This window comes from Phoenix dactylifera, unplaced genomic scaffold (assembly GCF_009389715.1).
Source record: "Phoenix dactylifera cultivar Barhee BC4 unplaced genomic scaffold, palm_55x_up_171113_PBpolish2nd_filt_p 000336F, whole genome shotgun sequence".
In the NCBI taxonomy this organism is placed as follows: Eukaryota; Viridiplantae; Streptophyta; class Magnoliopsida; order Arecales; family Arecaceae; genus Phoenix; species Phoenix dactylifera.
Genome location: NW_024067798.1, coordinates 24,500 through 95,596, shown reverse-complemented (window position 1 = coordinate 95,596; position 71,097 = coordinate 24,500). Strand labels below are relative to the sequence as shown.

The 71,097-nt window shown below is 40.7% G+C and overlaps 2 protein-coding genes and 1 long non-coding RNA gene across 8 annotated transcripts; all 3 read right to left on the bottom strand.

Annotated features, from left to right (window-relative positions):
- Nucleotides 1-10,534: 10,534 nt before the first annotated feature.
- LOC103697929 (GABA transporter 1) lies at nucleotides 10,535-33,789 on the bottom strand. The gene is made up of 7 exons (XM_039118338.1): nucleotides 33,461-33,789; nucleotides 32,411-32,641; nucleotides 12,370-12,467; nucleotides 12,070-12,256; nucleotides 11,811-11,941; nucleotides 11,336-11,569; nucleotides 10,535-11,234 (listed from the first exon to the last, which is right to left on the bottom strand). The coding sequence occupies exons 1-7, from the start codon at nucleotides 33,609-33,611 to the stop codon at nucleotides 10,854-10,856; spliced, it is 1,413 nt and encodes a 470-aa protein (XP_038974266.1). The 5' UTR covers nucleotides 33,612-33,789; the 3' UTR covers nucleotides 10,535-10,853.
- An 8,499-nt stretch (nucleotides 33,790-42,288) lies between these two features.
- On the bottom strand, nucleotides 42,289-43,568 carry LOC120105658. Its single transcript, XR_005508002.1, has 3 exons — nucleotides 43,233-43,568; nucleotides 42,991-43,163; nucleotides 42,289-42,899 (listed from the first exon to the last, which is right to left on the bottom strand). It is a non-coding gene; the product is annotated as an uncharacterized LOC120105658 (long non-coding RNA).
- An 87-nt stretch (nucleotides 43,569-43,655) lies between these two features.
- LOC103715368 (OVARIAN TUMOR DOMAIN-containing deubiquitinating enzyme 4-like) lies at nucleotides 43,656-62,085 on the bottom strand. Of its 6 annotated transcripts, none has more exons than XM_008802971.4 (7): nucleotides 61,960-62,085; nucleotides 50,631-50,886; nucleotides 46,100-46,221; nucleotides 45,741-45,781; nucleotides 45,002-45,100; nucleotides 44,733-44,897; nucleotides 43,656-44,194 (listed from the first exon to the last, which is right to left on the bottom strand). In XM_008802971.4, exons 2-7 carry the CDS (start codon nucleotides 50,749-50,751, stop codon nucleotides 44,179-44,181), a joined length of 564 nt encoding a protein of 187 aa, XP_008801193.1. In that variant the 5' UTR covers nucleotides 50,752-50,886; nucleotides 61,960-62,085; the 3' UTR covers nucleotides 43,656-44,178. The 6 variants fall into 6 exon arrangements, with proteins under 6 accessions (XP_008801193.1, XP_038974264.1, XP_038974265.1 ...); XM_039118336.1 differs by lacking the exon at nucleotides 61,960-62,085 and adding an exon at nucleotides 61,826-61,920; XM_039118337.1 differs by lacking the exon at nucleotides 61,960-62,085 and having other exon boundaries at nucleotides 50,594-50,676.
- Between the last annotated feature and the right edge of the window lie 9,012 nt (nucleotides 62,086-71,097).

Below are 71,097 nucleotides of genomic sequence, written 5' to 3'. Positions count from 1 at the left end.
CTCTCCCCTATAAAATATCAAGCTTGGGGACTCCCTCAATATGAGAAATCTTCAACCCATGCTTTTATTACCATCTCTCCCATCTCTCCTGTTTTCTCTCGAAACTCTGTCTAACTTAAGCATTGAAGGATCCTAGCCGAACATATTTCCACGATCCCTCAATCGTTTTCACTAATTGCAAATCTAACCTAGCATGGTGCTATGCTTCTCCAACCCAACCAAATAGAGCAAAGTCACTCATCAGCTCGTCAACCCGTCAAGTCGACTTTTGAGCGGCAACAGCATTTGCCAGGGAATGCAAGTTGTTGCAGCCACCCAGTCGGCCGTCCCGTTGGCCTCTCTAAATACATGCTTGGTCTGAAAGGCCACCCCATCCCTAGTCATCACCTCAATATCTTCGTAACTTTTTCTCAAGAGCTATTCAAACCTATAAATGGAGTCCAAAATTTTTAGAATTGCATCCTAACAAACTCGAAGTTGTGCTACAACTACTGACAAGGTGTAACAACCCTAGAGACATGCCGCAACAACCCAGCACGTGGCAGAACCAAGCACGTCTTTGAGGCGATAGAAGTCGAGCTGCTTCTTCTACAATAAAGCTTTACTCAATACGGGTTCAAAGGTTGTGGAGTCGAGCTAAGAGGAGATCATTGTCGGGGGTTGAATGCTTCTGCTCTGCTCAGTCTGCTCTCTACACCCAATTGAGGAGACTGGGTTGAGATCCCACAGAGGAATCTCAAACGCACAGGGACAACCGCATAGGCCATATGCTGGACGAATCCTTATATGTCACATTACACCGGTTATTAATTGCCATAACACTAGCCCCTACACTTTCGAGTCTAAAGCATCGCCTTGTTTCTGATCAAGAAAGTAACTAACATTGAGTTTTGTACCACTCCAAAAAAGACGTGTGTTTACGGACAATGACTTTTTCTTCTGGATTATTGAATTCCATCCTCCGGTCTTCTTAAAGGATGTCGGTTGTGAGATGCAAAGAGGGCATGACACGTCCTCTGATTCGCTTGCATGGATCAATCTATATCGTTCAATCACCTATAAGAAGAGGGGAAATGGCTTCTCTAAGCACTATGTTGCATTAGAGAATGGAGGGAGAAGATTAATGATGGATCGAACCCAGGAGGGAGAAAGACGATAATGTATTGGCAAGAATGTTAGACCATAAAGAAACTATCAAATCTCATTTAAGTTGGGCCAGCCTCTTTCTCGGGTTCTATGCCTTGGGCCTTTACGTTCATAACGACGTCATGCTCGCTTTTGGTACTCCAGAAAAACAAATCTTGATCGAACCCATATTTGCCCAATGGATACAATCCGCTCATGGCAAGACTTCATATGGGTTCGATGTTAGGCGCCTGGACGAAGGTTGAAGAATGATTCTAGCTCAGCTGGCACCAGGATTTCATTTCAAACTAGTCGAAAGGCAAAGAAAAAGAACCCTTGATCAAACTAAGAGGCAACGAAGGAACGGTTAGCTCGGCAAAGCCTTTGATATGCCCGGACTCGCTCAAAAGCAATGGGCAGGATCGTTTTAGAGCGGTCTTCTAGCTCGACAAGGTGGTTTTCTTCCCGTGCCTTTTGCAAGTCATTGTTATAGATCCTTCATGGGAAGGAGGTCTTCATCACTAGATTGAGGTGCTCTAGCTGCCTTTTCAATGGGCTATGGAGAAGGTGGCTGAAGTGGAATCGAAGCTAGGATCTCTTCGGGCTATGGGCACCAATTCTCTATGGAGAATTGCCAAAATGAAGGTCTAAATGAGAGCTACTAATGACAGGGTCAAGGCAGCCGAGATCCGAGCTTCTAGGATTAGAAGGGAACTATTAAAGGTCAAGCAACAAGTCATCAAGGCTAAGAGCAAAGACTTCCATGCGGTTGAAAATACAAGTCCTCAATCAACTTCTAACGGGAGATCACTAATTTTTTTCGACAGTGTTTCTTGGCTTGTCAAAAAAGGACTACCAAATTTCAGCCAGACCTTATTTGCTTCGCTCCTAGCAAGAGCCATCCCAAGGAAAAGCAGGACTCATCAAACGAGCACTCTTCATGGGGCATGGTGAGTAGACCTCTAGATGAATCAACTTGCCTCTCCCCCTTCTTCTTTTCTTTTTCCTCTTTTTCTTGGTAGTCTAGCATGATAGTTGGGACTGTCATGTAGTCAAAGATCAATCAATGCTTTCATCTTCTTCTATTGGACTCCCCGAAAAAAGAGGAGACCGAAAGCTTGGTTCGAACACACTTATCTTGATCCTCATCCTTGGAGACAAAAAAGAAAGCATAGGTCTCGTTCGGCTAGTTCAAGAGCATCAAGCCAAAGAGCGTATTCCAGGTGGTTTTCTCAATAGATATTTTTGCGGAGTTCAAGAAAAGGACTTTCAGAGTCACCTACTGATTGATTTCGGGCTGATCCGGGGGCTAGCTCGGCTACTGATAGAGGAAAAAGCGGGAAGGGTTTCTAGGTGGAGCCAATCATCACAAAGATTTGGGAGTTGGTCTTGATGCTGAGTTGCATGTTCAAGAAAAGGGAGTCTTTGGCTAGAGGAAAACGAAACCTTGCACCTGGAGTGATACATTCAAAGACCAAGATGATGAGCTCACTAGACTTGGTTGACAACTAGGACTGCTGCTTGCGACTCTCTCTGCTTGAATGAGATCTTCTCTTTCGGGACTTCAGTCTCACTACTGCAAGGTCTTCGGACATACTAAGCACACTTGCCCTCAGCGCCTTACAGGATACTCGCCGGATGGAACCTGATGAGCTCCTCTACAGCGCGGATCTGGGGCTCGATCTATGCTGCTTGCTAAGATGCTGACTCACTCCCTGCATCTCAAAGGGCTCCCAGGGTCAAAGGGAAAACGAAGGGCTCCAACCTAGTGGGACAGAAGGGCTCCACCAAAACAAAAAAGTCCCTCCTAGCGTGACAAAGAGGCCAGACACCATCATACGCAGGAATTTGAATCTAGAGCATTGCTCCTTTAATACCTTGCCAGAAGCTCTTCACTCAAACATGGAAAAATGTCTACGAAAGAAAGTACCGAGGTCATTCACCCAATACATTAATATGTCAGCTGGAATGAATGATTGATCTGCGGATAGATGGAAAGAAGTGGGTGGAGGGAGACCGAAGAAAGAAGAATTATATTGAATGCTACACCAGGATCAGCAGCTTCCAGTGAAGACCAAATGGGTCAGGCAGGAGGAAGTTGGAGGATCGGGCGGGAAAAATGGGGTTTGAACCCGCGACTTCTGGCGTGACAGACTAGCACTCTAACCAACTGAGCTATTTCCCCCTTTTGTTACTACTGTCGATTCAAAAGTCACCAAATGGCTATACCAAGAAACCTTTTTTGAACGCTTCAAATCAGAAATATTTCTCAATGAGTCAATAAGCTCCGAAGAGTGAGGAGGAGCAGCGATGAAGAGGCAGAAGGTGAAGAGAAGGAGAAAGTGATGACCCCACTAAACGAGTAGAGGAAAGATCCCTGAGCCTCTCTCGTCCTAAAATGAAAAAGGAGTTCTTATATTTACGTCCATTATTCTGATTGTCTAAGATTGTCCATAGGAAGTTAAGATGACCAAATCAGGCTAGATAGTTGGGATAGAGTTGTAGTTGATCCATGATCATTTAAATATCTGGAGATAAGGCCACAATGCCATAATGCTCTTGAATATTAACCAAAGAAAAAAAACATAATCCCAAAGACCATAATAAGACAAGACTATGATAGGATGAACTGAGATGATGCATGGGCCGATCGAGAAGGAAAGATAGCTATAAATATTTCGGGGGTAGTGCTTCTCAAGAATAGACTGAGTCATGAAGAGGATCACATAACAATCAAAGTTATTAGTAGTGCCACTAACCAAGAGATGCATTGAAATCACTGCCTCTTTGAAGCACAGTATAGCCTCCTATGGGCTTTTGAGTTGGCATTCCATTTGGTTCTTCTAGCCAATGATGCTTGAGTAATCAAATCGAGTGCACTTCCTCCCATCTGAGCCTAGTTGAGACTAGGACTTAAGATCGGTTGAGTTCTTTTGGACAATGATGCTTGGGTGATTGAACCAAGAGCGCTCCCTCCCATCCAAGCCTAGTTGAGACTAAGAATTAAAATCGGTAGGGTTCTTTTGGATAGTGATGCTCGGGTGATCAAACCAAATGCACTTTCTTCCATCCAAGCCTAGTTGAGACTATGACTTTCGAGAGATCTCCGTCAATTCTAAAGTGTCTCCATGAAAGTATCTAGAACTTTACTCTCTAGATTTAGCTCCCTAGCAGCATAGGCTCACAGAACAAAGGTCCTAATCACTCTTAGGGTATTTCTATGGGAGTACTTAGAGTTTGGCTCTCCAAATTTAGCTCCTTAGCCATGTAGGCTCATAGAACCAAGGTCCCAGTCACTCCTTAGGTGTCTCCATGGGTTGTTTGTGTCAGTGTTAGACATATCGAAGATGAGCTAAAACACAACTTCATTGGAAGAAAAATATAGGAATAAATTTTACAAGTCTTACTACATCATTTTTGAGTGCATCAAAACTTAGTTGTTCGGTGCTCTCCTCATCTGGTGGTCTTAACTTTGTAAAGAGTTTGGCCATATTTTCTAAAATTTTGAGTCATAGGCTTTTCCTTGTCATTGATCCTTCATGGATTAAGGCAATTACTCCAACAAGTGGTCCGTTATTATCCAGCTCATCTAGAGGCCGATTGTCCGGCTCGCATCTTCTCGTGAGGTCTTAAAATAATGACAAATATAACCATGCCGGATAAGGGCTTTGGTCTCATCTTTTAGTTGAAGACACTCTTTAGTGTCCTGCCTATGGTCTGTGGAACTAACAGAGCTTGTTTGGGTCCCATTTGTTTGCTGGAGTCTTCATTTTTAGAAGTTGACCAATGTACCCCCAATTTTGAATTTTCATCATTATCTGGACCCTTATAGCATTGAGAGGGGTATACCTTTCGAACCTCTAAGGTGGATCACTAGATTGTGCAATAACTCTCTCCATGGCTCCAATGCTTTCCTCTATCTCTTTTCTTGCTGATTCTTTCTGGGCAGTTCTAGCCTCTTTGGCTCTTATGTACTTATCCACTCAGGAGAGGAACTCAGTTAAGTCTCCCGATGGCTTCTTCTCTAGTGAGAAGATAAAATGTGAAAGCTTCAGTCCGTTCAACGCTACAGCCATTGTAACAAACTGGTCCAGCTCATGCACTTCCAGGGTTTCGACATTTAATCCGTTGACATAAGCTCCGAACATTTCATACTCCCTCTGCCTAAGGGAAAAAAGGTTGGTGGATATCTTCTTCTGTCTTTTGTTGCTGAGGAATGCCTTACAAACTGAAGATTGAGTTGGTCGAAGGAGCCAATAAATCCTGGTTGTAGACTGGAGAACCAAAGTCATGCAATCTTCTTGAGGGTAGCTAAAAAAGTGTGGCACATCACAATATCATTAGCTCCCAAGATTAGCATGAGAGCCCTGAAGCTTACCAAATGATCCACCAGGTCAGTGTTGCCATCGTAATGTTCAAACTATGGCATCTTGAACTTGTTCAATAAGGGCTCCTCTAAGATTGCCTTGGTGAAAGGGGGACCACTGATCGCTTTTAGGTCATCTTCTCTATTGGCCCTCTGCTCCTGTAGGATCCTTATTTGGCGATGCATCTCCGCAATCTCGCATTGAAGGTCGGCCTTCCAGTTAGGAATTTTTTATGGCCAACTTGGGGGAGAGTTTTCAAAGTTGGAGCTTGTATTAGGAAAGGAAAAGCCATTCTTCTAGACCGGCACTAGGCTCTAGGGCTGACAGCAGTCACCATTCGGTATTGAAACCCCTTGGTGATTTGGTTGATTGATCAGAGGATTTACTGGTCTATTTCCATAGATCCCAGACCACCGTCGTCAGGACTTGTACTTTTTGGGCAAGCTGATAAGTGCTAAATAACGCATAAATTAATCCCTCTATCATAGCACTTATCATTATTTTAATACACATGTTTTGTAAATTTAATCATAAAAATATGTGTTTTCCTTCACAACCACATCATTGCAGTATAATTCGAGTTTGATTAATTTTATCATATTGGTTGAGTCTAATGTGTGCAGGTTCAGTTAAATTCTACCATATTCCGTTCACGGACTAGTCCCATCAGTCCCCATGTCGCCCACGTGTGGATTAGTCTCTCATCCATGTTCCAATTTTCTTTCCTCCCACGTCGCACTCGTATACATCAGCTATCTCCTCCTTATCACATCTCTGGATCAATCCTCAGCTCGTATGCATGGCGTTCGGGTCCACGAATAGAATTGGGTCACTCAAAATAAAGCCATATCCCTCTTCCCAGTCGAATAACTTCTTCCAAATCTCAACAGAGCTCATCTTCTCCGAACACCAGTATCATGCACATCGTCCCCCTGGCTCAATTTAATCTTCTCTTCTCACGGATTCCTCAGCATATCCGGTCCTAGCTACATCCCAAACCAAGTACTCTCCGCGTTCTCTCCGTGTCATCCGAACCAAGCTAGCAACAAAACAGAGCCACGGTTGAGTCCAAAGATCTTCTTCCGCTAGATCCCAGCATCCCAAGGTCATCTCGTATCACAGCCGAATTCCCATGCTCTTCGAATCCAACCTTCCATCGTCCGAACAAAGCCCCTTCTTTAGCCGAGATCTTAACATCCCATCTCCCCTGTTCCCAGCCGAAGCAGTCCTCCGGATTAGCTTTGATCCTCCCAGATTCTCTCGTTCGGGATCAACTCCATTTTCATCCCAACGTCCGTGAGTTTCTCCCATGCTTCCGGATCATCTCCCAGCCGTCCTAGATCCCGTTCAGAATCCAAACTCCCACATCTCCGTATTCATCCTCATCCTCCCGAATCATCTGATCGAGCTTCATCTCCCAGCTCATCTTATCTTCATCTTCTGAATCAAGCTCATCCCAAGTTCACGAGCTCATCCTCCCAAGGAATAGAGCTGTCATCCCATCCGAATCCATCCCAGATTTTCTTCCGTTCGGATTACATCCTTATCCCCTGCTTCGGATAAGTCTCAAACTCCCTCCCATTCTTTATTCTCCCGAGCTTCACGGCATCCCCTGCATCCAATAGATTCATCTTCATCTCATTCTTCATCCGCATGAAGCCAGCTTCAACCACCAACGGATAGCTCCTAGCTCATCTTTACTTCATCCCATTGTGATCCATCCTTATCCACGAATTCGATCAATGGTATCATCACCAAACTCCCAGCTGGATGAGCATCCCATCTTTCTCCGCTAGATTCCACGCTTATCCCGTTCGTGATCATCAGCATCCTTATCATCTTCCGCATCTCTTGCTCCCAATCTTCTTCACGGATCAGCTGCCCATCCGGGTATCCCGTAGCCAGCCGGGAGGAGCATCCACAAACTTCCCAACAAATTCCATTATCCACGAACGGCTTCACGCGTCTTCTCCTTTGATCCGAACCACAGCAGTCCAGCGAATCAGGCCAAGCATCATCCAACGGCAAAGGGTTCATCCTTATCCATGATTCAAAATAAGGAAGAGGAAAGAGAGATCGGAGCCTATAAAAGGCCAGGCGTGAAACAGGGGAGGCATTCGGAGGGAGGGAGCCGGCTGGTCCCAATCGACTCTTCTCTGAGGCCGAATCACAAGAATAAAGAGTGAGAGAATAGTTTGGGATATTGTGGGAAGAAAAGAGATGAAATGCTAAGAAAGTTCCCACCGAATCCAGTGCAGGGAGAAGATAGGGAAAGGAAGGATATAGCCATAATGGGAGTCCTCTATATCGCTGCAGTCGCCCACGACTCCATGGAAGGCTGATCTTCTCTAGGGCCGGATGCAGCCCTAACAAAGGGCTAAGGGTTTTGCATTTTTGATTTTTATTCTTGGAGTTGTATAAACTTTCTTTTGCTCTTAATGAATATTTTATTTCATCTCATATTTAATTTCTGTGATTTTAAATATGACGTTTATATAACTGTTCTTCATGATCACTAAGTTAATAGAAGATTACCCATGCTTAGGAAGATGCAGTGTCCTGCCACATTAGTTTAGGATAGACATTTCATGCCGACCGAAGATGGATGTTCCCAAATTACTTTTGTGAATTTCTATTTAAATGCTTATTGGGCTTGTAGTCAATTTGCATGTTAATCTAAGAATAAATTGAAATACAATTAACCCTTGTTCCGATGTTAGTGGTGAATTCCATGCCCTAGGTATCCCCCAAACTGATATCATTTTAATTGCATTTTTTTTCTTATTTAATTCCTTAGTTTAATTATCTTCGCAAACTCTTTCTTTTAAATATTTTTTATTTTTAAAGAAAAACAACTGTACCCCAATCTTTGTGGATCGATACCCGTAATCACTATCCTATCAGATACGTGCTATTGCGTGGTCTTTAAAATTGACTATCACAAGCAAATCAAGTCGTTCGTATCAACGACTCCTACAATGGGTTAAGAAGATAGGAACCCCAAAGGACTATGTGGGGGACCATTTGGAGTACGTCAGGTGGGCATTTGGCGGTTTCTCGTTTGAAGCTTCGTGGCTTTTCTCCCTCTTTTTCTATAGATGGTGTTGATATGTTGCTATCAATCCTAAGACATTGATGTGGATGCTTTTGTGGACCTGCAAAATAATGAACAAAGGGTGAAGGCTAGCCAGATTGGCTCTGGCCAAGCCCTCCGATGCTTGAGTTAGTAGAGGTTTTGTAAGAATGAAAAAAGAAAAACGAAAAAAAAAATAGAGAGTTAGAGTCTTCGCTAGCCAAGTTGATTTTTCGTTACCTTTACTTGAGAGCCATTCGGATCTATTTATAGTAGGAGTTCGAATTTTTTAGGATCACATCCTAACAAACTCGGTGTCATGTCACAATAGACTATTGATGTGGCATAACAATCCTAGAGATGATCTGCAACAACCCAGCATGTGGTGGGACCAAGCACATCTTTGAAGCAATGGAAGTCGAGCTACTCTTACCGTGAAGCTCTTCTCGGCATGGGTCCAAGGTCGAAGTTGTGGAGTTGAGCTAGGAAGAGATCAGCCTCAAGGGTTGAATGCTTCTCCTCTGCCCAATTTGCTCTCCACGCCCAACCGAGCAGACCGGGCTAAGATCCCCCAGAGGAAGCTTAGACGCATGGGGACAACAACATGGGTTGTGCGATGGATGAATTCTTATGCACCATGTCATACCATGCCAATGGAGGTTATTCGTTGGCATATCGACACCCTGCTAGTGGGGGTTATAAGTTGGCATATCGACACCCTGCTAGTGGGGGTTATACATTGGTATATTGATACCCTGCTAATAGGGGTTGTGCGTTGGTACCTTGATAAGCTCACATCCTGGCCTAGCCACAGGATATAAATCTGGTCATAGCTCATGGCTATCAAGATGAACTTGATGATTTGAACAATAATTGATTTATGAAACAAAATTCGAAATTTGAAGTGACTGGATAGCGTATCGATTTGGGTTTGAATCGATATATTTGCATGCTTAATTTCAATATATTATTATTGTTTTATTGTTTAATTTATCTAGTTAAAGTGTTCATTGCTTACTGGGCTATCTAACTCATTATACGATTTCTTTTTTTGTTTTACAGATTCAGAGGACTAGCATACCGGAGTTATTCAATATAAGAGAGTGGCTAGAAGAATTGTGGTATAAGTTATTTTAGACTAGAGTTTATTTAAATTATGTATTATTTTAGACTAATGTTAGAATTGTGATCAGACATTGTAAGTTGAGTTAGTTAATGAAATAAAGATTGTATATTATTAGTTAAGTTGTTACGCTGCATATTTATGATATCATGTTACGATGCTTTACATACTTGTGGAGAGAGTTTTCTATGAGTGTGTGGCAGTTGCTATGACCTCTAACTTGTGATCTCGGATCGGGGGCATGACAACATGACTCTCCCATGGCCCTCGAAATAAGGACCTCAAATAGAGACTACCAATCTGCTTCAAAGCGGGTTTGCTGATTTCACTGTACCTCCCCAAACTGCGGTAAAAGGATGGAACGGATGTTTTACTACTCGGACCACACTCCTATCGTAAATAGTTCTTTATAATATCTCTCCACGGAGACTTCCTGAAATACCTCCAACACCACCTGTAGAGAACAGTCATATTAAACTCCTTCTCAACTCCTAAGGCTCGCTCCTTCCTAGACTTACACACAGCATCCCAAGCAACCAAATAATATAAGCCAGAGGTCTTCTTTCTCCATTCCAGAAAAAGCCACGTTTGATTCCATGTATTCTCTATATTACCCAGGTTGGAAGCTTAGATATGGACATGAAATACAACGGCAAGGAAGTTAGCACAGTATTGAGCATGGCTAGCCGGTTCCCAGTGCACAGCATTTTATTATTCCATCTTGCTAACTTGATGTCAAACCTCCCAATTAGTCCCAACTTCTGAACAGAGGACGGCAACCCTAGATGCTTATAAGCAATGACTCCAAGTTACACCCCAAGGTTTTATTCTTTTGTTTGAACTTAATTAATCAAATAATATTTCTCTACATTAATCACCAATTTTAAGCATCCAGGTGCATTTGACTGTCCCCATGGGTGCAAACAAAATTAACTATATATCTTTTATCAATCTAAGTGTAGCAGCTAGGAGAACGTACAAAATTTTTGCACCATTTCTCCGAATACAAGAATCATTAGCTAGTAGGATTGTGTTGCAAATTGGCAGTCTGAAATGGATTGCCCTTGCCTTGTTGTCTCTTTCATAGGGCACAGATTGCATGCAACGGGGCGATCGAGATTGAGGCTGAGTAATGCGGATGAATATTCCCTTTTCCTACTCCTGTTCACACATTGGCAAACAATTTGTAGTTCTTCGCATCCAAAGCAATCTGCCGAACAGCAGCGATAGACCCCAACACTGCCAGTGCCGAGAAGACGATGGATATAGTAGCATTCATCCAAAACAGCAGGCCTCTTCTAGATGGCCTGAAAGTGATGTTGTATAGAACTGCTGGGATCACAAAATCTAGAGGTAAAAATCCGAAAGCCCCAATAACTGCATTGATGTCTCCAAAGAAGGGGAGCATGGCTGCAAGGGTTGTTGCTATGACCATGGATAGTGACCGAAAGATTAGCCTCGGCACGACATTTCGAGCAGAGTACTGATCCATCTTTGGGTCTGAAAACAGGCCTTCAAGCATCTCATTTGTCGGCTGCAAATAGACCTGCATTCCATCCATGGAGACAGTTGACTCAAAATATTTTTTTGTGATGCAGGAAATTAGCATGGACTAACTTGGTCTTTTCTGGGCATGTCATTACATACCAGTCCCACAGCAGCAAGTTGGAGGAGGGTGAAGACATTCGTCATCACGAGGAACCACTTGGGGACTAGAGTGGTGTCACCAACAATGAAGTTGCTAAGAATAGTGCCTTCTGCTTGGTTGCCGAAGGCCCAGTACCCTGACACTGCGACGCTGAAGAATGTAGTTACGACGACTGCGTAGCAGAGACACAGGCCCTTGAACATCTTTCCTTTCACAGGAGGAGCAGCTGTTGCCTGCAATTTAATGTCAGATAAACCAGCGTGCATATTGTTAGATAACCCTCTCTCTTTGTAGATTAGACCTACAGACAGCATTGGACTACACATTGGGCACAGAATTCCCTCAGTGCCTGCCTCATCCCTGATGAAGGTGAATCCAACCTTGGTTTAACTAATACTACTAGCAGAAGACTTTACATGGGCTATCTCAATTACCAGAATTCACTGAGGATGAGGGCCTAGAAAGGTAACTTACCTGTATTTCTGGAATGATCCCGTTCCCGTAGGTGGTCGCGATGATGGCGATAGCACTGAATGCACCAAAGACTCGGTCTTGGCTGTTGCCTGAAAGTGAGTAGTCCTTTGGTGGTGCACGGGCCGAGTGTCCTGTGATAAATTCTCTTTAATCAAAATATATGCAACATTTCTGCAGGCTTTTATTCATTTGACTGAAAGGAAGCATATCATCAATTCCTCATGAGTGAGTGCCAGCGAATGGTATAACAAGAGCCAACCTGCATAGATGGAGCCTGCGGTGGTGGCAGCACTGTAGGCAAGGCAAAGCATGAGGGATACCAGATTGATGTGTCTCAAGGAATGAAACGACGGGATCTGTGCTAGAATCAGCATGAAGGCCCCGAAGACGACTACAAATTCATAAAGCTTTGCCATCCCATTTGGTCTCGATATCAAGTATATGGACTGAATGCCACTTATAAGCAGGGATTCATCAAGAAATGCTTGCTTTAAGCTAATTCAAACTCTTCCTACTTCACTGAATAACATGAATCTAAATTAGGAGTGAGTTAACCAACCTTCATTGTTTGGCCTCCCAATAGCGTACAGGCAACAACTGCACCATAGCACACCAGGAATTGAATCGGACCAACGTAATAACGCCCCCAGCCTGGCCCTGCCCACATTCAAATGCATGTTGCATATTAAGATCTCTAGCAAGCAAAGTAAATTAAGAAACGACGAAAATGAAAAAGAGAATCTCCTATTTACATGAATTGTTTAAGTTTACCATGTACCTAGCTCAATAATTTTTTTTATATATATTATCATTATCATTATTGAGCAAATATATCTCTCCTTGCTGGAAACAAATACACACTAGCACAATATATAATCGCTAAAATGAACATAAGACACATATATAGGGAAAGATGACGTCTGATGGACATAAATTGATCTTTTAGCTAGTTTCTCCTAATATTTGATGAGTCACGCATGAATTATACATGCAATTCATGGTATATTGAATTTAGTCAATGAAAATGGTATTAGTTCATTTGTGTGCATCATGAGTATTACCCAGAAGTTGCACGTACGAGTAGATGTCCAAAAATTTTAACAGATTCTCAAGCACATAATATATAATTAATGACTGTTCCAAGAACACCATACATTACTTCTTGCTTTCTCTAAAATGTACTTATTCCTTATTCCCTAGAGGAAGACAAATGATTTCAAGCAGAGTATTTCTAGGATCTACATTGTGATGAATCAAATATCTCGTGGTGATATCATAAATGAGACACTGAATGGAGAACTATAATTTCCAAGTTAACATATTTTTCTAGATTGTGCTGACCTTTCCAAACAATTCTAATTGGACGTGCTGTTCCCTGTTGCGTCATTGACAGAGTAGGAGCCTCTTTCATTGATGGCCAGATAATCTGCTAATTAGGTCCACGGAACATAACAGAGAAACTAGAAGACGCAAAATGGTTGGAAAGCTACATTGTGGATACATTCAGCATTTATAATTCCTCACCCTTAAGCTTCATTTCTTCAAGAGGTGGTGATCAATGTGCATAATAATCAACAATGGGATTCGATTGACTAAAGAATGTTAGAGGGAATAATTGGCCAGATCTCAGCTTTCAGAGTTTATATTACTATTTGCAGCAAGAAGGAATATGAGCTGCCTATGTTGTTCCAGAATGGAAGCACTTCATAGTGTAGGCTAATAAACTTCTCTAATGTTGGTCTCCTAGTATATTCGAGAATAAACTTGGTTTGCTTCTAATTTTCCCCTCACGCCTTTCCTAAATGCGATTGACAAATTTATGACTAATGATTATGAGTAGTCTTCAGAAATAAACTTTTCAGGAACCCGGACTCCTAAGCTATCTCGAAGGCACGAGGCTGCTGCCGCTCTTCAGACTTTTATATCTCAAAACACTAGGGTTGGCAACGTTTAACCATTTAACTCATTTGATAAACCTCAACTTGCTGTAGATAAGGTTAGATTATCTGTTTAATAAAATAGTCAAATTTGGATTTAAATATTTGATCTATTTTATAAATAGATTAAATTTGGAATGACAAATTTTTGATTTATCTTGAATCCAACCCGATCCATATTTGGTCCGATTGACATGATTGCCATCCCTACAAAACATTATTTATGATGGAATCTGATATGCATCAAAACCGACCACAGCCCATGCGAGGGGTTGTTCAACCAAAACTCGCCACGAAGCTAGCCTGCCACCGGCCAGGGCCAGCCACTTGGCACACCTGGAAGTGTGCAGCCAAGTTCAAATTTCAAAAGCCCCATAAAATTGGCAACACTATAGCCAAGATTCTAAGCGATCTCCAAAATCACACCGACCTAACATACAGGGCGTGATCTATGTAAGAAATGGCAGTGCCCAATATTCAAAATGTTCGAAGGCCTACCAATCATGGCCGATTTACGTGCCTAAATTTCATGGCAACAGGCTCTTGCCTTATTCTATACAACCAACTCTCCGTAGGACCTTTCAGATAAGTTCTTGGGTACCGTGATATACTACCGAGAAACTTCTTTTGTTCTCTGAGTCTCGTCCTGACTTAGGCATCAGACGGTCCCCGCTAGACACACTCTGGTAAGAGGACTTCCTTGTTTGTGCTATTTTAGGTCGGAGCATGGTCGTGGATCAGTATTTCGGTAACAGTCGTCCGCATCAAGTTCCAACCCAACACAATCCAAACAGTCGATTGCTGAGACCTCCAGCACCAACAGTTCACTTGTTTGGTGCCTAGGACAGGTCTATTCCCAACAGCAACAAATTGGCGCTAGAGGAAGAGTCCGTCCTACTACAGGAGGTCTCATATATCAATCACCATGAAGTCTCGAAAGGCAAAACCAACACCTTCCAATGCCCAAATGAATGCGCTCGAAGAGTCCATGGCTCTTTGTAGAGCCCATGGAGGGCTCCAACACCGCTAGAGCCACAGGAGGCCCCGACGGTAACTTCTATGCAATTCCAATTACTCGTACAACAAGTCCAGATGCTAGCTACTACAATTCAACACATGCATGGGTCAGCCACCTCTCAGCAATAGCAGTAGGATGCTTGTAACAAAGGCCGAGATGAAGATCTGACAGTGCCTACTCATCCTTCTTGCCATCAAAGCTCTAGCAAGGCTCCACGCAGTCGCCATACTCAGTCATGGAGTTTGGCGAAAGAAGGCCAGTCTTGTGTTTTCCTTGGTTATTTTCTAACATTAATTTTCTGCATATGTACTTAGTGTTTATTTGCTGAAATTAATATATATCTGTTAAATATTTAATTCTACTGCATTATTAGCTAAAGTTTTTGAAAAATCCAATTCACCCCCTCTTCGGCTGCATAGCTGGGCAACAAGTGATATCAGAGCATGGTACTCAAACCATTTATTGGCCTAACCATCAAGAGTTAAAGATCTATAACAGCCTCTGTTGGTATCTCTCTTGTCTAGGGACAATCTGCAAAGAGACCTTTATTTGTAGGCACAAACTGCACTTTTTGAAAAGCACACATGCGTATTTTTATTCAAGCATTTGACTACAATATGTAGAATATCGTAGGATATGGTCCTCACACACTCACAAAAATAATTGATAGCGTGTCTATTTGCAAACCCAAAGGAGAATAGGATGAATTAGATAAAAAGATGGCTCAGCTAAATGCTAAGGCCATGAATATTTTATATTGCTCCTTAGATGCTAATGAATTTAATCGAATATTTACTTGCTTGTCTACTAAAAAAATCTGAAATAAGCTGGAAGTAACTCATAAAGGCACTAGCTAGGTTAAAGAATCTAAAATTAATATGCTTGTACATAATTATGAACTATTTAGAATGGAGTCCAGTGAGTCAATTTCTGATATGTTTACTTGCTTCACTAATATCATTAATGGTCTTAAATGTCTTAAAAATCATATACTAACAGTGATCTGGTGAAAAAGATTCTCAGGTCATTGCCGAGAATGTGGGAGGCTAAAGTCACAACCATTCAAGAAGTAAAGGACCTAAACGCCCTTTCTCTAGAAAAACTGCTAGGTTCGCTGATGACTCATGACCTATCTATGAAGCAGAACCTAGAACAAGAAGAATCAAAGAAAATAAGAACCCTTACTCTTAAGTAGTTGCTCAAGAAGAGAAAGAGAGCGAAGAATCAGACAACTCAAAAGGTGATAAAAAAGTGGCCCTCATTACAAGATAATTTAGAAGGTCTATAAGAAAAAATGGTAAGGAAGAAGACCTTTGGCTAAGGGAGAGGTGAGCAAAAAGAAAGATAAAGAGCAACCATTGGTGTGCTATGAATGTAAGAAACTAGAACATTTTAGAAAAACTCAAAAAAGCCAAAGGAGAAAGCCATGGTCTCTACTTGGAGTGGCAACGACGAATTGAGCTCAGAAGAGGAAATCCAAGAAACAGCCAACCTATGCCTCATGGTTCATGAAGATGAGGTAAGTTCTGAACCTTTGAATGATCTCACTTTTGATGAACTTCAGGATGTTTTTTATGATTTAGTAGATGAGTTTAAAAAGCTAAGTTTAAAGAATAAAGAATTAAAAGTGAAAAATCAAACCCTTTCAAATGAAAATGAAGTTTATCAAAAGAAAAACAAACTTTACTACCAGAAAATCAGAACTTAAGTAAAAAGGTAAATAAATTAAAATCTTTTGTTGAAAGATTTATCTTAAGTTCTGAAAAATAAAATAAGATTCATGATAACCAACAAGCTGTTTTTGATAAAGCTGGATTTAGCTACAATCTTTTGTTGAAACAAAAATTTTTAAGAAAATATTTATCAAATCCTCAAATAACCAAACAAGAAAGATAATATATTTTAAATGTGAACAAACTGGCCACAAGCACTTTACCTGCAATAATCGAATAAATATATTAAGTGGTAAAGTAGCTATCAAAAAAAAAAAATTAGGTTCCAAAAGAAACCATAATTGCTAATATGCAAGAATCTAAAAGAGTTTGGGTATATAAAATAAAAGCTTAAATTCTATGTTGCAAGTGTGTTCAGTAGCCCATGGAGCAAAAAGAAAATGGTACTTGAACAATGAGTACTCTAGACATATAATATGGGATGAATCTTAATTTATTTTCTTTGAAAGAAAAAAAGGAGTGATGATCACCTTTGACGACAACGACAAAGAAAAGATTATTAGAGTTGGTAAAATTTATATCACTCCCTCCATATTTATTGAAAATATTTTGCTTGTAAATTGCCTTAAGTATATTTTTTTAAGTATTAATTAATTATGCGATAAAAATTTTAAAGTTATTATTTTTGAATTATTAATATATTTTGTGTCTAGTTCCAATAATAATAGTAGCTGGGTGAATTTTTTTTCTTTTATGTAGCCGGGTCTCATTAGTAGACACAATATTGAGACGTACATGTAAATCCTGATTCCTGATACAGCGTACACTTCTAACATTGGTTATGGCATGTCTTGCCTGACGTGGCTTTGGTCCCATCAATACCAACCAAAGGGAGGCCGTGACATCTCCTCATTAGTTTAAGTTGTTTCTTCATTTTCACGTCTACGTGGGGACAACTGGAACCTTGGCCACATATGATTGCTATTGTGTCAAATTGCAGCCGTCCCTATTGTCGTGGCGTGGCAGAGGACCATCTAAGTATTGGCGAGGTAGGACCCAGTACCGTGGTCCATGTTAACGTCATAACAGTTGTTCTACGTGATGACCAGATTCCCAGGTTTCCAAGTTCAACAAAGTGCTTGGCCGCTAAAACTTTGACTGTGAATAGGACAGATGGTTAGAAGATTAAAAAAGGAAAGGCAAGGAAAAGATCTTGTGCCTCGTTTGAAGATGGAACTTCCTTTTTGTTTTTATCTCAAAGTAAAACCTAATCGAATCAAATTCTTCTGCAGAAAATTCCACCCTCACAGGAGATATTCCTGACTGGAAGAAGTCCCGGATGCCGTGGCGTCCCATTCGTTGGACGTGATGCCGGAATGCCCCCTCAGTTGCCTCTCTTTTCCTCATGAACGCGGAAAGAGGGGATTGGTTTTTAAATGAGGTTGTGGCATGAGGAGATAATGGAGGTATTAGAGAGTCATTAAATTTTGCTTTGTACTAATCATCTCTCCACATGGTATCTATTTATTACACCTCCAAGTCAAAAAAACAAACAAAAAAAAGAAAGCACTAGGAATCCAAAGACATATTCCACCAAATGCAATACATACAAAGAAAAGGTCAAACGGTCGTTGTTTGCGCAGAATAAAGAACAAAGATGGATGAATTGAAGCCGTATGACCTAGGTGCATAACATTGGAAACGTTTAGATTGGTAAGAAGGGTCTTACTATACGGATTATCTATATTACAAAAGCAACGGGTAAAGCATTTCTTCGAAAGAGCAGTGCTATGTAACTCAGAAATTTAACTCGAGAAAGCCAATCAGCTTGTGTCCAAGTATTGCTTTTTGTGAATCACAACATGACATCAATATAAAAGTGCTATGGGGCGCTAGTAATGACCTTAAGCTAGTATCTTGATCTTCATGAGTTGATAGGGTTAGTTCAAATTTACAATTGCAGCCTTAAAGATCCTCCCATATAAGCAAGTCCTCTAAGGATGCTTGTTATATGGTACCTTATAGACAATCCATCTTGGATCGATTAAGAGTATAACCATTTTGAGACCATCAGTCGTCACCATAAGAATTAAGAGGAGATATACTCTTGATATAAAAAATAGTGCTCAAACATGATCATGTGGTTAGCTTTGTTTCTAACATTAATTTTTTTTCAAAAGATCTCAAGTTATAGAAGTTGGGTATCCACTAGTTGTGATTATAGAAGTTGGGTATCTACTAGTTGTGACCATATAGCTAGCTTAAACCATGTCCTTTGACAAGGATCAAATTTAAAATCCTCCAGATTTGGATTCAATTAAGGCATCCTCGGTCAAGGCACGATCTCCTCCATGAGGATCAAATTCAAAATTTAAAATCCTCCAGATTTGGGTTTAGATTTGGTTTCAATTAAGGCATCCTCAATCAAGGCACGATCTCCTCCATGAGGATCAAATTCAAAATTCAAAATTCAAAATTCTCAAGATTTGCATTCGGTTAAAGCATCCTCAGTCAAGGCACAATCCCCTCCCTATTACCCATGATTGTAGGATGTCAAACCAAATCACATTTTTCCATAATTATAAAATTCTGGTATACATTCTTTGTAAACAATAGTTTTTTCATTTTCAAATGTAATCAACAGATTTACATTCAGACTATATAAAGCCGAGTCTCTCTACTAAGTTGGCATGAGAGTTTTGCAATATCTTCTTTCTCTTTTATGGTATCAGAGCTTTTCGTGACCACTGTCAAATTTTTTTTTTTCAATGGCCTCCGAAACAACTGCAACCTTCACCACTCCAACCTCCACTATCCCTGTTAATATCCAAAGCTTGGTAACTGTCAAACTCACCAAAGACAATTATCTCTTGTGGAAAGCACAAGTCATCCCCTATTTGCGAGGCCAACGCCTTTATGGCTATGTTGATGGGACCATCTCTTGTCCTCCTATGTATGTGCCCAACCTCATTGCTGCATCGTCTTCCGCTGCACCAACCGAGGTTCTTAATCCAAACTATTGCACCTGGTTTGAACAAGATCAAGTTGTTCTGAGTACTTTAGTATCATCATTGTCCGAAAGCATCCTCGCTCATATGGTGGGCATAACCACCGCACGCGATGTCTGGACAGCCTTAGAACGAACGTTCTCCTCTCATTCCAAGGCTCGTGTGCTACAGATTCGGGCCCAACTTTCCACCATCAAAAAAGGAAGTCTCTCCATATCTGATTATTTCCAAAAGGTAAAATCTCTCTCCAATACCTTGGCTACTATTGGACAACCTTTGCAAGACCATGACATCACCTCTTATCTCCTTGGAGGTCTGGATTCTACCTATGATGCTCTTGTAACCTCTATCACAACACGCACTGATGCAATGCCTTTAGAAGACATGTTTGGCCATTTACTTCACTTCGAACTGAGGCTTGAACAACACAACTCTGCCTTTGACACTATTGTTGGCTCGGTTAATGTGGCCACACGCCATGATAATTCCTATTCTCGTGGAGGTAGATAGGTTTCACAACCGCGCTCATTTTCAAACAACCGTCCTCAACACAACAACAATAGTGGTAAAGGTCGCGGTGGTGGTGGCCGCGGCAGAGGAGGCTCTTCCTCATCCATCTCTCGTCTTGTTTGTCAAGTGTGTGGAAAGGTTGGACACACGGCAATAAAGTGCTACTATCATTTTGACCATGCCTATCAAGGTGTTGCACCCAACATGTCTGCCTACTTCATGGCCCAACAATGATCTGCTGACGCAAATTGATATCCCGACACCGGATCTACCAATCACCTTACCAATAATCTCCAAAATTTAAGCATTCATTCCGAGCCTTATGCAGGGGCAGATCAAATTCAAGTGGGAGATGGGACAGGTTTGACTATTGCAAAAATTGGTTCTTCTACACTCAGCTCTCCTTCACACTCTTTTCAACTGTCAAATTTATTATATATTCCTCAGATTCAAAAGAACCTGATTTTTGTGAGCCAATTTACACATGAGAATAATGTCTTCATAGAGTTTCACTCTTCTTATTTTTTGGTGAAGGACGAAGCCACGGAAAATATACTGCTGCGCGGCAAGACTAAGGATGGCTTGTACTCGTTCCCCACCTATGTGTCTCCTTCCGGTTCTTCCCACACCTTTCTCTGTCAATGTGTTCCCCTTGAAACATGGCACTACCGCATGGGACACCCATCCTATCAAACTGTGCAGCATGTTATCTCCAAGTTTTTTCTTCCCGTTTCCTCAAATAAAATTTCTGGTGTTTGCTCGGCATGCCAACAAGGAAAAAGTCATCGTCTTCCCTTCTGTGAGTCTTGGTCAAAGTCTTCTTCTCCTCTTGAGTTAATTTTCTCAGATGTTTGGGGTCCATCCCCTATTATGTCTTCTCATGGAAATAAATACTATGTGTCATTTGTGGATCATTTTAGCAAGTTTGTTTGGCTCTATCCTATTGCCAGTAAATCTAATGTCTTAACTATCTTTCGTTCTTTTCAAAAAATGGTTGAACGATTGTTTGATTGCAAAATAAAATTAGTTCAAACAGATTGGGATGGTGAATATCGCTCTCTACGCAAATTCTTTATAGATATTGGCATTAACCATCGCATCGCATGTTCCCATACTTCTCAACAGAATGGCTCTGTTGAACGAAAACATCAAAATGTTGTCGAAACTAGGTTGTCTCTCTTATCTCATGGTCTTGTTCCTCATGCTTATTGGGATGACGCTTTCCTTATGGCCACATATCTCATCAACCGTGTGAAGACCCGAACTGAAGTCGGCAAGGAGTGCCGACTTCAGTTGGGTCATCGTGGTTTGCCCACGAAGACCACGCCGGCCCGAACGGCCAGCGAAACCCCCGCACGCCCTTCCCTCTTTCTCTCCCTCTCTCTCTCTCGCTCTCTCCCTTCGTGAACTCTCAGAGGAGCCCCTCCCCATCTCTCTAAAAAAACCCAACCTTTCATTCCCTCCTTTTCCCCCTTTCTTGAGAGGATTGCCGGAGCCCCGTCACCGCCGGAGCCGCCATCGCCGCCGGGGAGCCACTTGTCGACGACCGGAGGTGAGAAAGACAACCTTATTTCTATTTTTATGGATTTAAGGGAAAGGAATGTGGGCATGTTCATCGGTTTTCATTTCCCCTGTTTTGGAAAAAAAAAAAAAATTGTGGGATTCGGCCGGCCGACAGTGGCCGGCCGGGGTCAATCCGGCCGAAATGAGTTCGGCCGGAGGTGGGTGAACGGGGGCCGGGCTTCCAGCCCCGGTCTCCCTCTCTTTCCTCCTTTTCTTTTCCTCTCCTCCTTCTCTTCTTCTTCTCGTCCGGCGCCGCTTGTGACAGTGGCGTGGCCGACGGCGGCTGGCCGAGCGCCGCCGTCGAGGGCCACAGTCGGCCGCCGAGGGCCGACCGGAACCACCAGCCACTTCCTTCTTCTTCTTCTTCTTCTTCTTCTTCTCCTTCTTCATCTTCTTCTTCTTCTTCTTCCGCCTGGGTGTTTCCCCTTGCATCGAATTCCGTGCCTAAATTGTGAACCAGACTTGGACCGGGTTCAAACTGTGAACCGGTTTCATCTATGCAGTGAATAGGGTTTGATCCGAGTTTGAGTGAATAGGTTTTGATTAGGGTCTGAATCTGAGTCAGGAATTTGGGTTAGCCTGGTGTGAGTATAAACTGATTCATCAGGATTTGATCTAATCTGGTCTGATCAAATCTGGTTTGGGTTGGGTTGGGGAATCTGTGTTGGGCTGAGTCGGGCCAAATTGGAACTGTGGGCTGGTTTGGGTTGGGCCCGAAATCTGATTCGGACCTGTTAGCCGGTTTGGTTCAATTGGGCCTAATCTGTTTGGACCACAATTGACTTGGGTTTAAAGGATCCTGATTTTTGGGTCTATGTTTGATCTTAGGGGCCCATTCTTAGATCCATGAACTTAGAAATTTAAGGGATTGGGAATAGTTTAAATTATGTTTCTTAGTTAATTAAATAATTAATGTTTGTGTTTTAATCAGGGGTTCGTGATATTAGTGGCAGGGATTTTTAAGCGAACCCAGGTAGGTAACCTTGCTTAAAGTATGATTTACATGTACTATGCATATGTGTGATTATTTCCAGCATATTGATATGTTTTATATTCTTGGCAGTATTATCATTTAGAAGCATGTTTTTGACTGTAAATCGATCATCTGAAAATCTATTATGCATATATATTGGTTTTGAAACTTATGTTTATATTAAGTTTGATTGTTGGAATTTGTGGATGTGATTTTGGAGACCGCGTGACTATTGTCTAGGATTCCCGCCAATGGGGTGGAAACGTTGGCCCTGTCGACTTGTATGAGGAGCTAGTTCCGGCACTATGGGGTGTTTTGGCTCTGCGGAGCATGCTCTGAGGAGCAGAGATTGGGGCACCCTGGGGTGCAGCACTGCGGTGCAGGGCTCCATTTGGAGCAGAGTGTTGACACTTCGGTGTGACCATGCCACTGGGTGATGTGGCCGTAGTCATGCGGTAGATATGTGGATTATGTTATGCGTGATATGATAGACTAAGATGGTATATATATATATATTACTTGAGTATCGGATTGGTTTGCGGATCATCATATTTATTTGTGCACATGACCTGTAGTTATATTGCATATGCTTTAATACATGTTATCGTGACTTTATTGCATGATGTCGCCTACTGAGCTGTTAGCTCACTCCTATTATTTACATTTTTTTTTCAGGTGATGACATGTGATTATAGGGATTATGGGACGGAGTGATCATGATGTATTTAGCTAGTAGACATTGACTTTCCTTTTGACATGTGTATATATTTATGGACATTTGATATGGAAACTGGAATTTATCTTTGTTTAGCTATTGATGGTTGATCTGATTTATCTGCCTTGCGCGCCTGCGGGGTCCGCCCTGCAGGTGCGCGGCGTCTGCTCGCGCCCCGGGCCCCGGGTTCGGGGCGTGACAGATTTAGTGGTATCAGAGCTTAAGGTTAAGGTATCCTAGGGTTTATGTTCAGGTGAGTATCAGTGGAGAATTATGATAGAAAAACTATCAGAGATTTGGGTTATAATCACTTGAGATTGTAACAAGAATGATATTATAATCTAAGGTTTAAGACCACTAGGGACTGTGGCCTTAGTGGCACTAAAGTTTGAGGTTTAAGATTATTGGAAAATGTGACCAGTTGGAATCTGAGCATATGTTTAAAATCACTAGGGATCGTGACAGAAATATATCATAGCTTAAGGTTATGACCACTTAGGACATGACAATTAAATTCAGTGTTTAAGCTGTAAGATCACTGGGCATTGTGATAAAATGTATGCATCGGTTTGGTTTTCGATGCATACGGAAGGAAAGTATAAATTGTCTTTGATCATAATAAGAGAGGTTTGACCTAAGATAAGTATAGGTCAACAATGGCATATCGAGTATACCATGTTTAGATATTATTTAAATGATTTGAAAGTTCAAATTTGATGGGGGTTTTAATGTGATCATACTTTTGGTTTTGCTGCTAATTATTAGAGTGGGATTTGTACGTTGATTTAGTATTGGAGTAAGCTAAGGAGATTTCATAATATTGAAAGGAACGTTCTTCGAAGTTGAAAATGTATGTGGATTATATCTGGTGTTGGCATGTTGGATATTGCAAATAGGTCTATTTCCTATGGATGTATTTGATTATTTTGAGGCCATAGAGTATGCATATTGATGGGAGAATTCTAATTATTTGAATTTGCATGTTTGGATTGGGCTCCTGAATTTTCTTATAATTGTTGGAGATTATTGAATGTGTTAATCTAAAACTCGAGCCTAGATTTAAGATTTGAGCAAGGATCTTTTGTCATTGTTGATGAAGCCACTAATAGATGTCATATTGAGTAGAGACTTCGGTCATGAGATGCTTACATGAATTATCATATATAGCATTGTTGATGGATGTTAAGAATCTTGGTGAAGAAAGATCTGGAGATCGATAGAGTTAATTCCTACTCATAGTGGTATTGGCTCAACAGATCTAACCTATTGAATTTGAAGTAAATTCTGTTGGAAGGAAAATCAATGTAGATTTTCTAATTAAATTGCTAAGGGAATACAAGAATTACCCCCTTTAAATTAAACTTAGATATTTTTTTGGATTCTAAGAAGGTTGTGGAGATCACGTAGTGACCTTAAACTTGACTAAAGGATTGGGGGTTAGTTATGATAACTATACTCTATATAAATTGAGGACAAAAAGATCTAGAGGTTTTGCTCTAGTTCTACTTGGAAATTTGAAATTTGGAGTTTCTTAGTCTCAATGCAAAGTGATACTTTAGTCAGAAATTATTTTGTGACTTTAGAGAATTAAATGAATTAAATCAGAGTGTGCAGCGGAAGTGTGGTGGTTTGACTTATTTTGAAACTGGTTAAGATCATTAATATTTGATCTAAAAGGCATTATGATGAAATACTTGAGTTAGTTTCAGGAGAATGTTGTTGATTCTATGGATCTCTTATTTGTTGGGATGATGTGGGGGAGAGGAAAATTCTGGGTCCAGAGATTATTCAGCAGACAGTGGAGAAGGTTCAGCTGATCAGAGAACGACTTCGGGCAGCTTAGAGCAGACAGAAGAGTTATGCTGATATCAGGAGGCGGGATCTGGAATTCCAAATCGGAGATCATGTTTTTCTCATAGTGTCCCATTCTAAAGGGGTAATGCGATTTGGAGTTCGGGGTAAGCTCAGCCCGAGATATGTGGGACCATTCGAGATTCTCGAGAGAGTTGGATCTGTTGCTTATAGACTGGCACTTCCACCTGCTCTATCGGGAGTTCATTCTGTATTTTATATCTCCATGCTGAGGAAGTATATTGCTGATCCAAATCATGTGATTGATGTGGCACCTTTGCAGCTTCGCGCCGATCTTACATATGTGGAGCAGCCTGTCCGTATAGTGGATAGGAAGGACCAAGTCTTGAGAAGACGCACTATTCCTTATGTAAAGGTGCAGTGGAGCAATCACAGTGAGAGAGAAGCCACCTGGGAGCTGGAGGAGGAGATGAGAGAGAAGTATCCAGCCTTGTTCTCGGATTGAGGTATGTTTTTAATTTCGAAGACGAAATTTCTTTTTAGTTGGTTAGAGTGTGAAGACCCGAACTGAAGTCGGCAAGGAGTGCCCACGAAGACCACGCCGGCCGAACGGCCAGCGAAACCCCCGCACGCCCTTCCCTCTTTCTCTCCCTCTCTCTCTCTCGCTCTCTCCCTTCGTGAACTCTCAGAGGAGCCCCTCCCCATCTCTCTAAAAAAACCCAACCTTTCATTCCCTCCTTTTCCCCCTTTCTTGAGAGGATTGCCGGAGCCCCGTCACCGCCGGAGCCGCCATCGCCGCCGGGGAGCCACTTGTCGACGACCGGAGGTGAGAAAGACAACCTTATTTCTATTTTTATGGATTTAAGGGAAAGGAATGTGGGCATGTTCATCGGTTTTCATTTCCCCTGTTTTGGAAAAAAAAAATTGTGGGATTCGGCCGGCCGACAGTGGCCGGCCGGGGTCAATCCGGCCGAAATGAGTTCGGCCGGAGGTGGGTGAACGGGGGCCGGGCTTCCAGCCCCGGTCTCCCTCTCTTTCCTCCTTTTCTTTTCCTCTCCTCCTTCTCTTCTTCTTCTCGTCCGGCGCCGCTTGTGACAGTGGCGTGGCCGACGGCGGCTGGCCGAGCGCCGCCGTCGAGGGCCACAGTCGGCCGCCGAGGGCCGACCGGAACCACCAGCCACTTCCTTCTTCTTCTTCTTCTTCTTCTTCTCCTTCTTCCTCTTCTTCTTCTTCTTCTTCTTCTTCTTCCGCCTGGGTGTTTCCCCTTGCATCGAATTCCGTGCCTAAATTGTGAACCAGACTTGGACCGGGTTCAAACTGTGAACCGGTTTCATCTATGCAGTGAATAGGGTTTGATCCGAGTTTGAGTGAATAGGTTTTGATTAGGGTCTGAATCTGAGTCAGGAATTTGGGTTAGCCTGGTGTGAGTATAAACTGATTCATCAGGATTTGATCTAATCTGGTCTGATCAAATCTGGTTTGGGTTGGGTTGGGGAATCTGTGTTGGGCTGAGTCGGGCCAAATTGGAACTGTGGGCTGGTTTGGGTTGGGCCCGAAATCTGATTCGGACCTGTTAGCCGGTTTGGTTCAATTGGGCCTAATCTGTTTGGGCCACAATTGACTTGGGTTTAAAGGATCCTGATTTTTGGGTCTATGTTTGATCTTAGGGGCCCATTCTTAGATCCATGAACTTAGAAATTTAAGGGATTGGGAATAGTTTAAATTATGTTTCTTAGTTAATTAAATAATTAATGTTTGTGTTTTAATCAGGGGTTCGTGATATTAGTGGCAGGGATTTTTAAGCGAACCCAGGTAGGTAACCTTGCTTAAAGTATGATTTACATGTACTATGCATATGTGTGATTATTTCCAGCATATTGATATGTTTTATATTCTTGGCAGTATTATCATTTAGAAGCATGTTTTTGACTGTAAATCGATCATCTGAAAATCTATTATGCATATATATTGGTTTTGAAAACTTATGTTTATATTAAGTTTGATTGTTGGAATTTGTGGATGTGATTTTGGAGACCGCGTGACTATTGTCTAGGATTCCCGCCAATGGGGTGAAAACGTTGGCCCTGTCGACTTGTATGAGGAGCTAGTTCCGGCACTATGGGGTGTTTTGGCTCTGCGGAGCATGCTCTGAGGAGCAGAGATTGGGGCACCCTGGGGTGCAGCACTGCGGTGCAGGGCTCCATTTGGAGCAAAGTGTTGACACTTCGGTGTGACCATGCCACTGGGTGATGTGGCCGTAGTCATGCGGTAGATATGTGGATTATGTTATGCGTGATATGATAGACTAAGATGGTATATATATATATATTACTTGAGTATCGGATTGGTTTGCGGATCATCATATTTATTTGTGCACATGACCTGTAGTTATATTGCATATGCTTTAATACATGTTATCGTGACTTTATGCATGTTGTTACCTACTGAGCTGTTGTAGCTCATACCTGTTTTTGACATAATTGCAGGAGATGATTGATGGGGGATTCGGGAGGAGAGGACTTATGACATTGGACATAGATAGATTTAGATTCATTTTGTCATAAGTAATTGATCTTGTAAATAAATGTTACCAACTTTATTTGAGACATTTGAAATTGAATTATTGATTTGATTATCATAAATGATAGATTTTTAGTATTGATATTGTGATCTGATGTTGTGACTTGAGTGTCTGATTATTCAGCCTTGCACGCCCGTGCGGTCCGCCGTGCGGGTGTGCGGCGTCTGGCGCGTCCCGGGCCTAAGTTCGGGTTCGGGGCGTGACAAACCGACTTCCTACATCTCCTCTTGGCACTTCTCCTTTTGAAAAATTGTTTAACAAAACTCCAGATTTTTCTCTTCTCCGCATTTTCAGTTGTGCATGCTACCCATTCCTTCGCCCATTTAACAAACCCAAACTTGACTTTCGGTCAAAGCAGTGTGTGTTTATTGGATTTAGCAACAACCATCATGGGTATAAATGCTTAGATCTCATCTCGGGCAAGGTGTATGTTTCTAGGCATGTTATTTTTGATGAGAATCTATTCTCCTTTTCTTATCTAAATTCGACACCCACTCAACAATCTGCTGCCACACCAATGACACACCTTTCTTTTCCCATACGCCTGCACAACACTCAAACACCCTCCACCTCTATGTTGTCCTCTCTTCCAAACGAGTCCACATCATTGAATGAGACGACGTCGTCTCCTGCTCCTTTGGTACGTGTCTCTCCTTCCTGTGACCAGTCTCCCTCCTTTTCCTCTGCATCTCCCACAACATCTGAGTCCTTGCCGACAAATCTACATCCTCTGCCTCCTGAATCTGCTGTCGTTGCTGATGTTCCCATGCCTCGTTCTCATCCTATGCGGACTCGCTCTCAGAATGATATTGTGAAACCAAAGACATTTACTGATGGCACAGTTCATTATCCTTTGCCCAAAGCTCTTCCTGCTATGAGCACGGTTCCTGAAGATCCCTCTTGTTACACTGAGGCAAGTTAGCATGCTGAATGGCGCTCTGCCATGGATGAGGAATTTTCAGCTCTCATGAAAAATGGCACTTGGTCCCTTGTGCCGGCCACCCTAGGTATGAACATTGTGGGTTCTATGTGGGTTTATAAAACAAAGAAAAAGTCTGATGGCTCTATGGAGCGTAGGAAGGCTCGGCTGGTTGCCAAAGGGTATCACCAACAACAAGGTATCGACTTTGATGATACTTTTAGTCCTGTGGTTAAACCAACTACCATCCGCTTGGTTCTCAGTATTGCAGTTTCACATCATTGGAAAATTCGCCAAATAGATGTACAGAATGCCTTTCTCCATGGTTTTCTTTTGCAAGATGTTTATATGCGCCAACCAACTGGGTATGTGCATCCTAATTTTTCCAACCACGTCTGCAAATTACACAAAGCTCTCTATGGCTTGAAGCAGGCCCCACGTGCTTGGTACTCTCATTTGAGTGAGCAGCTCTTGTCTCTTGGATTTGTGAATTCCAGTTCTGATACTTCTCTATTTATCTTCAAACATGGTTCGGTTACTGTATTTGTTCTTGTGTACGTGGATGACATTATTATTACCGGGTCTGATGATGCTGCAATTAATAAACTCATTTCTGATTTAAGTTGTGAGTTTGTTGTCAAGGATTTAGGAGATCTCCATTATTTCTTGGGCGTCGAAGTGTTGCGTGTATCTGCTGATCTTCTTCTCTCTCAAAGAAGATACATTTTCAACCTTCTTCAGCGCACTAATATGCTCGACGCCAAGCCGGTCTCCTCACCAATGTCATCCTCTCAACCACTATCCTTGTTTGTCGGGAATTTATTTCCGGATCCTTCTCTTTTTTGTAGCGTCGTGGGTGCACTCCAATATCTCTCTCTCACACGTCCAGATATTTCATTTGTTGTTAACAAGATTTGTCAATTTATGCACAAACCAACAGATGTTCATTGGATGGCAGTAAAGCGCATTCTCCGCTACTTGAAATTTTTCATTAATTTCTATTTACTCAGATGCAGATTGGGCTAGAGGTCCCGACGATAGAAAATCCACATCAGGTTTTTGCATCTTTTTTGGACACAATCTCATTTCTTGAAGCTCCAAGAAATAGCCCACCATTGCTCGTTCAAGCATGGAGGCTGAATATCGTGCTGTGGCTCATGCTACTGCAGAATCTATTTGGCTCCAATCCTTGCTTCACGAACTTGAAATTTTTCTCCCCACTCGGCCTGTCTTATGGTGCGACAACATAGGGGCAACATACCTCATCGCAAATCTGGTCTTCCATGCTCGCACTAAGCATGTGGAAATCGATTATCACTTTGTTAGAGAGAAAGTTCAGCAAAAATCTTTGGAAGTTCATTTATCTCCAACAAAGACCAACTAGCTGATGGTCTCACCAAACCGTTGGTCTCGACTCGTTTTGCTCATCTCCGCATCAAGCTCAACGTGATCTCCTCCCCGTTGATCTTGTAGGGGCGTGATGAGGATCAAATTCAAAATTCTCCAGATTTGGATTCAATTAAGGCATCCTCGGTCAAGGCACGATCTCCTCCATAAGGATCAAATTCAAAATTTAAAATCCTCCAGATTTGGGTTTAGATTTGGTTTCAATTAAGACATCCTCGATCAAGGCACGATCTCCTCCATGAGGATCAAATTCAAAATTCAAAATTCAAAATTCTCAAGATTTGGATTCGGTTAAAGCATCCTCATTCAAGGCACAATCTCCTCCCTATTACCCATGATTGTAGGATGTCAAACCAAATCACATTTTTCCATGATTATAGAAATTCTGGTATACATTCCTTGTAAACAATAGTTTTTCTATTTTCAAATGTAATCAGCAAATGTACATTCAGACTATATAAAGCTGAGTCTCTCTACTAAGTTGGCATGAGAGTTTTGCAATATCTTCTTTCTCTTTTATCTTTCATGATGATTCTAGGACTCCACTTCTAAATAGTCTTTTGGTCAATCAGTCTACCAAGCTCCTTTTATGACTTGACAAATTTTAGTTATATCACAAAATGGTTTTTAGATATCTCTAAAACTTATGTCTCAATGGAATGTGCCGGTTCATCTTTGAGTTCTTTTTAATTTATCAATTTAATTGTTATTTTACTACCATGATGATTGGAGAAATTAGTTTTAAAATCAAAGAAGTTTTGATAAGAGATTTTTGATCCACACTACCATTTTACAAGTAGTATCTAGAGCAATTTGTTTGGCCTCTATAGTGCTTCAAGAAATATTCATTTGTGTGAAGATTCTTAAGCAATGGTAGCACTGCTGAGAAAAAGAGAATATCTAGTAATAGATTTGATATCAAGAGAATCAATAGTTGATTTAGCATCATTGCAACCCTCAACAAACTTTAACATTATTCGTATGTCTAGTCAATCTTCTGACAATATAAGCAATATCATATCTAGTCCAGCTTTCTATATAGAGAACTAACCCTACAATCTAAGAATATTTAAAATATGATATTGCTTCACCAAGATTTTTCTTTAGATATACACTAGGGTCATAAGGAGTGGATATAAACATCATAATACTCAAATAGCTTGAGCATCGTTTTGATGGAATAAGAAAGGGAGAGAGCTATTTGTCTGTCTGGTGAATTTGATTAACTTCATCTCGAGAATTACAGTGGCATCTTCTAGATCTTTCATGTCTGTTAATGTGCTTACGATGATGTTGGAAGTATTTCTTGGAAATAGCTTTTCACTTATCAAAATTCTAGAATTTATAACAACAAGATAATATTGTAGATGGAACAAGGAAGTTGCAGATGTCTAATCAAGACTGTTGGTGTTTGCTACAACCTACAAGTGCTTTTTTGCACGTAAAACAATATAAAATAGTAATAATTTTTGAAATCTAGTGAGGTTTGTAGAATACAGAACTGATAGAAATTGATTCTACAAGTATCTAATACTTGATTTACGGAGGAATATGTGGAAATGTATTTTCTCAGCATATACAGAGAGAATTAAATTTCTAAATGTAAATCAAAACCTAAGATTACAAAAAATTAAACTAACGTGATTTTCAAAAAAACATATAAATTGTTTTAACCTAATAATGCTCTTATACTATTTAAGGTAATTCGCAAATAAGTTAGAAAAACAAAAATTTATATAATTAAAATCATGCATAAAAACCAAATATTGATAAATTAAAAAAAGTTTCAAAATAATTTAAAAATTAAAATAGAATAGAGTATAACCTAGACTAGAGGCATGTTAGGCATTCTGGTAAGACAACTACTACACATCTCTTACACTTTAATCCTTCCAAGATACAACTAATCGGCGGCTCAGCTAGACTCCTCCCTAGCATAGCACAAGTATGTAGAAGTCGACTTGATTATCTCCTTCAATTACTTGAAAATAATCCTTTCTAAATTAAATAAAATATGGGGATAAATAGTAGCAAAAGAGAGAAAAGTGTAAAGATACGAGATCATTATAGCCAGTCTTCTATAAGCTATCTTAATTAAAAGCCAGTCTGGCTATAAATATTAAATACACGTCCAATGCAGCTGCTCTAGCATACGTTCACACATGTTTCCAGCCAATCAAGCTAGGCGCATGCTGAACTGTCCAAATGCCTATGCATCCAACTAGAGTCCACTAAATGGAGATGTGCTCAATACAGCTCAAGTTGCATTAAATATTCCAACATGGGACTAAAATAAACTAGTTGAGAGTGAAGGCTTTAATTATTAAACTTTTCCAACCAAAAAAATAATATTAAATAATTAAATAAGATCTAATAGGTTGTTTATGGCTATTGTTTGATGCAGTCAAGCTAGAAACTAGGGTAAATTGTCCGCATTCAATCATCAACATTATATATAAATATATATGTGGTGAGACTCATTACCAAGAATATCATTAGCCATGTCCCTGAAACGTAGTTGTCGCCGTCCGAGCTGGGCATGGTGTTCGAGGACCATGGAGAGGAGGTTGTAGGAGTAGAAGGTGACTACAGCTCCCATCACTAGGCAGAGTACACCGGGCGCCCAACCCATCGATGCGAAAGCATACGGCAGACTGAGCAGAGCCGGCGCCACAATTGAAGTCGTCAGATGGTAGCCACAGTGTAACCATGAACCTGTCTCGATTACCCATTCGCATAATCTTGCATAAGTAATTAAGCATATGTAGCTTATCATGTCAATTGCTTTCTCTAATGGAAAATAGAAAGCAAAATTAAAAATATAAAGCTGAATAGTGCTAAGTGGTGGGAACCCACGGCCACTTAATATTGTTGCTGGTACCACTGTGAATTGGTGATAGCAAAGTGAAAACAACAGCGAAGTGCTTGGTTTGCGTTCGGACAGCATGCCAGAAAGTTGTGTGCGAGGAAAAGGAAATAAGGACAGAGGACATGAAACAAATGAGGATCACTGATATCCATGCTTCTCTCTCTCTCTCTCTCTCTCTCTCTCTCTCTCTCCCTCTTAAGAAAAAGAACAGAACCATCATATAGACATCACATAAAGTTATTACATGAAAATTCTGAACCATGAGCTGAGGAAAGAAGGTAATAAATTGAATAATAAATAAAATTGACAACGAAGATGGCTCCCTTGCTCTTCTATCGATTGTGTGCCATCCATCTTAAAAAGGATGACAAGTATCATGGAGGACTGGCCAATATCTGTCAAAGACTGATACAGCATAACCCTATGGAATATTCTGGTGGTCTGTAAACAACACGGACAGCCTAATAAAATTTCCCAGGATCGTAAATTAATTTGATCAGAGAATCCCCAGCAATCATTGTGATGTTTCTTTTATTCAATACTGTTTATTCGCATCAAAAGTATATACAAAGTTTGCATGCTTGTGGCAAGAAGGTCGAGAAGGCAAGCCGAATGCCGAGGGAGTAGAGGAGAAGAAGAATATGATGGTTGGTGAGAATCATCACCTTTGGACTTGAGAACAAAGAGAGCTCCAGCATCGAGCTTTTGGATTCCCGTTTCCTGAGAGTTTCCAGCATTCATATCAGCACCATGATTGATGCGATCGTTCTCAATCTTCTCTCCTGAGCCCATGGAATTGGGAGGCAGTGTTCCCATCTCCTCTCACTCTCTGTAGATAAAGGAAGAGGAAGAGGAGGACCAACAAATTGTGGAATCTCAACCAGAGAACTAGGAGGGAAGAGCAATAGGAAGAGGGGATATTTTCAGGTCTCTTTCAAAATCTGGATGCGTGCCCGTGGGAAGAAATGAAATAGTGGAGGAGCTTATAATTTTCATTCCTAGCTGGAGTTCCTTTATGCCTGCATTTGAAAAAAAAAAAACATGTGATCGCGAGCTTAGAATAACCTCGGTCAAACCGTCGCTGGAGTTGAAAAGAAGGCGAATAAAAGCTACGCACGCAAAGCCGCTTTCATTGGACGTTTTGTCGCGATGTCATCGTATCGTGATTGTTTGATAATCTGGCGGAGGACATCAACGTCAGAATATAGCTGATATTAAGAGAATATATCTCGCTTGTGTATAAAATGTTGTTCTGTAGTATGAGAAGAAGCAAGAGACTTAACTATACCTGTACCTATTTAAAGGCAAATGTCCCGTGTAAATTAATGCCCAAGAGTTCTGGATGGACACGGATAAACGACAATTCCAAAGGCCATGAAACTCGTGGCACCTTTCCTATCAAGGTAATCCAACCATTTATGTTGTTATTTACTACTTTGATCTTCTTCTTCTCAATTAAAGGCCTTTATAGATAATTTGGATTCTTCTTTTTTTATTTTGTGCTGCTAGCTACGAATCTTTCCGCCTTTTAGCTTAGATTTGATTTGAACGAACTACCACTGAATTTAACTTTGTTAATTATTAACTTTCATAATTAAGCCACACCAAAAGAATAGAAAAAAGGAGTAGTGTAACGAGCGTCCGTTTTATTGTGGTTTCTTCATGTATTTTCAGAGATAATAGAAATTTTGCTGCAAGAGAATTTAACAACACATCAATGAGCAACAACGAATAGTGTTTGTAGAACGCAAAGACATGTTGGTCAAGGTGCTTGCCAGCCAACTATTTTAGAATGACATCCGGCAATCCAGATCAGTTGTTGAACTGGAGCCGGTAAGTTGGACTTTTCTTCAAAATGAAGACGGGTGACAATACTGACATACAAATGAAAGCATGGCTGATGGACAAACTATACATAAAATAATAAAACTGACGCTTGTAGAAACGTTAGTTTATTTTCGTATACGATGAAGTTGACAGAGCGGCCAAGGCCGTCAGGGGAACAGTCCAAAAACATCTTTCGCACCAAATTCGGTCGGTAAGTAGTGTGAAGCAGATATTCCAGTGTAAACGCACCGTTCCATTTATACGACCCACGGCAGCACACGATAGCACCCTGCCAAAAAGATGATGCCGTCAGGCTTGTACAACGACGTAAATTCAAGTGATTTTCGATTCTTCCTCATCATTTTGTGTCGCTGGTCTGAATCTTTTTTTTCTTTTTTTTATGAACTTTCTTTATTAAAAATTTTGATTTGAAAAAAATTAGCCATTAACTTTCTTAATTATAAATTTACTTAATTAAGCCATTTAAAAAGAACAGATAGAAAAACAGTAGGATGGATGCCTCAGCTTTTATAGAAAATAAAATATCTCTTGATGCATAGCATGAGCCCGAGCATGAGCTGTCCGTAAAGATTGAGTCCTTTTTTTGGTCATGCACCAAATTATATTAGGTCTAAGAGTTTCAGCACCAAAACATATCGGGTCCAAGAGTTCCAGCGCCAAACTACATTGGGTCCAAGAGTTTCAATGCCAAATAACATTGAGTCCATGTGGCGTTAAAGACTCTTAATTTATTAGGAGTCTTGAGTCTAAAATTTTCAGTCCAAAGTTAGGAAGAGTCTTTGATTATTTGTTGGCTTATTGACTTGTTCCAAAAAGGTCTAAATTTAGAATGGAATTAAGGGTGTACATGAAAACTTTTTTTTGTGGCACGGGTGAAGCCCTTATGGGCATGCATAACTAAGAAGTCCAAGTTTATTTGAAGTCTTGTGTGATGAGTCCATTGTCATTTAGGGAGAGTCCTAGCTAATTTAGACTCTAGTTCCATGTGCCATGAAGAGTCCTAGCCGAGTAGGAGTTTCATTTAATTTGTGATTGAATTAGTCAAATATTTGTAAGAGTCCATATTTAGTTGGAGCCCTAAAATTCTGATTGTAAGAGTTCTAATTTTTTCAACCTCTTACTCTGTATAAAGAAAATTTTGAAGAATAAAATTCAGAGAATAAGATTGAATTGAGTTAGAAATTATTTGAGAGTTTTTCTTGTAAGAAGTGAGATGCTTCTTCCCTTAGTGTGATGCCAAGCCAGGGTCGGCCCGAGCAGTCGCCTAAGGCCTCGGGCCAATGACCAAGGAAGCAAAGGCCCCGAGCCAATGACCAAAAGGAAGCAAATGCCCCATATAAAATGGAAACAGGAGCTGGCTACGGGTCGTCCCCCTTGATGAAAGGGACGTGGAGAGAGTTTCGGCCTGCAGAGGGGCAATTTGGAAAGTTGGGGACAGTAGTTTTGTTTTGGGTGGAGAGAAAGAGAGAGGAGGGATTTGGTTGGCTTGATACACGTCTGAAGCCACTCGTATCTTTCATCCCTTCTCTTTTTTGGTTTTGGTCTTGGTCTTGGTTTTCCTTCCCTCACATTACTCCTGATCCAGCTGGGCCATCAGGAAGAAAGATAGGGGGATTGGAGATGGACTTCTTGGAGGGTGGAGATTCTTTTAATTTTCTCCTCTTAGTTTCTTCTTCCCTCTTGGTTGGTAGAGAGAGAAAAGGAGGGAGGTTGGAGATTGAATGGCTGCCGTGCTGTGAGGTTGCAGTTGCTGCTTGGGTACTCGCTTGAAGGGGAGATGGTGGGATGGGACTTTTATTAATTAGATGGAGTGAATTTCCCATAATACCCTACTTTCTCTTATAGAGAGGTCCCTTTCTGGACAAATTCTTTCCTTCACCTTGACCATGAAGTGCCATAGCATAACCTTTTCCTATTTTGCTCTTGCTTGACATGGTAAACATTACTGCCAAGCATTATCTCAGATATTTAATTAGTTTTATGGGCTATTCCTTAGCATAATTACTTTTCCATACCTCCATTCAAAAATTATATTAAACTAAAAAGACTTTTTATCCGTCTTTGTTGCATTCATGTATCTTCCTTGAAATAATGTGCTTGATAGCTATCTATTTTCATATCTTTTTTTAAAATATTTTATATTTATTAAATAAAATTATTATTTAAAAAAATGCCTCATTCAATGAATCCGCCTTAGGTCTCCAAATGTATTGGGCCGCCCCTGTGCCAAGCATTGGTAGAAGTTGGTGAAGGTGAGACTCCTTCTTCACACCAACTCTTAGATTTAAGTTAGCATGAGACTCTTTCACTCAATTCCATAGTTATCTTTCTCTTATCATGCCACATACCTCCTAGAGTCCTAGTTTCGTTAGGATTCTTAAGCCCCTTTCATACCACCAAGTCATCATGCCCAAACCCAATGCCAATTTGGGTCCCAACCAAATCCCATCCACCCACAATCTTTCAAGTACAATCCCCATTTGGCCACACCCCATTGAACACCAAAAGGCCATCTTCATCATCTCCTTTCTTCCACTACAAGGAAGAAACCTTAGCCACCATTAAAAAAAGAGAAGAAAAGAGAGGAAGCTACCGCCATCATCTTCAAGTTCCACCTCCTCTGATTTTCCATCTGCGTCAAGTGGTATCAGAGCGAAGTTCCTAATAAGTGCTTAATAATTTATAATTTAGTTATATTTCCATAACACTTATCAATGTTTTTAAACTGATAAATACATATTTTACCATGAAATTGAATAAACATTGAATTAAATTTAAATTATGGTAAGAGGTAAATAATTCTTTTCTTAAACCAGATTTTGAACTTGTCTCTCTCTTGATTGCAATCTTTCATGAAAATTACAGGAAAACATATAAGGAGGAGATTGTGTTGACCCGGTTTGGTAACCTAATAGAATTGTAGTCAAGCTAAGGTTATAATTAAATGGATTTTGGTACTGATTCGATCGAAAGTTATAATTAATTTTGTATGGGGTAGAGGTTTGATTAACCCTTTTTATTAGGTCACGGTCCTGTTTTTAGTCTTGTCTGGTCGAGTTCGATCTGAAGCAGCTTAGCAAGAATTAAATTTAAATAACAATGGGCTCAAGGACAAGTCAACCATCATGACCCACCTCAAACCCAAAGTCAATTCCCAACCAATTCCTTACCTGCCTTCATATAAAATTTATAAATTTAAAACAAAAAAAAGGGAAAATAATGAATATAATAAAATAAATAAAAATAATTTTGGGGAGAATCACTTATTCACTGTTCATATGAACAGTGTCCCGTAAAAACACTGTTCATATGAACAGTGAGAAATAATATAATAATAAATAAAAAAATTATTAAAAATGTTTCACTGTTTATCTCCTTCCTCCCGTTATCTATCCTTCCCGTGATCCCGCCTCACAGAGCGCCCCCTGCCCGTTCCAGCCACGCGTCACAGCCGACGCTCCAATCCTCCACGCGGTGCAGCCGGCGACCAGATCCTCCGCCTCTTCATCCGCCTGCATCTCCGCCTCCGCACAGCGGCCATTCGGAGCGATCCTCCCAGCGCATCAACCGCGTGCCATCCACCGCCCGTTCCACCTCCCAGCAGCCGGAAATCACTCCTCCATGATCAACGCTTCCAGCATCCCATGAAATCAAGCATCTAGCCGTCTCCCTCTGCCGAATTTGAGCCATTCCAACCGTCCGCGATCCCATGGAATTGGCAAATCCTTCTTCTTTAACTCCACATTAATCCCGCAGCCAGCTCCCATCGGATGAGCATCCGGGATTCGCATCCTCACCAGCGTACTCCCAGGGGATCCATCACCGGTGAGAGGGTCTATATGAAGAAGCCATCGGCAAAGAGAAGGGGGGAGGGAGGACGGTGAGAAGAACCAAGGAACAGAGCATGCTTTGTTATGGTGCCGAGAAGAATAAAAAAAAAGAGGGATGCTGTGAGCGGATGAGTTAGAGAAAGAAAAAAAAAAAGGAAGGACTTGAGACGGATGGCGTGGAGCATTTCAGCAAGCCGATCAAAGTCGCCGAGCATCATGAGCAGCTAAACCTCGGTTTAGGGGTTTGATGAAGCCATAGAGGAGTATTCGTTTCATTTTTATTGATTTGAGTTTGTATTGTAAGAGTGTTGCATGATGAAGAATTTATCAATTGATCTTTATGATTTATCCAATTTATGTGAATCATTTATCTTGCATAAAATATTTTACATAGATTGATCTATTTCATCGAATCCAACACTTGTGGTTTGGAGGAGATATTCATGTGACATCGATTTCATGTTTAATGATTTAATGATCAGATGCATCATGCTAGGTTAGACAGGTCATGCTTATCGTTAGAGTAGATGGTTTGTGCTAGACTTAAATGATTCATGCTGGGAATTAGTTATAATTTTCTTTTATGATTGCTTTGGCTTGTAGTCGGAAGCAATCAAGTCTTAAATACAACTCAATCATTGAAAGCGTCACGAATATAAATCTATCGGTGGATTCTAGCCCTAAACACCTCCCTCCATAGATAATTCATACTATTACATCTATATTAATTCTTAGTTTTTATCATTTACTCTAGCTTATACCCTTTGAAGTAACTATTCAATTAGGAAAAAATAACTTGTCTCCAATCCCTGTGGACCGACACCCGTAATCACTATCCTACGGGATACGTGCTATTGCGTGGTTTATTTTTGAAATTGAAATAACCGATCAATTCCTGCATCACCATGAGTACGAGAAGCGGCCATCCCTACAATGCCTATCGACATCAACTTGGATACTCTACCATCGTGAGTATGAAAAGCGGTCATCCCTATAATGTTGATCATCAGTTTGGATACTCTACCATCATGAGTACGAGAAACAACCGTCTCTACAATGCCGATCATCAACTTGGGCACTCTACCTTCATGAGGTCGAGAAGCGGCTGTCCCTACTATGCCAATCAACAACAAGAAGAAGAGATGCTGGCTAAACTCGCCAATCAAATTGCTGCTATAAAAGCACAAATACAAAAGCTTCGCGCTGTCAATCCACAAGTTGGGCGACGCTCTCTAGAACGCAACAACAATGACGTCCCTTTCTCTCGAGGTAATCCTTCTTTTACGAGATTTGAAATTTCTGCAAATAGGGGTACATATCCAAAGCGAGGAGCAGCAAGGGCCAATGAAAAAGAAAAGGTCCTATGCTGCAAAAAGGATGCCAAAATGATTACTACAAGTGCGGTGGCTAAGAGAACTTTGCTATTGTTTGCCCCACCAGAGACCAGCGCTTTGTGTTGGCGTGTGAAGAAGATGAGATTGCGAAGACATTTGCTGTTCCTCCTAAACCCACTGAGATCGAAGAAGAGGAGAAAGGCCACAAGGAAGAAGTCGACGCGGTGGATTGGTTGCACACCAACATCTTTCACACCCATGTCGAATACAACAACAAGTTAATGAACCTCATCATCGACAATAGGAGTTGAATGAACATTGTCTCCTATGATTTGCTAAACAAGATGGAGCTGAACCCGGAATCTCATCCCAAGCCATACCGACCACTTCGGATTGCTGATTTGAAGCCTCAAAATGTAGTAATCCAAAGGGTTTTATTTGAGGAGACTCGAGGAGATCAGCATTAAGTTGGAGTCATGCATGTCATGTACGCATCAGTTGTGAAAGAAGTCGGTTTTGAAAATTCAGAGGTGATGCCATCCGATTTCAAGGAGGATAATTGATTGTTAGTAGAAGTCGTGAGGAGCACAAGCAGCACCCAGCCGATCCACGTGTGGTGCCACGCCCAGCACCAGCGCGCAAGGCTGCAACCAAGCGCAGCAGTCGCATGTAGCATGGCCTCTTGGCGTTCGCCCAAACTCGCATCCCGTGCACACTGAACCCGAGTCCCATGCGCATCAGACCCGTATCTGTGCATGCCCATCCAGTTGGTGGCCCGTCGACTCACCAACCTAAAGTCCCAGTTCCACCAAGACTCTCCCGACGTGCACCAGACTGCACCCATACATGCACCAGATGGCGGATCCCTGCGCAACCACATGTCCAGCAAAGTGGCAGCAGCCCAAGTTCACTTGGGCTAGGATTCTTCAAGTCAGTCCCAACTCAACGGAGTCGAGTTCTTCTCAGCAAGGAGAATTGATGCAGGAGCATGAGCCCAAGCATAAGGTGTGCGTGGAGATTGAGTCATCTCCATGGTCATGTATCGAATTACATTGGGTCCAAGAGTTTCAAGACCAAAACATATTGGTTCCAAAAGTTTTAGCGCCAAACTACATTAGGTCCAAGGGTTTCAACGCCAAATTACATTGAGTCCATGTGGCATTGAAGACTCCTAATTTATTAGGAGACTTGAGTTAAGGATTTGGGTCCAACATTGGGTGTGTCCAATGTTACATTAAGTCTAGAATTTTCAATCCAAAGTTAGGAAGAGTCTTTGATTGTTTGTTGGCTTGTTGACTTATTCCAAAAGGGCCTGAATTTAGGATGAAATTAAGGGTGTACGTGAAGACTTTTTTTTGTGGCATGCGTGAAGCCCTTATGGGCGTGCACAACTTGGAAGTTTAAGTTTATTTGGAGTCTTGTGTGATGAGTTCATGTGCCGTTTGGGAAGTGTCCTAACTGATTTGGACTCTATTTCTATGCGCCATGAAGAATCCTAATCGAGTAGGAGTCTCATTTAATTTGTAGTTGAATTAGTCAAATGTTAGAAAGAGTCCATGTTTAGTTGGAGTCCTAAAATTCTGGTTGTAAGAGTTTTAATTTTTTCAACCTCTTACTCTATATAAAAGAGAGGTTGAAGAATAAAATTCAGAGAATAAGATTGAATTGAGTTAGAAATTATTTGAGAGTTTTTCTTGTAAGAAATGAGACGCTTCTTCCCTTAGTGTGACGCCAAGCATTGGTAGAAGTTGGTGAAGGCCAGACTCTTTCTCCTTCTTCCCGCCAACCCTTGGATTTGAGGAGAGTGAGAATCTTTCACCCAATTCTATAATTATTTTTTACTTATCACGCCACATACCTCCTAGAGTCCTAGTTCCATTAGGATTCTTAAACCCCTTTCACGCCACCAAGTCATCATGCCAAAACCCAATTCCAATTTGGGTCCCAACCAAATCCCATCTGCCCACAATCTTTCTAGCACAATCCCCATTCGGCCACACCCTATTGAACCCAATTAAACACCAATTAGCAATCTTCATCATTCCCTTCCTTCCACCGCAAGGAAGAAACCCTAGCTGCCATTAAAAAAAAAGAAGAAGAAAAGAGAGGAAGCTATCGCCATCATCTCCAAGTTCCACCTCCTCCCCATCCCCGTCTGTGTCATCTCTCTTCAGAAAAAGGAAAATAAAAATGATTAATAAATTTCATAATATTTGATTATTTCTGAAATGCTTACTTGGTCTTATGAGTAGCAATTAGGTCAGATCAGATTGGATACATATTGGGTTGAATATAGGTGAGACTTAAAGATTTATCAATCCAATTCTAAACTATTTATTGAACATATCAAAATTCTATATTCGAAGCTAACATATTTATTAAATAGATAACCCAACCCAATTTACATAACTCATTTATTAAATGGGATAAATTAAGTTTAATAGTTAAATAGGTTAAGTAGGCTTTTAATGGGTGAAATGTATTTAAATAGATATAATAAATTAAACAGGTTGTATTAAACAAGATAGAAACTGGCTAAGTTGGATTTAGATGGGTTAAACAAGTCTTAAACAAGTTAAGTGGGTCGGCTCATGATTTGACCCAATTTATAAATGTGTCAAGTAGAATAAATGGTTCAGAGGTCTAAACTTGAATCTGACTCATTAAATAATCAAGCTAATCAAGCTAGGCCTGTGGACGGTTTTAATGGTCGTTGTCCATCGGCAACAGGTTCCACACCATTGTTGTTAAAGTTTGTACCGGTTGGACCAGCAGGTTATGCTCGGAAGATACTGCAACCACAAACTAAGGATACAGGCGATAAGATTCGAGGGACTCCAGGTCGTTTTTTCTGCCTGTTTTACCTGTTGCTACCGGTCTGGTTGGTCCTCCTGGGCTTCCTTTTTCTGGTCTTGTTCTTCCTTTCCCACAGACAGGCCGTTCTGTCTCACTATAAGCCCAATCTGGTGGTCGAAAGGCTCCTAGCTAATCAAGCTTCGGGAAGGTGACCATCCGCGGCACATCGACTACTCCGCACATGGAAAAGAGCGGAAAGCTCAAAGGTCGCTGAAGCTACTACAACCGAGGGCCCTCTGATGTTAAATCAGAAAGAGCTTTGGGTAACAACAGAAGCAAGAAGATTATAAAAGCAATAAATAGAGAGTGCTTGATGTGTCTGCACACCTGATACCTGAACCTTCTTTTATAGACGAAGAGTTGTTGTCCCACTAGATTCGAGCTCTAGAGTATCTGGCTTAATGAAAAACTATCCAGATCTTGCTTATATGCATGAGCCCATGAATTTGAATCTGAACAAGACTGAATCTCTGTTATCCCATGCATCGCCTCTTGATTGGCTGATTCATTTTGGGCCATATCATCAACGATGTGTTGGAGGGAAGAACAAGCAAAATATAAATGCCTACCATCATGTATGCTTGTTTGAACGCCTGGTGTCATCTATCCCTGAGATATCACCTGTGGGAAGAGTGAAGGAATAAAATCCCAAGGATGTTATGATCGTGAGATCTATATGCCCCTACAATGTCTTCGTTCTTCCGTCTGGTCGGCACCTTCACGCGTCAGCGCGCGCGCACATTAGGCAGAGAGGTTCATCATAACACGAACGAAGTTAAACATGTACCCATTCTAGAAGTGATACTCTGATGATATGCCTTCCACATACAACCAATAATTTGAAAATAAATATTTCAACAAAAAATAAAATAAATAAAAATGAATTAAATCTATTCAAAGACCATTTCAAGATCACGTGTACAAGGTAATTTAGAGTGTGTGGCTATTAACCATATGGTCACGCTTCTGAACATTTCCTCTACGATGAACTCACTCTTTCTTTTATTGGAAAACAAAAAAGCATGCGTGTTACATGTGCACATTCTAGTGGTAGGTAATTGTGTAGCAGTCATGACAAATGATAGTTTCTTTCTTTTCAAAATGTCCACTTCAACTACTTGGTTTTAGAATATTTCAGAACCTAGTGAACAAGGCACAGCTTTTGCAGAAGACAAATGCAATAAAAATAATCAGTTTTGTTGCCCGAACAAATTTAACAACACTACCATTACTAATAGTAACCAGCAAGAAAGTGATTGTTTTGCCGTTTCGCAGTTCATTCAGATTGAGTGATCCATGACCAACAAATAGCAATAGAAATATATTGACTAATTATTCTCATACCATATTAGGTAGAAGCATGATAATTATAGATGTTAGATAAATTAGTTTAGAACAAACAGCCGAATTTGAGTTTTTAAGTGAAATTTCTTATTCAGATTTCTGCAACTTGTCGCTGACTTTACAATTACCATAAGCTGCAAACCCACTGAGTCCTGCAGCGTGCGTAGCTGTTTATCTTTTCACATACCTGCCAAAGTCCAAAAGTCCAAAAAAAACTTCTCAATTTAGTCACAAGAATAACATAATGGGAAGTTTCTCTCACCGCGCTACAAAAGAAAAGATAAGTCGCTCCACATTACTTTGTGGCAACTATTGAGGAAATATAAATAAAGGCCATTGGTCAATATATGTATCTAGCCTTCACTGCAAACTAGGTTAATGTGTATTTTAGTTCATGCAAGTATGAATGTTTAGTGGTATCAATATGCCATCTAACTGTCCCCGATTTATCCTTTGCTTTTCCTTTTTTGTTTTCTCGTTTAAGCATTGTCTATCTCACATGCAACAAATTATGCATAAACAAAAGGAAGAGAAAACTTCAGAAGACACATTTATTAGAACTGAATTTCACGTCAAGATGCAAAGTGTTAGCAGATATACGAACACTTATTTATGTAATGTCACAAGTTACTGGCCGCAACAATCATCGACCTTTTAAATACGAGAGTACTGCTAACTTCTACCCTCATCGAACTCTCAACATGACATTGATTGACAAATCTTACGATTTCAACTTTGTTCTTCCAAGAGGTATCTGCAAAGCATCATAATGCCCATAGCCATGATAGAGCACACGAATTGGATCTTCCTTGCCATACTCCTGACCATACTCTGATATAATTTGAAGGTCATCAGAACCTCTAGTATGCATGTAAACAGTAATTGGCATCCTGGAAAGCCATTTATTTCATGAGAAACTTTGGAAAGCTATGGAGACCCTAATGTAAAAGGTGTTTGGAAGCAATCAGTACTTCACAGCAGAAATGTTACGAACCGAAGAACATGCGAACACATGAGCAGCTCAGGCTCTCCTCCCCACATATGAGGTTTTCTGATCTGCGTAACATATGTATCAAAATCACCTTCAAGAAACCTACAAGCATGACAAAATTATAGGTGAAATAGTTACTAATACTGCAACATTACAAGTTGATTTAAATAAATCAGTGCATAGGTAGATGAGGCGATAATGCAAATAGAAGACTATAATCTCTTTTGGGAAAACTGTAAGTTGACACAATCTAATAAGGAGTTTGACAATATTTTCATCCACCTGTTTCCTTTCTATTCTCTTTTTTTCTAGAATCCAATGATCAGACCACGTTCCTGACAAAGGCTAAAAGGTTTAACATCTTTCAAGAGAATGAGACAAAGGTCAAAGCCAACCTTGACTTCATCAACCACCCATTAGTGTTTTGAGTTTGTCTGGTCATTTTAAGTTTGGAAAATAACCAGGTTTTTTTCTTTCCTATCCAGAGATAGATCGGTGCAGGCCAGATAGCACTTTAAGCTCTTCCTCATGCAAGTCCTACAAGAAGTCCATGTGGTCTAGAAACTTTTCGCTAGGTTTCTTGACAAATTAAAACATAACCTAGCATGGCTACAATCTATCATGAAGAAACCTCTTTTATCAGCTCAGATGTGCTACACTGTGTTTATCCCAGTGCTAGCTTGTGTAAAAGAACTAGTTGTATGAGGCATCAAATAAAACAATCAGAATAACAAAAACTGACCACTCGGTGTCCGATCGTCTTGTGATAAATTCATTCGCAACCTACTCATACAGAAAATGCAATTATCAGAGGAAAATGTTATTGACTCAGAATTTAGAAAAAAAGAAAAGAAAAAAAAAGAGAGAACAAACTATAAACAACAGCAAGTTATATAGGAAATGCAATGGCAAAGATAATTAAAGTGGACAGTCTATATGAATTGGGCATAAGGCAGATAAAGCATGGATATCAAGAACGAAACCAAATAAGTTTATTTGAAATGCATACTTTAGTTCGATGTTCTAATATAAACATGGGATGGGTCAGTTCAGATATCATGACCTAATGGCAGAAGGAACAAATAAAGGCCAGTTTATTACTTTTAGTCTCAGTTCATCTGCTAATTCTTTCTGAAGGTTTTCACTTGGAGATGGTTTTCCTGTTCTCAGGCAGGCACCATGAGCCACAGATCTGAACAAGCATCTTCCATCCCCAGGTATTCCTGAAACATAAATGATGAAATCATGCCTAATATCTTCCACAGAAAGTAGTGCTAACTGTTAGGCAGTGGAAACCATTAAGCATATAATCCATGCACCATTGCATTGCCTATTGATAAAGTAATGGTGAAACATAGGAAATCAGGAGTTATGAGCTAAGATGATGATTTGCTGGATCAATATGTGGGGTACGGCCATAGAAGAAGCAATACAATTCTAAAATTTCAAAACATTGTTCAAGGAGAAAAAGATGTCATGTCTAAACTAGCAAAGAATTAGGACCAACATAGCTGGTCAAGTATTCACTCAATTGTGAATTTTATTATTATACATACCAGCCGATAATGTAGTGTGAACTTTGTCAATGGCTCAATTTAGCATCCTGGAATCCCTATCAAATGGATAGGCATAATATAAACGTAATATAAATTTCTGACTGGACATCAAGCTTATTTTTATAATCAAAACAACGTACAGTCAGTTAAATTGATCTGTAGCTTCATTGTTATTCGTTATAATTAGTATGCATCAAGTCAACAAAAATTACTACTAGACCTTGACATGTGCACTGCATATTATAAGATGTTAATTTTAGGGTTTCTAATTTTTTAAGATATGTATCCTTTTTCCATACAGTCACCTTATTTAATTCGGAGATGGGAGTTCAACTTTTTCAAAAGAGATAAGGTAGGCATTAAAAGAAAAAAAGGTAAAAATAAATGACCATGGTCCTAGAAGCATAGTTGAAATACCCATCTCTTCTTTCCACATGCCAGTTTGTTGAGAAAGGGAATAGCCAGCTTTTTAAAATAGATGTCTTTATTCTTTTCTGCACACTAGTTCGGCTTTCTAAGATACATGCTTTTTCCTCCATTTTGCATGCTTTTTTGGGAACTAAGGTAGCCTATTTCCAAGACATGTGATGTGGCCTAAAATCAATCTACCTATCATAGGCCGACATATGGCATAACAGAAGGCTCTTATTTCTGGGTTCATCCAGATAAAGAAAGCCAAGAGATAATCTTCTACTCGGACTCTTTAGAGTCCAACCCTAGTGGGACAAGGAGTCCACATCAATAAAAGAGGGCCTAGGGTACTAGATTTGCATCTCAGATTGTTCTACACCACTCTTCTCTTTTCTTTTTTCTATTGTTCCACAAAGTTGTCTAACTTAAGCATCAGAGGCCCCATGGACGGATCGGCTTTGGCAAATTCTGTTGTTGTTCTTTTTTCCTATGGGCAAGTTGATCAATGCTCTCTAGACCTCTAGCAAGGTCAGACCAACTTTTGGCAGCAACAGATTGGCACCGTCTGTAGGAAATGAGAATATATCCCATCTTCTTCCTTCGATGGATCTCAACATCTTCAGCAACGGTCTTGTGGTCGATGCATTCACGAGCACCTCAACGGCCGACTCCTCTTCTGTACCCACCCCCAAGCACCACCTTTTCTCCGTAAGGGCATACTGGGAGACTATGATGGAATCCCTAGTTCGCAAGTCCCCCTCCATGCCGCCCATAATGCAAGTGTCGTGCGCATGGGACGCACAACCGTGCATCATGTCGGCCAGAACCATCATCGCTGCAGCCACCATGGCGTCCACTGCTGCAAGCCGCCTCAACCTTCATCAATACACCATCATCAAGAGCACCCGTAAGTGTCCTACTTCTTCGTCTTCATGGGTGTCACCCTCTTCATCATCACTATCAGAACCACCAGTGGCCCTTCGCTCCTCGCCGGAGCCTCCTAGCTCTTTTTTCCACTTTTGGCCACTGTTTGCCCTAATCCTGCCTCTATTATTCATATTTTGCATCTGTTTCCTTGGTTCATCATCATATACTTGCAATTATGGATACATTTGATGCCCTCTGCCAAGTTTTATCATTTCGGATGATCCAACACATCAACTGCTCCAGTGCCATGCAAAACAGCTAAATCTGCTGAGTTTAGTGATTCGGGTTTGAAACCCAAGAGGGGCAACAAGATGATGATAGCCAGACCCGGCTTCAAAGAATCTTGCAGGCTTCCAATAGGTATGCACACATATGCCATGTGTGAATTGAATATTCATTAAACTAATTTCTCTTTAATGGTTTTAAATGCATGAGACCTAGCTTTATAGCTCAACTCTTCCCCAAATGACGTGCAAATATCCCCAAGAATTCAAGTCTTCAAGGGCGGACTATAAAAATGGCCCTCCGCAGTGTGAGAACTACAGGACCCCCAACCTAAGGTGGGAACCACGGAGGGACCACCACCCTTGAATCATAAGTGGTAGCTTAACACTAGCTGAGGTAAAATCCTAGCTGTGGCCAAGTTGAATTAAAGTGGTATGCCCGACCTCACCTATTGCAAGCAAAATCAACCCATGGAGGAAAAACTAGCGCTGGCTAGACTTGGATTACAAGTGGTCCTGCCCCGACTAGCCAACCAGGCATAAAACCATCCAAGGAAAGAAGATCCTAGTTTCGGCTAGGTCAAACGAAAGTGGCAGCCCAGCCTAATCAATCGCGAGCTAAAGCCTACTGAAGGAGGAAATCCTAGCTCTAGCTAGGTCGGACGAAAGTTGCAGCCCGGCTTAATCGATCACAATCTAAAGCCAGCCAAAGGATGAAAATCCTAGTTATAGCTAGGTCGGATGAAAGTGGCAGCCCGGCCTAATCGATCGCAAGCTAAAGCCAGCCAAAGGAGGAAACTTCTAGCTACGACTAGGCAGCCCCACGTACTCGGTCATGAACTAAAGCTAGCCAAAGGAGAAAGTCCTAACCAACCAAAGGAGGAAGTCCTAGTTCAACCTAGGCATGGACATCAGCCAATGACTTGTCCGAGCTCAACATGAGGGCAAAGGTCCGAACTCAATGAAAGGGCAAGGGCAACAGGAGATCGACCTCATGCAACTACAACATTCTAACATCGACCTCAAGAGGATCGCAACCACAGCAATACGACCTCAAGCACTTGGATAGATTCTTTACTCTAGAGTAAGTGTTAAAGAAAATTTAAGTTAATTCCCACTATTTGACTTCTCACGTGTAGAAAAGACTTGGATCCATCTAGATGCGAGGGAAAAACAAGCTTGGTTCTCTTGTTTTCGTTTTCTATTTTTTAAAACTTATTTTCATTATTTCTAGAAAATGAAAGTAGAAAATTCTTACTTTCATTATTTTCAAAACAAGAAACTTAAATTTTTTACCACAATCACTAACACCACCTATACAACTCCACCGCCACAATAGTTGTTGCCACCACCACCACCACTACTATCGTCGCCACCATCATTACCGCTACCACTATCATCTCCACCACTACACACCACCCCAACCACCTCTGCCAAATCGCCGCTGTACCATGGCCTCTACCACACCAGCACCATTACCATTACCACCACTACATCGTGGATGCCCCCACCAATGCAGCACAAAATGTAGCCAATAAATACTACGACTAGCTGGACCATGCCAGGCAAAGTCGGTGAAATTGTTCCGAACTGAGCAGTTCTGGTCGTACCGAGCTATCCCAGCGATGGACCAAGACAGCTCCGGCAATGGAAACAAAATTCGTTGCCAAAGGGGGAGGAGAAGAAAAGAGAGGAAAAAAGAGAGCGGAGGAGAGAGGGAGGTGCCGGCCGGCCGGCGAGCCGTGCGGAAGACACTCCTCCGAGCTCCAAGGCTGGAAAACAAGTCGGGTCTCCTATTTCATTTTAAACAGGGATATGGCCCCTTTTTCTTAAAGACTTCACTTAAAAATCGCAAAAAAAAGAGGACAGACCCCTGTTTCAAATGAAATAGAAGACCAGCCTATTTTCCGGCTGCGGAGCCTTCCTCCGTCTCCTGCCCGGATCACCGGCCTCCGACGGCTCTCTGCCACCCCCCCTCTCCCCTTCTCTTTTTCTCTCCCGTTCGCCCTCTCCCCTGCCTCCTCTACTGTATCGATGTAGGCCCGGCACGGCACAGTGCAGGCCCATACCGACTCGTGCCGCAAGACAACCGATCCGGAGTCCAGTACCGGCACAACAGACCATGATACCAAGCTTCGAAGGAGCTAGCAAATTCGTCAAAGAAGACTTCAATAAGAAAATATTTGATTTTATTTCTTCTGTAAGTAAGTGTGCACACGAATGAGATTTAGAGATTTTTGCTGGATTTTTCTATAAATTTTCCATTAGAGACATCATCAAATTTTAGCTTAATTTCTATATTTTTTTTAGAATAATTCTAGCATGTTTCTTTATTGTTGCGTCCTAATCGAGCAAGAGTCCTAATTCAACCATTAAAGCCAAGACAAAAGCATACTTGAAATAGGACTCAGTAAAAAGAAAATATGTTAGAATTATTCTACTACATATATACAAACATGGCTAAAATTAGATACAACCTTCAATAGAAAATTTATAGAAAAATCCAACGAAAACCTCTGAATCTTGCTTGCTCACATGCGTGCTCATAGGAGAAATAAAATAAAATATTGTCGTTGAAGTCTTCGCCCATTAATCTGCTAGCTCCTGCAAAGCTTGACGTGGTCCAGCTAGTCATTGTACTTGTTGGCTACACCTTGTGCTGCATCATCCATCATCACTGCCACCACCACCATATTGCAAGCACCCTCGCCACCACCGCCACTACTATGGAGTTCACTATCTTCGCCACTACTATGACCACCTCATCCATCTGTCATCATGTTTATATTTTTAAAAATAATTAATTATACCAAACATATATTTTTAAAATTTAGAAATAAAATAGACAAAATTTTTATTTTTTATTTTCAAAAATAAGAAAAGTGAAAGTGATGCCAAACAACCTTAGCTAAGGCATTATTGGAGGCACCTTCTCTAGTTGCAGCTAGTATCGATATCCACTTCTTAGTAGGGTACATTTATTAAAAGAAAATCATAAGCATGTTGGTTGAAGCTATTGGATGCATATCAAGTCAAATATTTGAAACAATTCTTAGCAAAGTCCGTTGAACCAGTACCGAGATCCGTACCAGTTGACGAGCAGGTCGGTATGGTTCTGGCCATTCCTGGCTCATTCTGGCCAGTTCCTATCAGTTTGGGACCGGTCCACCCAGTTCGGAGCCAATTTTGAAAAAAATAGGTGAACCGACCCAGTCCCCCACCGGGTCGGCTCGGTATGGCTCAAACCGAACGGTTCGGCTCGGTTCAACAAACCTTGATTCTTAGTGGACACCAAGTATAGAAATATGGACTCTCAAGATTGTCTCCCTGACCAAGGATGAGGCCCACCACCATATATTATTAGATGGGCTTGTTATCATGATTAACTATTATTAGAAAAAATATGCTTACATGGCTTGTGTCTTTGCACTAAGGTCCATAACAAATGAAAATGATCACGATATACCATAAAATTACATATGTAGAAAGGTTAGTTTGATATCATGGGTCAATTCTATGTTGCGGATCAGCTTCATCTTAAATTTCACAATAGACACTAGACCGGCAACCATGTTGCCAAAATCATGCAAATTAAATCCTCAATATAGCTAAGAACTATCACTATCATCCTAATCATTAAATCAAATCAAACCAACTTATTAAGTCATTTAAATTGGGGAAGAGTGCCCGCGTGGGTGCTCGGCCGCACAGGGAACAACACCTGCAAGCTGGGAACCGTGCGCCCGGTTTAATGTCACTCTGTGGCATTTAACGTGGGGGTGCGCGCGTCCGCGTACGCTCCAGCGTGTCTATGCGCGTTTAGCGGTTCGACACTGGTTTAAGCCGGTATGAACTGGAACCATACCGGTACTGGTGCCCACTCGTACATCGGTACGGTCGATACGACAGACTTTGGATAAGACCATAGATTAAATTAAGATATTGGGGCATGAATAACCAATGGGATGCTTGTACCCTTTTTCGGTACTTGGCTAATCTTTTCACTCACTCTATCTTTTTTTTCTAATGGATTTGCTGGGAATACCATCACCATCTTCTTTTACTATTGTTATCACTCAAGTCCACAAAATCATTTTAGGGAAGGGTTCTTAATTCTGCCTTCATCAATCAATGATCTAGGCTAATGTTATTAGTGCCTCACAACTCTGTGGCCTTCAACATGGTGTTGGCTTCCTTCGGCATTGTTGCAACTCCATTGGCCCAAGCCTCGGAGGGATTTCAATCATGATTCAAGTACAAAAAAGCCTATTGCCATCAATGGCATCCCAACGAGAATAGGCAAACATTAAGTTTCATGTGTCTTTTAAACATCCCATTGTGGAGAGACTTATTCTCCTCAGCAACATGTTGTTGATAATAATGGCTCCACATAGAGCAAATTTATAAAAGCTTTAAAAGGAGAATCCAGTTCCTTCCTCCTTGCGTTGCAAGGCAGCCTCTATTCTTTAGTATAAGTAGGTGTTTCTTGATAATGATCCTAAAAGGAGCGTAAGCTCCATCATTGGTTTTAACAAGGGGAAGTATACAAAAGCATCTGAGAAAAGACCCAACAAACCCTCTATTAAAGAGAAGACATGTAGATGTACCCAAAAAAAAAAAAAGGAGGATAGCGTTCAGGTTTTTTCAGTCCACAATGCTAAGGGTGCCCCAATCCCATTCATTATCACAAGTGTATGAAAAAGAGTGGCATATATAGCGAACTTATCCCTACGTCCTCCTCTACCAAGAAGATCATAAAGAAGAATAGGCACCATTACCAGCAACAATGAGTCTGCTAGGCTAAGCTTTAAGGCCTTAAGCCAAACAAATTAGTTTAGAGTCAAGATGTTAAGCTGGTGGTCACTGTTCCAACAACAAACACCTCTAGCCTGCCAAAATAAAAAGCTCTCCAATCTAATTCTGCTAAATTTAGAGAATGAAGGCGGAAAAGGAAAACCTCATAAAGACGAGGATCTTGTGAAACAGATTTGCAAGGCTTTTGTATCTCTTAAGAAGCGCATGGCCCAAAACCTAAGGATCACCAACCAAGGACTCAAGCCACCAAGGGCCTGGAAATTTGCTACCTATTAGTCATGGTCTTTTCAATTCTCAAAATTATAAAGAAATGAGATAGTGTAAAGGCCTCTACCTTCCTTGTCTCACCAAAATCAACCATAAGAAGGATGGTACCTAAAAAAATTAAGGGAAAAAAAGCTCGAAGCTCACAATTATCAGGATGATTGGAAACTACAAACATGACAACCTAGCACAAAAAAAAATGCAAGATTATTTTTGGAGCTGACATCTCCATGCAAGAGGTTGCACGAGTGAGAGAAACTATGACAAAAAGCTCCTAGGCTCGGGATCATCATTCCTAACAAGAAGCCAAGAACATTAGAATCCTAATTAGATAAATTTTTAATTCATTTCTTGAAGATATCATTTATGAATTGGGGGCAAGAAGACATTCAATACCATTATTTGGGCTATCGCAAATTGGAGGGCATGAAAGGTGTTTTTACGTTAGAAGAGGGGGAACATGTTTGCTTTGCTACAATGCACGATAGGCCCATTTACCCGCCCCACAATGGCATAATGTGGGATTTCATTACAAACTTTAGTATGTCTAAATATTTTACATCAACTAGTGAGATGTTGAGTAAAAAAGTGAATAAGAATAAAAGGAAAATATAACAATAGAAGGTGAAGGACATGGGACTTGTAAAGGTACCATGAGTAAAATACAAGCCATTGAAAGATTCGTTGGCAACCTAAAAGGATGCTCGGTGTAAAAAGGTCAACTCGTAGTTAGGGTAAAAGCCCATATGGGTATTCACAAACAAATTTAGGAAAAAATGCTAAGAAAAACCTGGGATGACTCATAAGAAGGATTTTAACTTAGCAAAAACCCAAGTGGCAGCAAGGTTATCTAAGGAAAGTAATTCATGTAAATGTAAGTCTATGTAACATGCTTTGGGCCTAGTCATTCTTAAGTTGATACATTCATGTGCTGGCTGGGAAATATATATGCCTCAATACAAAACATCATAGTAATAAAGCCAATCATTCCCATCGCTTGCTCCAGTTATGACAAACTCTTTTCTTAAAGTTCACATGTTTTGAGGCTGAGAAATTGTCATTAAAGCAAAAGTCAAATTTCAGCCCATCTTGGGATAACCAAATTGGGTCATTCATTACAGGTGGCCACCTTAGCTAGAGCATCAGTCCAGACACCTCTTATGCAGCGAGCCATGCATGTGCTAATCAATATGCATGCCCACTTGGGCAGCATTTTTGGAAGGCACAAGTGTAACTAAAATACAACTCAACAACCTAACTCATGAGCAGATTGGTCCAAGACTTTCTGATGCACATCAAGTCAAATGTCTGGAGCAACTCTTGTAGTGCATACCAAAGAACAAAAATATGGAGTCCCAATTGACATGCTAACCAAGGGCCCATGCCAACATTTTCAAGTGAGCTCCTAACCATGATTGACTGTTATGGGCATGGTCTGCCGTACCGATCGGTACGGGTTTGTACGGGCCGGTATGTACCGGTACCGGACAGAACCGGTACGATACAGTTATATTTTTCGGTTTTCAACTATTTGCAATCTGTAACGGTCGGTATCGGCCCGTAATAATGGGACTGACCATCATAACTCATTGCCAAGTAGCTAATTAAGAAATACCATGATAGTTGTCTTGATTTGAATTAGCAATGCCATGAAAATGCATCACTTACAAATTGCTACTAATTGGATCCCACTTCCAAATCATTGATTATTAAGTGGAACAACTAGTTTGATGTAATGAAATCAGACCACATCGTGCAAGTGGTTATCTCATGTTACAACATGGTAATTACAACCATGTTGTCATAATAAAGCAAAAACTAGTTTCTTGAAATGACTAGAGATCACCAGCATCCTCCGGTGTTCACTTGTTCCATTTGATGCAGAAGTTCAAACACCACTTCTCTTGTGCAAAGCATGTGATGCAGAAGACATTTACAGTTTCCATACATATGCCAAGGCTTGTTGTACTAGTCAGTACCGTACTGCACAGAGTATACCGTACCGCACAGAGCGTACCATACCTACCGGTATACAGTCTCGTATTATACCAACACTTGGTATGCTTCGCCGTCTCGTACTGTATTACATACTGATATTGCAATAGGATGGTACCAGTACGGAATCCAGTATCAAGATAGTGAACCTTGATTGCAAGCATGTATATTGAACAAACACAAAGTCGATGTGCAAGAGAACATATATGCCCATATTCCCAAGTGCTAGCAATGTGCTAACAAAGGCCCTTTTTTTCGAATTTTTTTTAGCTTCTCATACTGGGTTGTACCCTATTGCTCTGCACCACGCACATACTAAAAACCCCATGTATGTAGTGTGTGCCATGAGTAGCTATATACCATCCAACTTTGTCCAATATATTTAATGATTCGGGATCCACATCCTATATTGTGAAAAAGTCCTAGATATATAAGGGTCCTAGAGCAGTGCATGACATCTAACCATAACTACTAGGGCCAACCAACAAAGTCAATGAGCCAAGCCACCCTATGTATGAAGGTGCTAGAAAAAATAATTAATAATGAACAAGATCAAAGAAAGAGAAATTGTTCCATTCCCTTACCTCATAGTCCCCAACTATTCTCAGGCCTCTTTTTAGTTCCTCCACTCTCAACTATGGTACGCTATACCATACCGAACCGGATGGTATAGAGCCTACCATACAGTATCAGTTTAGTACCGATACGTGATATAGGGGTGTACCAGCATACGGTATGTTGAATCAATCCCATATCGTACCGTACCAACACAGTGACTGGGTAGCACCAATATGGAGCCCGGTACAGAAACGGCCTACCTTGCCCTTAACTTTCTTTGTTTAACTTTCTTACTTCTCTAGCTTCTTCATATCTCAGGGTTCATTCAGTTGGGGGTAATCTAGCATAGATTACCATATCTGGTACGAAAAGAGGATGAAAAAGATGGTAAAATAAATCGTGCATCCCATACCTATTTTACTGAGAGAGAAGATAAAACAAATACCGCCATGAGGTGGTTTTTTTTCCACACCAGATTACTGAACAGGGGTAATCAAAAATTGTCATTGCTTGACAAAGGTGCCTCTGCTTTTTTTGTTGAAGCAAACAAATGCCCCCTTTTAAAATAGTCAATCCCATAGTGGTCCCGACGCAAAATAGAACACTAGCTAGCCATTAATAAGAAAATGAAAATGCTGAAATTTATTTATAACAGAAAATATATTTTCTAATATATGCATAATTAATTTAAAAATATTTATTCACTCACGTAAATCTATTTCAAAATTTGAAATGGCCCATATTGACAACCTTCATATAAGTGGGCGATAAATAGCCAACAAATGGATTGAACAAAAATGATGTTATTACTTTAATTGTTTATTCAAGGGCATTGTTAATAGATTACCTTCAACTACGCATAGTAATAATCTTTTTCCAATGCCATTTTCTAGAGTAATTTTTCCACCAACAAAATATAGTTAATTTATTTTTTCCCACATTCATTTTTCCAGATATATGATTCCTAAGAATCGTTAAATTACCCTGTAATCTGACATACCTCAACCAAACAAACCCTAAAATCCTATATAAACCAAATGAAGCCCTAAGCAATGGCTAGCCCAAGTCCTGAAAGTGTGCCCTCCTTTCCATCTTATTCTATGGGTCACCCTTAATGAAATTGTCCCTATCTCCCCACCATTCGAGCTAAGAATCTATATCCCAACTGAAGCCCTTCTTCATTTCTTTACCATCAAAGATCATAGAATCTCATCCAAATGTAAACTCCATGTCTCGGTTCTCAAAATCAAAGCTTCCACATTCAAATCTCACAATCCCATTCCAACAAAACCTCCACACCTTAAATCAACTCCCATTTTTGACCCTCCAAAAGCCCATTCATGCACCAATTCAATGCGTGCATTATGCCTAATCTCCATAAAATGGGAGAAGAGAACCCCTTTTTTCTCGGATCCATATAAATGAAGTCTCTAGCTCCATCTTTACCATAAATGTGCTTTGTGGGCAGAAAATTAAGATCATATGAAAAGTTTTTAGCGATAGTAACATCAAGAACTTGATCTGGTCATAATGCAAAAAGATCCAAGGGTCAATTAAGGAGTAACATGTCCATTTGGCAGCAGCCTGCCATTTTACAAAGCTTCTTAGATGATTGTCTAATCAAGTTCAGAGCATGTTGATACACCTCGTGTAGAAAGACAGTTTGTGGCCATTGCCTAGGATTAGGACCGAATTTAGAGAAATATGAACAAAGCTTATGGCCATCACAATTGTGCATGATGAGCCTTTAAAAAAAAAAAAAGATAATGTTTTCCGATTATGAAGGCAGAGTTCTTAACTCTAAAGAGGTAAAGAGTTTAAAGTGCATAGTGTTTGCCTTCAAGATTTCTCAGCTTCAAAGAAGAGAAATTTGAAGTTCATAACCTTGAAGTTCAAGGTTGGTTGAAATTAAGACTACTAGTGCATGGTCTTTGCTTTCATTCATAACCTGAGAGTAAAGAACTTAAGAAATGGAGATCACAAGGTCTTGGCTAGCAGGTGTGGCCTAAATTTGATGTAATGAAAAGGCCTCCAAAAAGTTGAAGGTTAGAATGAGTATCCTCGATCCTCTAGGATGTTTAAGCCCAAGCGAATCAGGGTTTGAACTGCATGGCATTGTCATAATAGCTTGGAAAAAACACAGAATTCACATCAGCTTCCAGTGCAGCCTCTTAACATGACAAAGCCATAAAGTCAATGAATTTAGCCTTTGGTTACAGCCTATCTGTAAAAGAATGAATACCAAGCTTGTGTCCTCTGCCCTTGGCTATTTCTTAGTTCCAAAGGAATCAAAGCATGGAGTTCTTAGACCTAGATCTTAGGAACTAATTCCAAGAATGAATAACATAGAGTTCATGCTTCCACCATTGTTGCTGACCCAATTCTAAAGGAATTAAAGTTTAGGGAAATTGCTTGTTTCACCTTTAGGTCAGCTTACCTCCAATAAAAGATCCACAATATTTTTAAAAAGATTCCAACCCAAACGTAAAATCTGAATTGGCAAATTAAATAGAATGCGACTTTAAGTCTTTAAGCTATGTATTCTAACTTCCAAGTCCCCAAATTGTGCCAAGCAAATCAAATTGAACTTCCAATCACTAAACTAGTTGAATCAAAATAAATTGACCATCAGATCATCAAAAAAACCATGCAAATCAAGTCAAGATAGGCTCTTAAGAATTTAAACCAGCCATGGTGACCTTCAGCCCTTAAACTGCAAAGAAAATTTCAAGTCACTAGGAAAATTAATTTAAATTGACCTCCAAGTTGTTCAACTAAGCAAATCAAGTAAGATTTATCTCTTAGTTTTCAAACAAGGTAAACTGACCTTCAAGTCATAAATGGGTAAATTAACCTCCAGTTCATGAAACTAGGCAATCCAATCAATTTGGCCCCTAAGATGCTGAAATAGATAAACTGACCTCCAAGTAATGAAACTGCAAAATCAAAACATTTTAAACTCCATGTGATTAAATTGGCATGTAAATTCCTAAACTGGGCTACTCTTCCCTCTTTATCCATGAAAATACATTAAATTTATAGCATATTCATAAAACTATACATGTATGCTGGAGTATGCCCCTGCTTAAGCCATGTAAAAAATAATAAACAAGCAAATTGATTACATCAAAATTTCAGTTTATGTTGTGGACTTCCTTTTAGTCCTTGTGAATAAGTTCTTTTAATAGAAGGTGCTCCAATTCCAAGGTATTCAATGGTCAAATCCTTGAATACATTGAAAGAGGGGGAACTACAATCAAAAGATCCTCTTCCATAGGATGAACTTTATGAGCTCAATAAACATTACATTGTGAATCCTTTATTGACCTTGAGAGATGTCAAATCATTCTCAAAGAAACAGATATATGATCCCCTAGCTTCAATCTCTCTGCTTGCTTACCCATCCAAAAACTCTTCATGGAGAATTATATCGAAATGATTAGTGCATTAGGGTAAAGGCCAAAAATGTTACAACTACATAATTCTGCACCAAAAGGCAATAATTTACCATATCATCCAATTGCTTTTCTTCCCAGTCCCAATATATATATATATATATATATATATATATATATATATATATATATATATATATATATATATATATATATATATATAAAACTCAACTTTTTTTAAAATACTAGTTATATTGCATGTGGCTGCCAAAGATTTTGAATGTTAGGCAAATTTAACTATATTTAAAATATTTAGGTTTAAAATTAATTATCACTATTTTTTACAAGAAAACCTATTATACACAAATAGTTGTGGATCATCAAACTGATAGAGCTGAACTAAAAAACTTTAATGATAAAAGTTTGGGTGGGGTCGGGGGAGTGGCAAAGGGAGAGTCCCATACATGAGGTTTAAAAAAGAATTCTAACCCTACCATGCCTAGGATGAGGAAGAGTTTGTCTAGTTTAAGAGCGGAGACATTGTTTAATGGAGAAAACTAATGAAGACTATACTATGAATTGAAAGTTGGCATAATATTGCTTTGAAAGAAAAAAAAACAGTTCGGAAACATTCCCACTAGTAATATAGTGTAAGGATTATGAACCAACAAGTCAGCAACAAAGTTACTCACTTGCCCAATATAGTTCTCATCGTGGTCGGCAAAACCATCCCAAACTGCCCAATTCGGGGCGTCCGAAGCCGTACCGGCGGCGAACTGGGACTGCTCCGGCAACGAAAACGAGACTGGTGATGGAGGAGAAGAAGAAGAAAAAGGAGAAAGAGAGAGAGAGAGAGAGAGAGAGAAAGAGCGAGGGAGCGAGAGAGAGGGAGATAAAGGAGGAGAGAGGAAGGTGGAGGCCAGCCGACAGAGGCCGGGGAGCTGCGAAAGAGGAGCTCCACCTCCGATCCCCTGTTTCGTTCGAAAAGGGGCTCGGAAGGGGCCTTATTTATTTTTGCAATTTTTAATTGAAAATCGGCAAACCCATTGAAAAAGAATTAAGTAAAGTCAACAATGGGTTTGCCGACTTTCACTTAAAAATCGCAAAAATAAAAGAGCCCCCCTCTAGGCCTTTGTTTCAGACGAAACAGGAGACCGGAGGTGGAGCCCCTCCTCCGCCTCCTCCATGGCAGCTCCCCGGCCTCCGCCTCCTCCGTGCGGCGATTCTCCGGCCTCCGCCTCCTCCGCGCGGTAGCTCCCCGACCCTCCGCTGGCTCTCCGCCGGCCTCCCTCAGCTTCCCCCTTCTCTCTTTTTTCCTCTCTCCCGTTTTTCCTCTTCCCCGCCTCTTCTACTGCGTCGGTACAGGCCCGGCACGGCACAGGCCCGTACCAATCAGTGCCGCCAGGCAACCGGTCCGAAATTCAGTACCGGCACGGCAGACACTGGTTCTCATCAAAAAAATTCTAAAAAAATTGCTCATAACCCTAAAATCAATTCAGAATAAAAGAACCAGATCGAAATGTTAGCTTTGTCATTCATTGGAGTGGCAACTAAATAACCCAAATACATGGATAAAGTCATCAGCGTAATGAAAATATCCAGTAAAGCTACAAACCTCTAACTGATCACCTCCAGCATAATCATGAAAAAAAGAAAGTTGCAAAGCCCTTGTCCTCATTCCTTTATCCAATGAACAAATCCACCGATTAAGTAAAAGTTTGGAAGCAATTCGTCAACATTAGGGATTAAGCATTTATAGTTCAGTTTTCTCACCCACTCAATCCACCTTCACTCAAAATCCATATCATAAGCCATCTCATATGAATATTCCTATATGTAGATATTTCAATTCCTAAAGCCCTCCATAATGATCTTACAAATTATCAGTAAAAAGAATAATATGCCTATGACCTTTGTAAATCATATCTTTCTTCTTTTTTCACCAGCTTACCATAAACATATACTACTCAAGTTGTAACAATCACAACATTGCGGGTTGATCTTAATTTGCACCTAATATTGCCCATAGGTGCACTGTGGACCAACTTCATAGTTCAAAGTATATTTATATTTATAACAAGTCACAGAGGATGATCTCATGACTTGTCACATTCATGACTTTTATGATAATTAATGCTAAATAGATAATAGCGGAATCTTCTTCTTCCCCATGTTCTGGAATTTTAAAAGTGTTGAGTTCCATTCATCAAAATATTTTTTTAATGATCTGGTTATAGAAAGCACACGAGTATCCTGCTAAAGTAAAGCATGCAAGCTAGAAAGTATCAAGAAAATATTTATTGTTTTACGAGAAATTTCTCCACCGAAAGCAAAAATCTGTAAGGACAACCAGATAAAAGAAGAAACAGAAGAAAAAACACCAGAACACATCATTTAACAAACCTAAACCACTTTCCATATAAAACTCTAGAGAGATCGAAGGAGAGAACTCAATCCCACAACACAAGTGCGGCTAAAACTGGAGCCAGCAAACTCAATCAGGAAAGCAAGAGGAAAGAAAAGAAAACCATTTTAATGAACAAATACCACAAGAAAGGAATCGAATGGATCACGAAACGGTAGTAAAAAAAGAACAGAAGAGAAGGCATCGGAATCTGATGAAGTAGGATCCAATCGGACGGAACAACATACGAATCGACCGCAGATGAGGGGGATCGTTACCGAACGCACGGCCCGAGCTCGACATGGATCGCAGAGCACGGCACACAAATCGGTAATCGCGTTTGAGGGTTTTTTCCCAAATTTGGGAAGGGGAATTGCAGGGGATTTCGAAGAGGAAGGGACGGTGGAGTTACCTGTCTATCGAACTTGAATTTAAGTAGAGGAGACGAATCCATGGAACGATTTTTCTGACGTGAGAGAGCAGTATGAGGGGAAGCTAAAGTAGAGGGCGGCGAGTCGAATCGAATTCCATACCTCCTTTTCTGTCTTTATTTTTCCTAATTCTTCTGGGCACTCTCGGAATTAAGGATTCGAGCACCGCGCGCCACGTCCGGTCCTAGGCACCACGTGTGATCGGCAATGACAGGTTGGGCGCGGTAAAGGGCTGGTGGATCCGGAAGCTTTATTTACCAAGCAGACCCGAATATTGGGGCTTGGAATATAGACGGGCCCCGCTTGACGTTCGTTCAACGGTTTAATTGTAACTCTGTATAGCTTGAAATTTTCAAAATTAAACTAGTAAAATTATACGTGCGAGTGCATGTAGAGTAGGATCGGAAGAGCTAGTAAGTTATAGATATATATATATATATATATATATATATAAACTTTAGTCAAAATCTTATGGTAGCTACTTTTAGTGGTGAAGATTTTTGCCCAGGGCCAGCCCAATTTTCAGGCGACTGAGACGGTCGCTTAAAATTCCGGCCCAAAGAAGGCCCACCACAGAAAAAACCTCAAAGATAAAATGGAAAGTAAAAAAAGTTCCTCCTTGTGAGTTCGTCTTAAGCCGACCCACAACAAAAAAAGATCTCAAAGACAAAATGGCCTTAAGCCTCCAAATATGTTGGGCCACTTCTGTCTCTGCCTCCACCGCTGCAACCTCGCACTCCAATTGCTTCATATCATTGAGTAGAGCTTGGAAGATCTCATAACTCTAGAGGAGCAACAATTTTTAGCGGGCAAACCACTTTATCCCACTAAGAGATCATGGCCCTGAAAACCAAAAATTCAACGTGGAATCTTCTCAGTGAATGACAAAACAGTTGCATGATATCATCACATTGTCAAGAGCTAGTGAGACTTGCCAGAAGAATCTGGAAAGGGTGGAGAAATAGTAGTGGTAGATCCTACCACTTTGAACCTTCAAAGACTTCCATTATTGAGATCCTATCCACTCACAAGAGGGTGGAAACTAAAAGTTAAAAGGATAAAAAGCATGATAGGTGTTCTGAAATTCTGAAATCACTAACAGTTGGATAGTTGTCTTTCTTCTTTGTTGACACCTAACTTCTTCGGTTAACACCACTCTAACCACTCTTTTCCCTCACGGTTACCACATTCAATTTTAATTCCTGGATCGTTATATCCACTCCTCATATTTTGGCAACCATTTTAATTGCTTAAAACCTAGTCATATCATATCTTGTATGAGGCCAAAAATATTTGTTTATAGCTTAGCCATTTTAAGTCAAAGGATAAATAAATAGACACTAATCAAGAGTTTTTTCCTCTACATCTATAACTATACACTAAAATAGAGGCTCTATTTTTGTAAAGCTCTCCATTAGTCATGTAGACACCCATAATAATAATGTTACTTATAGGGCTCTTTATTTTAAAAAAAAAAAAGTAAGGTTCTTATTTAATATGGCTACTTATCAAAATATAATCATACAATATAATTAATGAGAACTTTTTATTAGTACTACAAAATAAATGTAGAAAATAATGACATTATTAACTTAAACATCAGAGAGCCTGGCCGGAGTCAATCCGACGAGCTCTTACCCTCATTGTTGTCTCGCAGGTCCCTAGAGACCGTCCACATTGGCAACTCAGGCTCGGCAGCAACACTTATCTTTGTTTATTGTCTTGTATTGGTTTATTCATATTATATATTTCGTAGCTTAATTCAGTAGCCTAGCTACCCCTTTTTGAGAATGTAATGCCTTGACGGTGAAAGTTCTAAACGCTCAAGACAGTAGGACCTACTACCACTTTTACCTCTTTCCGATTTTAAATACTTGTAGTATGCCCTGCAATTGTAAGACATGACTGCACCAAAATTAAGGAAAAAGATGCCAATAAGCCTTTTTTAAGCATGCCTAGTAGGACATGGGTTGTTGTTAAGATGCTTCCATGAAGGACAAATGATGCTCAATCATCGTAGGAAGCTATCACAAGCCAAGTGGGGCACTATTCTTAGCCATTTATGGAACAACATGAAGCATCCTCAATATTAATGATAAAGCAAGTTGAGAGGTTTGTCTCTATAATCTTAGATTGATACCACATGTCATAACATGCTCCAGCATATCGTATGTTGAACTTGGCAGATAACAACATATGGTAAAGAAATATGTCGATAAACACCTATAGTATGCAATTGTTGAAATTCTTGAGAAGGCTGACCTTCAAAATGTCATGGTCTATGATAAAGATAAGGCTGAATATTTCTCTGGAGAGCCTTCAGAATCCAAAGATCGAGGTAAAGAGCATGGTAGTCTGCATCTAAATATGAGATCAATAAGTCAAATTGAACATATTGCCACTGACATTTCAGTCAATGTCCATCAAATACCTGAGCTCAGGATGTGTTTCAATAACCCTGATCTATGTATGTTTGCTAGAAGAAACCATGTTGATGGAGTCACACTGATATAGGTTCCTATAAATAGGTATTTGGTAAAAATTTCGGAAAGCTCTTTCAGCTTTTTCAAAAAGCTAAAAACAACTTTTTAGGAGAAGCTCCATTCTGGAGCTTTCCGAAAAAGCACTTTTAGGCTACGCCGGGAAGCTATTTTTTTGACCAAAATACCTCCATTTCAAAGTCTCTTTTTCCTCCCAAAACACTCCATCATGCTGCCTCTTCCTCTCCCACCCATCCCCCTCCCTCCCCCTCTTTAATGCCACCCTCAAGGCCCTCTCCCTCTCCCCCGCCGCCGCCCCCGATGCCCTCCACTTCTTCTCCCTCCCTGCCACTTCCCCTCCCCTGACCGCCTCTCCTTCATCCCCCTCCTCAAAGCCGCCTCCTTTCTCCCCGCTGCCCTTGGTCACTCCGTCCACTCTATCCATGCCCTCACCTTCGTCTCCGGCTTCACCGCCCATCCTCCCGTCGTCGTGCCACCGGCCTCGGCTGGCCCTCCCGGGAGCTTAATCACCCCTTCCATTACTATGCAGGAGAAGTGGGGCAAGGGAGGAAGAAGGGAGAGGGGAAGAGAAGAAAGAAAGAAGTAAAGAGGGGAGAAGCTTCGGGAAGGAAGATAAAGAAAGAAGAGAAGGAAAAGAAAAAAAAAAGAAAAAAAAATAAAAGAAAATAAAAGAAAAGAAAATGAAAAGAAGAAAAAGAAAAGAAAAGAAAAGAAAAAAAGTAAAAAATAAATTAATTTATTAATTTATTAAAATAAATATTAGTAATTATTTAACCAATTTTATCACCTAGCTAGAAAATTTTTTAGATAGATAAATGGTCATCAGAAGGATAAAAAATTAATTTATACTAATAATTATAATATTTTATAAGTTTATTATTTATTATACTATAAATATAATATAATATTACATTATATCATAATACATGATATGCTATGTTAAATAATTTAATATTATAGTAAATTATTATGCTATAGTATACAATATTATATTACTATATTATAATAATATTATATTGCATTACAATAATATTATACTATATCATATATTTATGTATTAACACATTATATTTTATTATGCTCTATTGTATAATACTATGCAATGTTTTTTATGGTCATTTTGTCGTACCAAAAGTACTTTCTCAATTTGTTTATCAAATATATCTTAAAGTAGCATAACACTTTAAAAAGTAGTTACTAAACAGTAAATAGCTTTTTATAAAAACTCTACTTTCAACAGCTTTTTATAAAAGCTCTACTTCCAATAGCTCTACTGCCAACAACTCCTCCAAACAGGGCCTAAAGCTAACATTTGGTAAGTTTGGCCGAAATAGGAGAGCTGACTTTTTAGATCAGTCAAGTTTGCCACTTGACTAACTAGGAGGTTGGCAGTCTACGTCACTCGTGCTCTCGACTCCAGAAATGTTTCAAGCACTTGCAAGATCATCGAGGTCAAGGTCAATGATTCTTTGAATTGTCCTCTTTTTTTTCTTTTTTTTTTGCTAGAAGAAGGTGAAGGAGGGAGGAAGGGACAATCCCACCCTCGCGTAGCAGCCTCCACTGGGCCCCCGCCCCGTCAGGAGAATGTTCGATGCGGGCAGAAATGGCCGTATGTTGGGCACCCCGACCGGTTTTACTCATACGCTCCCTATCCGTGGGCCTGGCTCAGCTACCCCTCTGGGCTCTGGCTCGAGTTCCACGTGTGAGTACGCCTGACACCACCTTGGCTACTAGAGGTCCAAGAAGCGTTCCTATGCCTCATGTCCAAGCAGTGGCCGAAGCCACATTTTAATCAATGCCGCAGCGACTCGAACTTGGGACCATGTGGATAGAAATTACGCCCAGTACCACTAGGCTACCACCTTGGTGGCTTTGAATTGTCCTCTTAGCCATCAAGATTTCAGCTAAAGTACTAGATGGAAATCAACCACCGACTAAGGGCATCCTGATCTAGTATGTGGCTAACCTAGCCTTTAGGTGAGCTAGCGAGTTAAGGTTCGAACAACCTCGACTATTGCTAGCCTATAAGCAAGAACTCGCCTATTAGAAGTAGATGGTGGGTAAAGAGATGAAGTTTGTTATGTCTAGGAGCCAAATAGCTCGAAAAATGATAGCCTGAAAATGGGTTCTAGAGTGGGCTAAAGAGGTATGGAACTTGGTGGAGGCTCTGAAGTGCTGGTTGGTGCAGACTAGATAGCAACCCCCAAGCCTCAAGGAAATGATTGCTGCTATAAAGGTTCTGATGGATTCCCTTAGAGTTGGGGGAGTTCTTTGAAAGACTGTACCTGTAATAAAGCAATAGCATTGGCCAAATAATTAGCTCCAAGCAAAGACCCTTTATAGGCTGGCAATTTAATCGGCTCATCAGGTACTTACCACGACCCTAATAGAACAAGTTTTACTCGACCTATTTAGAGTCAATGGTGGGGATGGGTACTAATGGTACCCGGCTCAAACCTCGCCAGATTATATATAAGCTTTGACCAATCGAACCCTCCCTACACTTCACCTCGGATCCAGGTTATATTATATCCATTATTGACTCATGAAATTTCCTTTTCTTCATTTTTTTAGGTTCATCTACACCACCATAAGGTGGCATTCAAACTATCCTTGATGGTTATGATGATAATGGAGAAAAAATTAATTGTTAAGATCGTTCATGAGAAAGATTAATTATGTGAAAGGCTATAAAATAAATGTTTAGTTGTCAGTTTCTACAGTCGATTACTTTTCTTATTTCAAGAGATATTTGATTTTCTAAAAAATAATATTTCTTTGTTGTTTCTATTAGTATTGAAAATTTGGTTTGTTTAAGAAGAGTTATTGGCCAGTTTCCTACGGTTGACCGATACAGCTCGACTGATTGAGACAGGGCAGATGCGACCGATGGAAGGAATCTATGTAAAAGAAGGAACTCATTCATGGATTGATTCCGACCATTTACAAAAAGACAACCCATTCTGTCTCGCCCGCCTTTCCGATTTGTCCTTCATAGGGCGCACGACGTCTATTTCTTCCCCCAAAATTTTGCCAAGACCTTAGAGCCGGATCACATGATTTTGGTCATGAAGCACATTATTTATTAAGTTCCTGCCTGCCAACAAGCTTAACTAAAGAATTCTCTGCCTACCTGGGTAGCTCGATCGATATATATTTGACTCTTTTTTTTGTTTAATGTTATGCAAATTATTGAGATTTACTTTCATATGTCTTTATTTGTTTGATTTATATGTGAAAGTAATGAAATTATTGAACCATGGCTTTTCTCTTATTTGGGAATGGACAATTTGGCCTCAGGCTAAGTAGACTAAGCTAGAATGATTTCTGAAGGAATTGTCAAATAAACCAAGAGGGTGAGTTAGTGAAGAAATGGTATCAATCAAAATATTACGAACTCGCTCTTATAGGAAGGAGATGTAGAGGTCACCCTTTGATAAGCCTGTCATTCCCAGTTCGAGCAATATAACTTAACTAGAGTAACCAAACCTTCCATAATGGACTCGATTGGAGTTACTAGGTTGGCAATCCCAAACTTGGCAATTAGCCTTGGAGGCTAACGTCTAGCTAGCCACGCATTAAATGCGCAACCAGTCCAGCCATTGCCCTAACCACCTCTTCCTAGCCTTGAATTTTGCTTCAAATGGTTCCCTCAATATAAGTTCAACTTTTTATCTCCAGAGCTCATTAACGGATCCCAAGAAGTAAGAACCCAGCATATTTAATAGCATAAAACTTTTCATATTTCTTAACAGCATCATCGAGATTTGGAAGGATCTGATTGTTATTGGGGAATTAGGCTATGTCACCTGCAAGTTGTGAAACAAAGGAGTCATCCATTACCTTTGTCGTGGTCAAGGAGGTTCCTTTACCTTTTTAATCGAAGGAGTCACATCAACCCAAACAAGCATGATGGCAAAAGTCTAGAATGAAAAAAAGGAAAAAAGATGTTTAATTTATTACCAACTAATGCTACATACTGAGGTGTGCTCTGAGGAGATTTGGTTTGGTTATGAGATCTTAGGGAGTTGGATTGGATTGCATCATTTTTGAGGAATGAGCTATGTCATATGTATAAGTAGCCACCTCATGGAGGAAGAGAAGATGTATTAGGTGGTGCCTTAAACAGAGGTAATGACAAACACCAAACAAGCACGGGAATCTTGATGTTATGTATTTATTTGAAATACCTTTTGATGCCACCATTCCATGAAAGTACAGATGTGGCATCTAGTACATGTCATCAACCTTTTGAGCAATGACGGATGGGATGTGGAAGTATTGCTTATACCATATCCTGACCGATAATAATATCCGTACTAGAATTGAGCAAAGGAGGAAGGTTTGAAATAATTAAACTATTACATGACATATGACAAGCCAAGGGGAAAGGCTGCCGGCCAAGACAGGCTGAATAATGATTAAAGTGTGAACCAAGGGAATCAAGCAAGCAAAGAAGATTGTCCAAATGCTAAGTGTCAAATTTGAGGCCGATCAGATTTGGAGATTTGTGGAGATTAAACCATTGGCCTAGTGAGAGAATCATGATGCATATGATTGCCAAAACATGGAAAGCAGAAAGTAACTGACTCAGCTAGTGGAACCACCAAAAAGGAGTGGAGATCAGCTGATCAGGTATGGATAGATGTTAAAAAATATATAGTATGAATATAGAAATGTAATTCAATGAGAGGGACCCTTGGCCAATCAAACATTTATCACTTTACCTACTCTATCTTTCATTTACTTTTTTTTAGTTTATTGCAGTACATGGTTAGTAGTTTAGATTCATAGCTCCGGCTACCCCTTCACCAAGAAGGTGGTGCCTTGATAGTAGAAGTTCTTGAAGCTAAAGATAGTAAAACCCTCTACCACTTTTTACTCTTTCTAGTTTTAGAACCAATAGCATGCTCATGCCATCGCAAGACATGACCGCACCTTAGAAGGGAAAAGCGGTGCCAACACTTCCACAAAGATCATATAGTTTCACCCTCTTTGGAAGACATGTTGACCAAGGGGAAAAGAAGCCATGAAGGTTTGAGAGCTCGAATGAATGGAAGAATAAGATATTAGGATGGAGGTTGAACCTTCAAAAAATTTTATAAAGTAGTCAAAAAAAAGGACTTGTTATTTGAGCAGATGAAAACCAAGCAGGTGAGTCTCAAAAGAATCAATTGGGGATGTCAAACTTCTTAGAAGCATGCGTATAGCCAAATTTGAAAGATCCATAAAGGACCTCTTTAGCTCCAAGCGCTGGAACGTACTCCCCTAAAACCTTTGTACAAGTAACCTAAAACCAGAGGAGCTAAGATGATGGGCCAATCTTCGATAGGGACAGTAACCAAGTAAAGGTGTGTCTTAATGATCTTAAATGACCAAGAGTAAAGGAGATATATATAGATTTAAACCAAGAAGAAAGTTATGTATTCCTATTTAGTCATCGGTCTAGTTCACCGACCGTAAGTCCCAATGTAAAATAGAGTAGTTGGCCTTCCCACCTAGATCTACGTAGAACTCCAATCTTCAAGAATATTGAGAAGGGTGTGGGCATTAAACTCCTCGCCAGTCAGCCCCTGATTCAGAAGAATTCCTACGTCCAAAACACTAGGGCTGAACATGCTATGGTTCAAATGCAAGGTATTGGTTGAAGAGGACCAGAAAAATAAAGTGCAAACGGGATAGACGATTGGCAACCGGAGGAATATGTGAGATACGGGGCTGAAGTCGGTAGCCCCAGCCGACTTCAGCCCCATTCCCCTTTCGGAAGGGGCCAGAGCAGGGGATCGCAGACGCGATCCCCTCCGGCTTCTTCGGGCGCAGCGAGGGCGGGGCGTCGCGGGCGTTACGCGGCAGCCCCGCGGTTGTTCCACAGCCACCCCACGGCCGCACAAGCGGCCGTTGATTTCGCCCCATCGCCATGATTTTCGCGGCGGAGAGCCGTTGAAATGGGGTTATAAAACCCCCTTTCGTCCTCCCTTAGATCCTCCACCGAGCACCTTCGCTCCTTCCCCCCTCTCTTCCCTGCTTCTCCTTCTTCTCCGATGACCGCGTGCGCCACTTCAATCGAGTTCAGCCACCTCGGGAGCCATGCTCCTTTGATTTTCTTATTCCCCTGTTTTTCGATCTAGTTTGGCCGTTGGAAGCCCCACCGCCATCGCCGCTGCTAGCTGCCGGATCGAGCCTCCCTTGGCCGAGACCCACCACCTTCATCGACCACCGGTGAGCTTCCCTCATCCTTGCCTTCGTTCTATTGCCAAAATAATTGATTTTTTCCCCTCTGTTTCAACCCCAGCAACCGAGATCACCTCGGTTGCTGCTCCTCCCCGTCAGCCACTGCAACGGCCGCCGGCCGCCATGGCGGTCGGCTGGCCGTCAACCGAGGGGTGGCTTCCGGCCACCCAGGCCGGCCACCCCGCCGGCCCTCTCTCTCTCTCTTCTGTCTTTCCTTCTTCCCCTGTCCGTGGGGGGTTTGGGGAAGGAGGAGGCCCATCACGGGCCAAACTGGGCCCGTTGGGCCCTATCCATTGCAGGCCCAACTTGGGCCCAGTCCAGTCCGGTTGGGCCCAGTTGGGCAGTACCTTTGTGGGCCCAACTTGGGCCCAGTTTAGATCCGAACTC

Coding starts and splice junctions, on each gene's coding strand:
- LOC103697929 (XM_039118338.1), bottom strand. CDS start 33,611: ATGGGAACACTGCCTCCCAATTCCATGGGCTCAGGAGAGAAGATTGAG. Junction 12,257..12,369: donor TGGGAGGCCAAACAATGAAG/GTTGGTTAACTC, acceptor AGTGGCATTCAG/TCCATATACTTGATATCGAG. Junction 11,942..12,069: donor CGCAGGCTCCATCTATGCAG/GTTGGCTCTTGT, acceptor AATTTATCACAG/GACACTCGGCCCGTGCACCA.
- LOC103715368 (XM_008802971.4), bottom strand. CDS start 50,751: ATGACTAGCTGGACCACGTCAAGCTTTGCAGGAGCTAGCAGATTAATG. Junction 46,222..50,630: donor TGAGCAAGCAAGATTCAGAG/GTTTTCGTTGGA, acceptor TTTATGTTTCAG/GAATACCTGGGGATGGAAGA. Junction 44,898..45,001: donor ATGTGTTCGCATGTTCTTCG/GTTCGTAACATT, acceptor ATGGCTTTCCAG/GATGCCAATTACTGTTTACA.